Source organism: Mesocricetus auratus, unplaced genomic scaffold (assembly GCF_017639785.1).
Source record: "Mesocricetus auratus isolate SY011 unplaced genomic scaffold, BCM_Maur_2.0 Super-Scaffold_100014, whole genome shotgun sequence".
In the NCBI taxonomy this organism is placed as follows: domain Eukaryota; kingdom Metazoa; phylum Chordata; class Mammalia; order Rodentia; family Cricetidae; genus Mesocricetus; species Mesocricetus auratus.
In genome coordinates, this window is record NW_024429197.1 from 32,973,164 (window position 1) to 33,045,252 (window position 72,089).

The 72,089-nt window shown below is 43.6% G+C and overlaps 1 long non-coding RNA gene across 1 annotated transcript; it reads right to left on the reverse strand.

Moving 5' to 3' along the window:
• Window positions 1–28,462: 28,462 nt before the first annotated feature.
• Window positions 28,463–56,601, reverse strand: LOC121143999. The gene is made up of 3 exons (XR_005881329.1): window positions 56,477–56,601; window positions 32,618–32,670; window positions 28,463–28,782 (listed from the first exon to the last, which is right to left on the reverse strand). It is a non-coding gene; the product is annotated as an uncharacterized LOC121143999 (long non-coding RNA).
• Between the last annotated feature and the right edge of the window lie 15,488 nt (window positions 56,602–72,089).

Below are 72,089 nucleotides of genomic sequence, written 5' to 3' on the forward strand. Positions count from 1 at the left end.
GGGAGAGGAGAACAGGAAAGATCAGGAGGACTGAGACAGGGAAGAAATAGAGGAAGGCAAGAAATGAGATGTCTTTATAGAGGGAGCCAGTATAGGTTTGGAGAGAGGTCTGGCACTGGGGGAATGTTTGGGGATCCATAGGGATGACCCCAGCTAAGAATCTAGACAGTGAAGGAGAAGCTGCCTTTGATGCCCCCTCCCCTATAATGAGATCGATGACTACCTTGGTTGCTATTCCTAGAGTCTTCATCCAGTAGCAGATGGAAGCAGAAGCAGGCACCCACAGCTAAACACTGAGCCATACTCCTGGAATCCAGTTTCAGAGAGGGAGGAGGGATGAGCAAAGGAGCTGTGTTGGAGAAACCAGCCGAAAAGTTGACCTGACCTAGTGAGAGCACAGAGACCCTAGTCATACAGCTAGGGAACCAGCATTGGATCAAACCAAGTCCTCTGAATGTGGGTGCCAGCTAGAAGGCCTGGGCAGTCTATGGAGCCTCTAACAGAGGAGCCAGTGTTTATCCATAGGGCACAAATGGACATTGGGAGACCATTCCCTATGGTGGTCCTTGGGTCTCCCCCCAAATGATGTGAAGGACTTTGATGATCCCCTGTAGAAGGCCTTATTATCCTTGGGGAGTAGGTGGGGGGGGTTGGCTGGGGGGTTGATGGGGGGGCATGGAAGAATGGTAGGATTGGTATGTAAAATAAGAGTGCTTCTAAAATTAAGAAAGAGTGTAATGTCATGCCTTTTATACTCTAGTTTTTTTTTGACCATTTGTCCTTTCTGTTTTACATATGCATTCTTGGACGGAGTGAAGCTGGATCCCCTATGATATGTTCTCAGTGTATCTGGTATTCATATCTGAGTGTGTCATAATGCACTCAGATGATACATGTCCATGCATCACTTTCGTATTTCCTGCTTGACTATAATTGTAAGGTTAGGGCAATGACTGCTTACACCGATACCGCCATCACTTTCCTCTAGTCCTTCAGCACGCATTGAAAGCCCGGAACCTGTGACAAAGGCCCTGCTGGCTAGATATACCTTCAGTCTTCCCCAGGGGACCCAGCTACCAAATAAAACACAAGGAAGAATGCATAGCTAGCCTTTTGGAACTCCATCTGGTGGTCTTGAAGTGAGGACAGGGAATACTATAGTTCATCATATAAGATAGAAGTGAAGGAGACAGTCATAGACCAGGAGATTAATAGAGCTCTTGCTTGATTTCCCTTAAGAGAAGGACAAAAAGGCACCAAATGGCCTTGACATGACCTTAGTCTCATATGTAGGGGCTGTGAATTTCTTTGGCAACTTGGTTCTCACACAGCTTTCTGACCCATGATGGGCCTGACAAGGGAAAAGTGTCTTAGGAAGCCATCTACAGGGAGCCATGTTGCAGGGACATCAGGGCACTGTTGTTTCTGATGGAAACTTGAAGGATATAGTCAGGGAGCTTTTAGAACTCATCTCCCTTTAATACCTTTCCTTTGCCAGAATAAAAGGATTCTTAGTGCCATAATGCTTTTTATGAACCTAATTAGGGGGAGATTCCTGGAATAGCCATTGTTTCAGGTGTGTTCTCTTCAAATTAAACAGATCTATAGCAATGGGACAGATAAAGGTCCCATTATACTTCTTAGTTTTAACAAGCAGGAGAGACAGAGACAGCATTAACATCTACTGTCTTCATTTAGAATCTGTGAATTCTCCAAACTTGTACTATAAGCAATTCTATGAGATGTTGGTGGCCTCGTCTTACTGGGTGGCAGAACTATCCACTAGACTGAGGACATTATATAAGTGAAACCTGGAAATGCCAGATTTCCTAGAAATTTGTTAAGATGTCTATGTGCAAAGGGCCAGTTTTACGCTCTATGGGACTGATCTCTAGTTTTGGTGATTTAGAGCAGGCCTGGTCAACTTTTCCTGTAAAAGGCCACATAGGGGATCATTTTAACATTGAGTACATGGTCTTATTTGCCATTACTCGGCTCTGTAGCTATAGAGAAAATGCAGCCATAGACTAAATGTAAACAGTCAGCGTGGCTGTGTTCCAACAAAATTTTATTATCCAAAAGGACTTTGGGCAATTCTTAGTTTGCAGACCCCTGATCTGGAACATGTCAAACATCTCCTCTAACGATGGCCAAGTCATCTTTTCTGTGTTTCTGCCCACTAACAAAGTGACATAGTGTTAGTGTCTGTCTTAGATTGGGTGTTGTACATAATTACTGTAGATTGTGTATTATTACACAATGAACACGTAGTTTTTGCAAGTTAAGAGGCTGTAGGTCAGTGATCAGGGTGCCAGCATGTTTGGAGCTGGGTGAGGGCCCTCTTCCAGGCTTCTGACTGTGGCCTTTGCACTGCCTGCTCCCACAACAGGATGAAAGCTTGACATCTGCAGAGTCTTTTATAAGGGCACCAATCTCAGTTGTGACAGCTCTACCCCAGTGCCTTTAGTTAGTTCCTAAGACCCCACCTTCTAATGCCATCTCCTTGGGAGGCCTACGACTTCATCATGTGAATTTAGGAGCAATGCGAACAATCTATCACAGTGAGTTTTTCAGAAATTCCAAGTCTGTTAATGCCACATTTAGGTATACTATTGTCACATACGTGTCAGGGACCTGAGAAACAGGCAGCTTTATAAGATGCCCAGATGAAAGACTTTTAGTTCTTCTAAATCATAGTTCAGGTGACTTTTCATTCAATTCCTTTGAACTAGTGCGTTCATAAACTAAGAGGCTGAGTGGTGCACCGTGAAGACACTATATTACCCACCTTCCCACCGCTGTGATGAAACACCCTGACAAAAGCAACCTAAGATGATGTGGGAATACTGAGTGCCATGAGTGTGGTGGGACCTATCGGGATTGCAGATTTGGATTTGGCTAGACATGATTAAGGGTTTTAGAGACTCTGACAAAGAAAAATGCTTGCTCAGTTAGTCAACTCTCAACTCAAATTCTCTAAACATTTTGAGGTCTTCTGTGTGGCTCGGGGCCCCCTGAAGCCGAGACATAAATTGACCTATACAGTAAGTGAAGGGGAGGCAGAAAAACTGTCTGAGCAGAGCGCTGACCATTTCTGCTCTTTCTGTCACCAAGAGCGGCTTCTATCTTCTCATCTGTCCTATGTCTGTAGTGGTCCCAGAATTTCATGTAGAGGAACAGTTTCCTCAACATATTTTTAGAGCTATTCTCTTGGATTCTCTACTGTGGTGGGGCACCAACAAGATTTGGGCATATGAGTCTTGAGAGAAGATTCTAGAAATCTGGGAAGAAGGAAGCAGAGGGAAGGCAAGCCAATGCAACTCATCTGTTTTGAGCTGTGGAAGGGGTTGGGTGCTATGCTGTTGGGAACTGCTGCAGTATCTTCCCTAAGTGTTCTGTGTCAGAACTGTTAAGATTGTGATGATGTTGAGAGGTGGTGAAACCTTAAGGGGGAGGGGTCTAATGGGAGGTGGTTAGGTTGTCTAAGATGTTGCCTACAGAAGGACTACTACTAGCTTCGAGGACTAAGTTCTTGAGAGTAGTTTATTATAAAACCTACCCCTAATGCTTGACACCTTCCTACATGTAGCTAGTTTTATTTTGATTTCTTTGTCATGCTGTAATGAAGTCACAGGGTTGGAACCAGCTGTCAGAATTGTGAACTAAAAGGCATCTTTATAAAGCCTACAATAGCACCAGAAAGTGGACTATGGACAGACAGCCTCAGGTATTCTATTATAGCAACAGAAAGCAGACTAATACAGAGATAGTCTGAAAGCTCCAGAACTGCTCACCCAAGTGATGGAAAGGGAAGCATTTGTCCATTTGTCACCTCATGGAACACTATTCCCTCTTATTTCTAGATTTGTCTAATCTTTACTATATAGCCTCCTAAAGGTCATATCGCAGTATTAGAGAGGTCCCAGTTCAGAAGGTCAAAGATAGGTTGTGCAGCTAAGGTCATATAGAAAGCTAAGCCTCGTAGAATCATTGTCTCAGTAACAAGTAGAATTGAAGATAGAATGGAATGACCCGAGATCAACAAAAGAGGTGACATTGCACTGCATACTGTGGGCCTTTTGAACTTTCCCCTTTAAGGTTAGTCTTTCTGGTAACACTCAGTTATCAGCTTCACTGGCTAGTCCTAAATCTGGCATATAGAATGCAATCCAAAGACTGGCCATCATGACAGTTACTCACTATACCATAATCTCTATTCTGTAGCTGACCTTGAGGACAATGGAATGTCATATTGAAGATTCAGATGGAGAAATAGGGGGAAATAGGTGACCAGTTGCAGGTTTGGGGTGTTTTCCTTTAGTCGTTCATGTGATTTCTGAATTGGTACCAGTGGATAGTGGAACCAAGAGGTAGAAATTGGAGCTTGCCTCTTGTGACTGCACTTTACTGCTTAGGATGCTTCTACCTGATTTGTAGCTCTGTGTATCTGTGTGAACCTTCAAAGTACTCGGGCAGGGATGATCCTCTTGTAGGATGTAGAAACTGCATAACCCTAGGATGATGCTCTTGGGAGAGGCAGAAACTGCATAACCCTAGGAAGTACCCAGGCAGGGATGATCCTACTGGGAGAGGTAGAAATTATGTTGAACCGGAAGTCAGGTGACTCTTGTCCACTTGGACTCCAGAAGCCAAGAAAGAAAGGTTAATGTGGTCGGGAGAATAATGTGGTGTAGAGAACAATTTTGATGGAACATTGGTTATTCCCCTTGTTTAATCACATTACAACTTTATGTTTTAAGGCTTACAGAAAACTGTCATGCCCTTGTAGGAATGGGACCACAGAGGAAGGGAACTGTCCAGCCCTTTCATTAAAGTAGACTTCTGATGGGTTGTGTGTGGACAAAAGAGTAGAACTGATATATCACAGTAACCGGATGCTCACAGTTACACACAGTCACCACTGTGAATCTACATTCCCCAGGAGAAAAGAAAATCATGTTATCATCTTGCTTATTGGAAGGTGGTGTCAGGAACTGAGCAGGGCAGAGCCAAGATCAAGGTCTTTATGCTTTCACATACTCTTCTGATCTCCAGTAAGCTTGACTTTCTAGGGCTAGAGTTTCTATCTTGCTCTGGCTGTGGGGCCACGTGACGAAGGACATATGGCCAGCTGCTGGGCACTGGTTCTACTTGAGAGCTTGTGAAAAATAACATTATTTTTTATGTTAAAGCCAAGATTACTTTATGAAGCAGATGCAACTTGATTGTGATATTTTTCTAAACCAAAAACTTTCCAGTGAATTTTATGAGATGACATCCTCCCAGATTTCCTTGCAGTCCATGTCCGTGCTAGTTCTCACTTGTAATACACACACAGAATACTGCAGAGTGTTGACAGGTGCTCTCATGGATGCTGTGTAGCCCAGGACTTGGCCTTGGGCTCTGTAGACCTCACTTGTTCTCTTTGCAGCATTTCCTAAGCCTAGATGCCACTCAGACACCTAGTTAATTCCTTTCCTCAATACGCCACAGATGGTCACTCTACCACACCTTTGAGCTCCCTGTCAGGAGTTATTTCTTTCCTCCTCCACCATCTCCTCCTTCTCTCTCCATTCCTCTCATTCCCCCTTCTCCTCTTCCCCCAAGGTCTTACTCTATAGCACAGACAAGCTTTGAATTCATAACAACCCTACTGTCTCAGCTTCCTTCTAAAGTACTAAAATTTCAGGTGGGCACCACCATGCCTAAGCTAGAAGCTTTGACCTTTAGGAAGAAGGACAGTCCTTAGGCTTCAGCCTTGTGCCCTCTTCTCCAGGCTTTGCTTCGTATACTTCAAAAGCACTTAGCTGGGCATTCATTAGGCTGAGACATTCCTAGTATCCTGGGTTCCCACATAAGCAAACCAAAGTCTAGCCCTATAGAAACAGTAAAAAGAAACTGCTTCCCTGTGGTGATATATTACTTATGAATTATTAAAGCTCACCTGAGGACAGAAAGCAAAGTCAGCCACAAGCCATTGAAGCCAGGTATACGCCTTTAATCCCAGGAGCCAGAAACTAGGAGGTAGTGGTACACACCTTTAATCCTGGGACTCAGGATTAAGAGGTAGATGGATGTCTCTGAGTTCAAGGCCACCCAGGGATACATGAGATTGAATCAGTCTAAAAGAGTAACAGATCACAATCCGTTAATCTCCGCACTAGAGGGATATAAAAGATAGACACAGGGTCTTCAGTGTTCAGTAGGAGGCATTCAGTCTCCAGCCACACTGAACACACAGGCATTCATTCTCCATTCACGCTGAGGAGAGAAACACATTGAAGTCTCAGGATTCTCCAGTCATGCGGAGGAGAGGCAGCAGTTTGAGGCTTGAGGAGAACTCATGGGTCAGCCCTTTCAGCCTGAGGTAGAGGTAAGAAGCTAGTGGCCAGCTGCTTTGCTTTTCTGAAACCTCAGGAAAGTTTTAATAAATCATAAATAACATATCACTATACTTCCCAACTCATGGATTATTGAATCTCCAATTAATTCTTTAACAGTTTCAAGGTACCTAAGCCTATCTTTAAAATTTTTTCATCAAATACATTTTGATCATGTTTTCTACCTTCCCCAACTCCTCCCAGATCCCCTCTCTCTCTCTTAAACACACACAAACAAAACAAAAAGCAGAAACAAAAATTAAAACAAAAAACCCACAAAGTAAAAAAAAACCCAATCCCCAAAAGGCCTTAAATCTTGCAAAAACGAACAAACAAATAAACAAAACAAACAAACAAACAACAAGTACCAAAACCATGAAGTTTTCTTTATGTGGCCAACAACTTTTGAGCACAGGGCCTGCCCTCGAGTGTGGTTGTTATATCAGGTGACACTGCACAGGAGAAAACTGATTTTCCCTTTGCCAGCTGCTACCAACTGCAAATAACTTCTTGGTTAGGGGTGGGACCATCTGTCCACTTCCTGGGACCCCAGGTGACCTGGCCCTGTGTAGGCCATAGGCATGCTTCTGTAGTCTCTGTGAACTCATATATGACTGTCGTCTGTCCTATCGTGTCTGGAAGACACTTTTTTCTTGGAGTCACCTGTCACCTCTGGCTCTTACAATATTTCTGTATCCTTTTCCACATGGATTTCTGAACACCGAGGGAGGGGTTTGATGAAGACATACATTTAGGACTGAGTGCTCCAAAGTCTCTCACTTTCTGCACACTGTCCTGTCGTGGGTCTCTGCTTCAGGAAGCAGCCTCTCTGACGTGTGCTGAATGAGGCACTGGTCTGTAGGTACAAATTCAACACAGGAACTGGAAATTAGCATCTTTCCTTGAAACAATGACAAACACACTGAGAGGGAAGTCAGGGAAACAGCACCTTTCAAAATATCTTGGGATAACTCTGAGTACTCAGCAAGAGACTTGTAAAATAAACCACGAAGACACTGGAGAATAGAATACAGCGAAGGGAACTGAGAAGGCAGAGACCAGGAGTGGGGTGAGAGCACAGAGGTGGCTGGTCTGACAGGATTCTTGCTGAAGGCAGGCCAGGCTGGTCAGGAGCCAAGGCTGAGGGAAAAAGGATTAGGAATTTGACAAGACATCGAGGGTGCTCAAAGAGCAACAGTAAGGCTTTTAGCAGGACCCTCAGCATGCCCAGGCAATAAGAGTATAAACACTGAAGCCCTAGCTGAGATGATCCTTGAGAGGAAGCTGGTCCAAGTGAGGACAAGGGAAGTCTTTGTTACCACTCCTCGTAAGGTTGACAGAGGTGGCTCGGTGGGTGAAGTATGTGCAGGGCAAGCATAAGGACCTGAGATGTGATTCTTGGACCCATACAGAAGCTGAGCATGTCAGGGAGGTGAGTGCCTGGGACACTATTAATGTGTGGGAAGAGTCGCACAGACCCTGAGGACTCACTGGCCAGCCAGTCTAGGCACCTGTGGAGCTCTGGCTTCCTTGAGAGATCTGGCCTCAAAGATATTAGACAAAGAGCAGTTGAAGAAAATGCTTGATACTCATCTCTAGCCTTCCCAGGTATGTGTTTATGCTCATGTATATACACCCATGCACATAGCTCATGTACATGCACCCATCTCATATACATTCACCCATGCATATACCCATATAAACACACACACACACACACACACACACACACACACACACACACACACACACACACACACACGAGATTTTGGCATCGAGTAATTGAGTACGTGAATAAATCAAGGGTCCTCAGGGACCCTGAACCATAGGGATGCCTCAGATGAGCTGTCTTTGCCAGCTGGTGCTGCAGTTTCCGGTCCTGCCAGCAGCTGTCACAGCCCTGTTAACCGATTTACTCTTTATTTTTCCCAAGTCCCATGGACCTCCAGCACAATTACCTCTCTGCCTGTGTGAAGTTTGCAAGTCATCAGTTTCTGACCATGGGCCATTTCCTTTGTCAGGGGGAGAAAGTGATTCCCTGCAGTCTTCTGAATTTACAAAGCAAAGCTGTCCAGATGTGTCTGGCTCACCTCTTGGCTGCCCCTCCCCTCCAGCCCCCTGATTTTGCCTCCAAATGAAATTCCTTCGTGGCAGAGGGGAGTGCAGAGGCTTAGGGAGTCCACATGCAGCTTCTTTCAAGCTTTGGGGGAGGGCAGATGGTTCCAGTCATGGATTTTTACTTGCAGATTTTTGTTCCTTGAAGCAAATGTGGCCTCTGGATACCCAGGATTGCTCACCATGGACCCTGGGAGCTCAGCTGTTGTCTTCCTACGTTGGGTCATTCTGGGTGAGAAAGGGCCTGGTGGTTGCTGCCTTCAGAGTCTTGATGTGCTCCAGGGTCAGCCTAGGAGAGTTTTAACAGGTCACATGTCTGGGTCACTGAATGTACCTTGCCATGAGCGAACTCTTAAAATGCTGTGGTCTTGCCATGGAAAAATCCGTTATGACATTCTAGAAGAGTAGGGCTTTAATGTGACCTAGGAAAATGGGGCTCAGTTTTAGGAGGTCAGAATATGAAGGCAGAATTTGGTAAATTAATTCAGCCTAGCCAATATTGGTGATTGCTTCATCTGTAACTCGTATTTATGGTTCTGCTCTCCATCACAGAGTAAGTGGCCTGCACATGGGAACTAGGCAGACAGAGGATGCGAAAGGCTGAGTCTTTTAGTGACTGATCATATCCTGCAGGTCAGGTCCTAGGCCTCCGAGAAGAATAAGGTTTCTGGAGTCAAGCTGAGAGCCCAGAAAGTAGAGTGATGGAGAAGGGTGAATGCAGAGTTGCCAGCATCAGAGAAGATAGTGGTCTGTTGTACCCAGAGCTGCCAGCATCAGAGAAGACAGCGATCAGTTCTGTCCAATAGGACTGAGGACACTATAGAGAATGAGTTTGAACTGATTCTTAAAGGAAAAACCTATTTCTTTGGTTGCATGGGGCATAGAAGGATACAGGAAGGGTGTTTTATGCTAAAGAACAACATATGCAAAGACTCAGATATATGAAACCACATGTGTGCATTCAGGAAAAGCTACACGTGATTTGCATTTTAAGGTGATAATTGTTAATCTTAGTATTCATCGTCCAATGACTTTCTGTCCCAAGTAAAGACTACCCCAGGTGCCAGGGTAGAAGAATGGCCAAGGCAGATAAGTGGCCTTCTCATTACATACATTTGCTAGGGCTCCTGCCACAGACTGGGAGGTTTGGTGAGAGAAACTTACTATCTTAGAATTCTAGAAGCTAGAGGCATGGGGTCAACATGTTCACAGAACCAGAGGATTCTGGGATGAGGTTTCTAGGTGTCTCATTGTCTCATTGGTATCTTCCCTTTGTGTCTTCACATTGGTTTTCTTCTTCTTTTTTTTTTTTTTTTTTTTGGTGTTTCGAGACAGGGTTTCTCTGTATTGTTTTGGAGGCTATCGGTCCAGCCCGGCCTCGAACTCACAGAGATCCGCCTGCCTCTGCCTCCCGAGTGCTGGGATTAAAGGCGTGCACCAGCAACGCCCAGCTGGTTTTCTTCTTATAAGGATACCAATCTCATTTATATGACTATCTCTTTCTAGATCCTATCTCTTGAGGCTGGAGGTAGAGCATGGTTAGCATTATAAAGACCTATATTCATCCACTAACACTAACTAGTTAGCCATCCAATAAATATAAGAGAAGAAGCAAAAAGCAAAAACTTATCTCCAAATGTAGTTGCAGTTAGGGGTCCTAGGAGTTAGGACTTGAACATAAGGATTTTAGGTCAGCTAATATTAATAAGCTATTTAAATTGTGTGTGTATATGTGGGTGCATGCATTTAATAAATGCCTATATAAACAAATTTGATAATTTCCAACAACAGCAGAGAAACTGAGAATAGAGCAGATACTGTTGGAATATCTTCTATGAGCCAAGATTTGTATGGATTGCTGGGGATCAACTGTCCAGCAGATCTTCTCCTTGCTATCAAAGAGTGGCAGGGAGGTAGAGTAAATGGTATGCACACAGGAAATATTGGAGGAGACCCCACAGTCAGAGCCCCATGGTGAATCAGGAATGCTGGAGCTGTCCTGCTGAGCACAGAGGTTGGGTGGGTGACTGGAGCAACCAGCACTGTCACCAGGGACAATTGATTTCTACTTTTGGTTCTTGGGACAAACCTCTCTCACCATCAAAGAGATCAGGGCATGGCAACCTGGGCCCAAGGCCTTGTGTCTTGACCTTTCTCTACACCCAAGTTGTCCTTGGGGGCCCAGAGACTAAGACCAGAGAAGACTGGCAAAGTGCCAAGAGGTGCAAGGGAGGGCTTCATCTGATCAAACTGAACTTTAGGTTCATTGAGGAGGAGGGGATGGAGCCCAGTGTAGCCCTTCCATCAATGGCTTAACACATTGGTTCTTGTGTCACTAAGAGAAATCGCTGAACCCAGAGCAATAGCCTCTTTCTGTCAGTGTTTAGTAAGGGGAGTCTGTGGGAGAACCCTGGAGTCAGCATTTTAACAAAGTGTGTGTGTGTGTGTGTGTGTGTGTGTGTGTGTGCGCGTGTGCACGCCTCAAATGTTCCTTAGGAACTTTCTTAGAGTTTACTATTGCTGTGATGAAACACCATAAGCAAAAGTAACTTGGGGAGTACAGGCTTTACTTTTTGTATAGTTCCGTATAATCATCAAAAGCAGTGAGGGCAGGAACTCACACAGGGCAGGAACCTGGAGGCAGGAGCTGATGCAGAGGCCATGGAGGAGTGCTCCTTACTGGCTTGCTCCTCATGACTTTCTCAGCTTGCTTTATTATAGAATCCAGGATGGCCAGTCCAGGGATGGCCCCACCCACACTGGGCTGGCCTCTTTCCTATCAATCACTTTGGTGGAAAATGACCTACAGGCTCAATCTTATGGAGGCATTTTCTTAACTGAAACTCCCTCCGATGAGTTTGTGTCAAGTTAACATAAAACTAGCCAGCACAGGAGTCATTCATCTTGTTTTTTGGGACAGGGTCTCTCATTATCTTGGAGTTCACCAAGCAGGCAAGGCTGGCTGGCTAGTGTCTGCCCGTCTCCACCCCGTACTGGGATTACAAGTGCACTGCTGTGCCTGGCCTTTTTAACACAGGTCCTGGGGATCAAACTCAGGCCCTCATGCTTTCAAGGCAAGCATTTTTTTTCTGACTATCAATTCAGCCATACAAATATCATTTAAATAAACGGGACCCAGATGTGGTAGCTCATCTCTATAATCCCAGCACCTGGGAGGAAGAAACAGGAGGATTGCCATAGGTTGGAAACCAGCCTGAGCTACACTGTGAGTTCCAGGAGGGTCTGAGCTACAGTAGGGATCTGTTTTAAAAACACTCAGACCAGAATGTAAATGAGCTATGATGAATTACATGTAACTTCTTATGCTATGAATAGGTTAGTCATTCTCAGCTAATTAATTTGGATAGGTTCCTAGTTAAAGCAGCTATGAAAACTCTTCTATACACATACTCTGGGACCAGCTAGGCCTGCCTCAGCAGTTTAGCTGCCATTATTTTAGCCTGTTTTCTGTTGCTATAAAAAATGCCCGAGGCTAGGTAATGTATAGAGTTAAGAGGTTTATTTAGCTTAGACTGAAAGTCTAAGTTTGGGGAGGCTGTTTGTTTGGCTTCTAATGAAGGGACTCATTGCAGATGGTCTCAGAGCAGGGTGTGTGTGTGAGGGAGAGTTGCGTAGTGGGGCAGGAGGCTCCATAGTGTAAGAAGGACCAGAGTTGCTCTTTTATAAAAATACTCCTACAAAAATTAACTGGGGCCCCACGAGAACTACCTCACCCTCTCCCAAGGGTAGTGTCCTAGTGACTCCGCTGCTCCTTTCAGGCCTGGCCTCTTAATGGTTCATTGTTCCCTCACATTGTCATACTAAGAACCAAGTTTCTGACATACAGACTCTGGGATGTGCTCAAACCCAATTCGAACCGTGTCAGTATTCTGCAGCTCAGGGGAGGACAGCCAGATTCAGCTTCTTCAAATTGCTCTCTGACAGAGGAGTCATGGACACAGGTGGGGGGTTATAGAACTACTGTGATAGACTTTCTAGAGCAACATGAAGAATGAGGGAGAAGATGTTGATGTAACTAACATTCCCAACAGTTGCCTAAAACAGACTGCACCAGGCACTTAGATTCCTCTTAAGTAAACTCTGGGAGCAAGGTGGAAGTGTAAGTCATTTAATAGGGCCATGTCTCCGGAAATGCCCTCAGGGAATGGCATGGAAAAGAGAAGGAAACCTCCATGGTATGTGTTTTCAAGTGTGCTACGCAGCCAGTTATGTTGGGATCTTGGGGGTAGCCTGACTAACTCTGCCAGTTTTCTTAGGACTGAGGGGTTTGGTGGGATGGGAAACAGGGAAGACCAGGCAAACTGGGAGGCAGGGTAATTAATGTAAAAAAATGCATGGATCTGTCTCAGCTAGGAGGTGGGAAGAGGAAACTGGACTATCCACCAGTTTCCCATATTTGATTAGAGATGACACAGTTTCTGGATCTCCGAAGTGGAGACCCAGTTTTCTCTTGGGCTCTTGGAAAGCCCTGGGCTCTGGGGTGCAAGCCGTTCCTGGTGGGGCTGAGTCTGAGAGCTTGCCCTGTGGCTTTCTCCTCAAGCCTGTGCACGCTGGCTCTCACAGCCTGGGCTCCCACCTCTCGTCTCCACCCCGGCTCTGCTTTTGAGAAGCCTGGTCTAATTCAGCTGGGAGCGTTTGTTGCCCAAGCTCAAGTCTCAGTTCTCCAGCTGGATTCCTGTTTTGCTTTGGATAATTGATTTCTCTCCTCTGGGTCTCAGGCTCTTCCCCTCCAATCTAGGAGTTGGAAGTGCATATATGATTGCTTACTACCTTCTCAGTGCCTATGTTCTCTGAAGCCGAATTTCCTGAAAGACCCCCCACATATTCCCTGTTAAGCCTCAAGCTCCTTTCAACTCAGTGGTATTTTTCCCCCTATCACTGTTAATGAATCTTGGTTTTCTAGGCAATTTTTATTTAAAAGAAAGAGGGAAGAGAGGGTAAAAGCAGGTTTGAAAACTCATAGTCTTTATGCCCTGAGGATATTTTCCTAAAACAGTCCTTTTTTTTAAAAATAGGGGGCGGAGTTTAGTTTGCAAAGAAATTCAGTTGGTCCAACATGGCCTTTGAAACTAAAGACTGTGGAAAAGTTCAAGGAGAGGCATGAAGTGATTGGGGATAAACAGTTCCATATGAGTTACTGGGTATAATATTCCTCCTTGCGCTACTCCGTTCTGGTGCAAGCTGAGACCGCATGCTCAGTGTGTGCTAACAGATGTGTGCTTAGCTTTAATGGGATTTTTAGAAGGGTCAAGAATTTCCCCGAAGAGTGCTTACCCCACTGGGCTCTCTGATGGTCATAAGAAGCCACATAAAATTCCACATCCTGGTCATTCCCAGGCCTTAGAGGTTTTGCTCATTCCTGTGATGTACACACACTTTGGAGAAGCCAGCCACAACAAGGGCGATGATCTGAATAAAATCAATGTAGCCAATTAACATAGAACTCGCTTCCACGAAAGGTACCCACTCAGTAAGTTGTCCCAAGCTGCATCTTGATGGAGGAGACGTGGGACTTAGGTCCCAGAGTCTGTGCTCTGGTCACTGTGTGAAGCAGGAAGGGGGGCTGAGACTCAGGCAGTGACCTGGAGCAGACGTCCCTCAGGCCTCTTCTCATTCCATGACCCAGCAAATATTTACTTCTTTGGATGGTAGAGAATTAACCAGGGATTATGGCCCCGGTCCTGTGGTAGCAAAGATGAGTTGCGTATGGCTCCTGACACATGTGGGAACTGGCACTTCATGAGGAAGATAAGACACACCGTGGACTGTCACTTTACATTCTGGGCACAGATCATTGCACAGCATGGGGCAAGAGGTCAGGAGAGATGACAGGGCTTCGGGGAGGTGGGCTGGTATTGATGAAGGCCTTGGCTCTGGGGTTATGTCATGGTTAGAAATCTGGCTCTACTATTTCCAAAAATGTGACCTTAGGCAAGTAACAAAACTTCTATGATCCTCAGCTTCCAGGAAGACAGGGCACGAGGGCTGAGTGTGTAGGTCCCATAAATGTGAGAGTATCTCAACATAGGAGCAAGGAACATGTTACTAGGAGTGAAGTTACAAGATCACGAATGGTTTATTTAAGTATTTCTTGTATGCAGGAGAACAAAAATACACACAGACATAGCCTCCTCTTCTCACCCAGAAACATTGTGATTCTACAGTTGCCATTAGAATTGATTTTTTTTAAATTTTGAGGGAGACTTCTTTATCATTTAAGAAAAATGTTGAAATGGGGTGTTAGCTTCAGGAATCCATGGCCAGAAGCTGTTTCAGAAGGAGATGTTGAGGCAAAGAGCTGATATTAAACTGTTGTGCACCATCAGCTAAAAGGTGCTATGTCCCTGGGTACCAGTGAATCACAAGCTGCCTGTGGCAGAGAGGGGCTAGTTTCTCACCAGTCTGCTTCCCCTTACTCTGGGGCATGAATTATTGTCTTTTCATGACTTGTGTGAAGCAAGGCTCAGCCATGTGTTCCAGCATGAACTGTAGGCAGGAACTTCTAGTGCCACTTATGGACTTTCAGGGACGGCCCAAAGAAAACCTTCTGTGACACCCTCCCCCCCTGCTTTCCTTGTCTGCTGGATGAACTTGGGTTCATTACTTCTACATCATGACAACTAAGCAACCAGACAGAAGGACCCTTAGAGGGGAGGGTCTTGTTTTGGCTCCTTTAGAAGGTAGTAGTTCTTCACGGCAGGCAAGCCACCGAGGTGGGTCCAACTCTTGTTCATGATGGTGAGAGTATGAGACAGCCGGTTACATACATGTCAGAGGCAGGTGGGTGGCAGAAAGGCCTTGAGCTGGAAGGAGAACTGTACCCCTCAACACAACCCCCCCCCCAGTAACCTACTTCCCCCAGAGCCTCTAAGATTGCAAAAATAGCACAGCTCCTGGGGAACAAGTGTTCAAACATACAAGCTGGAGGGAGAAAGTTTGGACAGAGACCATCACGATACCCAAGGTAAAGGGGTCATGAGGCAAGGGCCGATTCACCATGATCCCTGGATCCATGAGTGTCCATGTGGAGTATTGCTCCGTGGGCCCCCACTCTCCTGCTGACTAGACTTTACGTGAGTAAAATTTTCCAAAAAGCTTCTGAGGGGTCATAGTTTTTCTCTTATAGCAGTCGTTGTTACCTTAATTAATATAGCAGATCCTGGGCTTCCTCGGGGGGAGCTCGGAGAATGAAGATCTTTAAACGTTAAGGGGAGGAGAGGTGAGGGGCAGGTGCCTGAGGTGAAGGCAGCATAGAGCTGAGCAAAGCGATGCCCTGATGGGGCTGAAGATGGAGGCGCAAAGACTGCTGCTCTCTCTCCCGGACCAGCACTGCCTGCCGTCCATTTCTAAGTTGTATTTGGCTTTCTATGTGGTAGCACCCTTGTAGTAGCCTCAGAACTTGGTTTTTTAATGGTGCGGTTTATGCTTTGGGAACTGAAGGCAGGGACGACTGTGCTTGTGTGGGGAGACCAGAGGAGGCCCTTTGAGCCTCAGAAGTTTCTAGTAATGCTGCCGGTGGAGTTTGATTTTCTCTTGTGATTAGGAGAGATTTAAATTGGACTAGGGTCTTTTGGATTCTGAAGGAGCTTCTGAGACTCTGGTGTTGCACTGTGGTTAATTATTGTTGCGGTGACAAAGGTGTGGTAGGAACAATTTATGGGAGGAAAGATTTGGGCTCACAGTTTCAGAGAGTCACCATCATGGTAAGGAGGCTTGGCTGAGTTCATGGTGGTGGGAGCACATGACAGACACACATCATATCATGGTCAACCAGAAGCAGAGAATTACCAGAAGCAGGGCCAGGCTTTAACCTTCAAAGTCTACCCTAACTGGCTTCTGATAGGCAGGCTGTATCTCTTGAAAAGTCTAAAGCCTCCAAAACAGTGCCAGCGTCCAGTAGCTAAGTGCTCAAAGCTTGCCTTGTAGGGAACATTTCAGATCTGAACTATGACAGACTGGGACCTTGGAGATATTTGAATTGCTTATAACTGGGCAAGCGTTCTCTTTGAGATGAGGAAATAAGGATTCATGAAACACAGCTGCTGTCCTCAAATCCCTGGGAGGCAGAGGGACAAACCAAAATAACTAAAGGACAGAAATGGAGCGACCCCAAAGGCATACAGTTAATGAATGTCAGAGCATGAATCCCAACCAGGGGCTGGTTGGGATTTATTTCTGCATCCATAAAAGGGGAAACAATAACGACTTCATGGAGCTGCTTGGAGGATTAATTCAAACAGCATTTGGAAGCCATAAGCCTGACACTTAGTAAGTGCTCAATATATATTTAATTCCACCCCTTCTTTCCCTCTGCCAACAATGGTTGACATGTGGAAGGACTTTCTTATGTGGTCTAACAAGTACAGGTTTCAGGGAAGCCAATTTTGGTTGATGATTTGGGTGACTGTTCCATTCCATTGCACACACATTTCTTAATGTAGACCTAGAATTGGAAACGGAGGATGCAGAAATAAGTAAGAAGTCAGTGGTCCAGGCCCTTCAAGAACTCATGGCTTACAATGGCAACTGATGTGGCAATAAGGCCAGTATGAGCCTTGGAGGCTCTACTAGTAGAGCATGGTGGGCAGACAGCTTGGGGAGTTTCCTCCATACTGGTGGTGGTTATGCTGTGGCGCAACAGTCAATTGGCTGTTTGGAATTCTACCAGGCCAGGATGTAAACTTTTGGAGCATCCCCTACCCATATGCTAGCTTATGTACCCAAGGAAGTACTAGATGCATCAGGGTGTGCTTTTCTGTGCTGCCTAGGCCCAGAAGCCCTTTCACGAATGTGCTTCGAAGGCAGTGAGAGGCAGCGAGAGCCAGCCCAGGAGAAACCTGGAGCAGCAGACTGGTTCCATCACAAATTCCATCACAAACACCCATGATCCCAGTACTCTGGAGGCAGGGGCAGGAAGACTGTGGCAAGGTCAAGGCCAGCCTGTTCTACTGAGCACTTAAATGCTCTGTTTTCAGCCCACCTGGATTCTGCTGGGTCACTGTGGCTTTTCTGACCATGGGACAGTAAGCAGAGCAGAGTCTGGGTCCTGGGTTTTGCCCTGTGTGTCCTGATAAATCAGTGGCTGTTAACAGTCTGCAGCCATGAAAATTGAGGTGTAGCTAGTGGAAACCCCAAGACTCCATACCTCTTGGATCTCACTAATCACTGTTAACCTTGAGATTTGGCTTTGATAAACACTGATTGACCCTCTCTAGGAAGCAAGTTTTTATGCCAGAAGCTGACTGTTCCAGGTTTTTTCCTTGTGCTTTTCCCCCACACCGTCTCCTTGGCCTTGGGTGTGTCCCCCTTTTCTGCCCGTTTTGGGGTCCTTTCATTTTTCTGGATCCAGGTGAGATTTTTGTCACTTCCTCTTGGCAGAGGGACAGTCCCTCCAGAGCACCTTCTAAGATTCTCAAGTCTGGCATCAACCAAACCTTATGTAGGCTTTCAAAGCAAGGATCTAGAACCGTGCCCGGTGTTTAGAGACTCCCCTTGCCTACAATGTTCTTCCATTCAGTTCCCTTGTGCCTGGTTAAAAAACCCTAAACCCTCAGCTCTCAGTTAAATTGCCTCTTCATCCAGGACTTCTTTCTCGACTTGCCGAACTGGATGGAACCTCCTGACCCCACCCCATCCCCCTGCCACTCATCAGCATTTCCCGTCAACTTCCAGAATTGTTTGTTCAGTTGTCTCTCCTTCCCATTACAAAGTCAGCTCTGGGAAGACGAAAGAATCTACTGTGTTTATTACTGTGTACTGAACACTTGCTTTCCTGTCAAACTCACAGTAAGTGTTCAATAAATACTGCATGAAAGATAACCCTCAGTTTTGGGTCCCAGTCTTTCTTAGCTGTGATTTCCAAAGAGTACTATCTGCTCTGAACCAGTTTCTTCCCTGCTAAAGGGAAAGTTAACCCGAGAGTTCACTAACCCTTGCCATCTGGCCACCTATTTTCTCTATCTCCACAATTCATCCCCAGGCCCACCCAGCACAAGTCATGCCTCAAGAATCCAAGGCACTTGCTCACTCTGAGGGCTTGGCATTCTTTGGAGACCCTTTCACTCTTCAAATATTATCTTTCTGATGTGGTCCTTGGCAGCATCACAGATCCCTCTGGCTCATTGGGGTTGGGTAATTTGATGTGAGCAAGCTAGGTCAGCAAACACATCTTACCTACTTTCTCTGTTCCTGGCAGCTTAGCCTTGTGCCTTCCCATAAGGGAATGCAGAACAGCTTGGGTGTGCCACGCCCATGAGAGAGAACAGTGGTGCTGACACAGCCTAAGGGTGTCAGGGAAGCGGAGAGCCAGGGCTCAGACTGTGTGAAAGGTCAGTGTGCAGGGTGAGCACAACCAGGCTGAGGCTGAGTGTCTTGGGAAGTCGTGAGTCCACTCAGTTGAAGCCAGAAGGTTGAGATCAGTTCCCGACACAGCTGTTCCCGCTTCCTAGCTGTGTTCCTGTTAATGTACAGTTGTGCTTCTTTGAGGCCCAACTGCTCTATTGGTAAAATGTCTACATTAACACTTAGCCTACTCACGGCAATGTGATGGAACACACATCTACTAAATACCTTCTATGTGGTACCTACCTACTTAGTTTCATCCTCAAGGCAGGCCTGCATGTCTACAGGGAAGAGGGTCAACCTTTCTCTTGGTCTCTATGTATATAGCATCTTCCCAGTTATGTGTCTGAACACTCCCTTTTCCCTGAGGATTGGAGATAAGGGTTCATGTTTAATTCTATGTCTTCCTCAGTCAAGCAGGACTACAAGGTCCTGGGGTACAGGGCTATCAGAGTTTAAAAGTAAGGCTCTAGCTGCTCCAGGATCATCTACTCTATGCTTAGTGGCTTTTGGGGGTGGTTCTCCTACCCAATGTTCTAACTGTTTGACAGGACAGTTGTCTCCTGGATTATGGTACCACTTGGTTGTGATGATGGAAAAAACCTTCTCCAGTTGGGACCTTCTTCTCAACTTACGTGTCACCAGGGACTTTCACCTCTGGAACTTGCTCTAAAATTTCAAGGTTGACAATCAAATCAAGGAACTATTTCCATTCTAGATAAATTACTGATGAGCAGATCAGTTACTTATGAACAACACCAAGAAAGCCAAATTCCTAAAGGATGGGCACATAGCTCCTGGTCTTCAAGAATGCCAAAGCAGTTTATCGATGATTAATTCACTGTACCAGGTAACCAGCAGGAGTTCTGACAGTCCTGAGGATACAGTCTGTGCTCCGACCCAGAGAACAGTTTCTCTCAATGACAGAACAGTGTGAGAGTCAATGGCAAGGGTGGAACAAATCTCTACAATCTAATCCTCTATTGTAGAAATTACTTTTAAGTTAAAAAAATGGAGTCAAGGTCTTACATGGTAGCCTAGGCTAGCCTTTAGCTTTTGATCCTCCTGCCTCAACTACTGGAGTGCTGGAATTATAGGTGTGAGCTAGTCATGCCTGGCCCTATTTGTGGAAATTCTGGCTCCATCACTATGATCTGGATCCTGATCAGGTGGAGGTTCTACCTGGCCGTGCTATGGTTTTTTATCAGGGCACCTGATAATGGCTTGACTATGTAAGAAGGTTAGCTCCTGCATGGCTCCTACAAGCTCCTTTCATGCCCTTGGTACCCAGGCTCTAAATTTTACCATGCCTTCTTGGATGATTAGTATTGATCACTAAGGTCTAAGCAACTACAACAGACTGGGAAGCAGAAGCCTGCCAGAAGTTCTCTGTGCAGTCAGGGCCTTGTGTTTGTCCAGCAAACACTGCCAACTTCCCAAACTTCATCAGACCCTGGTGGAATACATTGCTTTTTCTCACTGTGGAACCCTTCAGCAACCCCCCTCATGCCTCCTAGTCCATCTTCATTCTTAAGTGTCAACTACCAATACTGAAAAACACATTTTACCCAAACCCTTCACTGGCCACACCTGTCTACCAGGATCCTATAAGAATTTCCCACCAGGCAACACATAGCCACCACACACCCGCTCCTAGGAGCCAGTGAGGGTAACAGAAGCCAAGGAACAAAACACCCAGCCAACAAAGGCAAGGCCAAGTATCAGCTCCTAGATTTATAATCCTCCAAACCCAGATGCCGAGACGCCAGGGTAAAAACATAACCAATAACAGCCAGGAGAGTATGTCCCCACTACAGCCCAGCAACCCGGCCACAAAAGCCCTGAGTATTACAACATAGCTGAAGCATAAGACAAAACCCTAGTAATATGATAGAGGTCCTTAAAGAGGAAATGAGTAGATTCCTTAGGAAATCCTTGGAAACAAAAACAAACAGTAGAAGGAAATGAATAAAACAGTTCAAGACCTGAAATTGGAAATATAATCAATAAAGAAAACCAAAACTGAGGGAAATCTGGAAATGAAACATTTAAGAACTCAAACAGGAATCTCAGAGGCAAGCCTCAGCAATGTAATACCAGAGATGGAAGAGAGACCCTCTGGCATTGAAGGCATGGTAGAAGAAATGGATAACTTGGTCAAAGAAAATGCTGCATTGAAAAAAATCCTGGCACCTTTTATAGTGTCCCCAGGAAATGTGGGACACTATGAAAAGATCAAATCTAAGAATAATAGAAACAGAGGAAGGAGAAAAAACACAGGTTAAGGGCACAGAAAATACTTTCAACAAAATCATAGAAGAAAATTTCCTAACCTAAAGAAGAAGATGCCTATCAAAGTATAAGAAACATACAGAATACCAAATATATAGGGTCAGAAAAGAAAGTCCTCTTGGAACATAATAATCAAAACATAAAGGTATAGAACAAATAAAGAATATTAAAAACTGCAAGAGAAAAAGAGCAGGTAACATATAAAGGCAGACCTAATAAAATTACAGTTGACTTCTCAATGGAGACACCAAAAACCCAGGAGGGCCTGGACAGATATGCTGCAAACTCTAAAAGAACACACTACCAGTCTGGACTTCTATACTCAGCAAAACTTACAATCACCATAGATGGAGAAAACAGAGGACCTAGAAAAAAGTCCTGTAAATCAACAAGAATAACACACACACATGAACTCACAGAGACTGAGGCAGCACATACAGGGCCTGCATGGGTCTGTACTCTAGAGCTGAAAAGAGATGTGAACTCATTCCCCATCCCTAACCCATAAGCAATTGCCAATTGATAACCACTTGTGAATGAAAAACCAAGGGAGTTTCATTGGGGTAATAAACTTCTCTTACAGGCAGGCTGTACTGCCCAGCAGTAGGTGACCCCCAGAAAATAAGCTCAATGACATCTTTGGAAGTTCCTTTGTTGTGCTAGGGCTTTAAAAAATTATCTTACTATTTTCATTTTACTTTGCTTATATATGTATATTTTATTCTTTCTTATTTCCCTACAAGACCTTTTGTACATGTATTATGACTTCCAGTTTAGTGTACTTAGGGGCTTCCTAAGTGTGCAAGCAAGTGGGTTTGTTTCTTGTGCCTTTTCTTGGTTTTTCTCCTCTGTTTGTTTGCTTTGTCATATTCTAATGTGTTATTGTAAATGGAAGTTTCTCTGTCCCTTCCTGGCCCATAGCCATTTCCAAATAATCACTCAGAGACTTAATATTAATTACAGAATGTTTGGTCTATAGTTCAGGCTTAGTAATAACTAGCTCTTACATTTTAATTAAGCCATTTCTATTAATCTATTACCACGTAGCCGTGGTTTTTACTGGTCTGCTGGCATCTTGCTTCTTAGGTGGTTGACTTGTGTCTTTACTGACTCCACCCTTCTTTTTCCCTGTATTCAGTTTGGCTTCCCCACCTAGCTTTATTCTGCCTTGCTATATAAAGGCCAAAGCAGCTCCTTTATTAACCAATGAGAGGAATACATATTCACAGTATATAGGAGGATTATCCCACAGCACATTAGTTTTTGTTTTTTATCTTATTATCTTATATTTTATTATTATCCCTTAGAAGCTTGCTTGGTTTTTACTGAGAGACAGAAAGGGGGTGGGACCAGATGGGAGGGGAGTTGAGATGTAGTTGGAAAGAATAGAAGGAGGGAAAACCATAATCTGTATACAGTATGTAAATAAATCACCAAATGTCAAAAAAAGGGTATACACAGACAATATCTAGAAAACACCCCAAATGACTACCAAGTGTACTCATGATTGAAATAATGGAAATGTTTAAAAGCCTTTTTTACTCTTGAGATGAAAGACTTAAAAATGATAATTCATGTGATGTTAAATGGAGGGCAATTTAGTAAACTCTATTGGAAGTTAATTTGACAAAATATATTGTGGGCTTAACATGGTTTATATCCTTGATCCAAAAACTCCAATAGGAGTATTTTCTCCTTAAGAAGTCCCCATGAGAAACATGGGAAGTATTTCTATACAAACAGACCCATGATAAAAATGAGTCATGCCCCCAAAATTCTACCAGAGAACTCCTACAGCTGATAAACACTTTCAGTAATGTAGCAGGATTCAAGATTAACTGAAAAAAAAAACAGTAGCCCTCCTATATACAGATGACAAATGGGCTGAGAAGGAAATCAGAGAAACATTGCCCTTTACAACAGCCACAAATAACATAAAATATCTTGAGGTAACTCTAACCAAATAAGTTAAAGACCTGTATGACAAGAACTTCAAGTCTTTAAAGAAAGAAATTAAAGAAGCTATCAGAAAATGGAAAGATCTCCCATGATCTTGGATAGGTAGGATCAACATAGTAAAAATGGCAGTCCTACCAAAAGTAATCTACAGATTCAATGCAATCCCTATCAAAATTCCAGCATAATTCTTCACAGACCTCGAAAGAACAATACTCAACTTCATATGGACAAACAAAAAACACAGGATAGCCAAAACAATCCTGTAAAATAAAGGATTATCCGGGGGCATCACCATCCCTGACTTCAAGCTCTATTATAGAGTTATAATAATGAAAACAGTTTGATAGTGTCATAAAAACACACAGGTGGACCAATGGAACTGAATTAAAGACTCCAATATCAACCAACACATCTATGAACACCTAATTTTTGACAAAGAAGCTAAAAATATAAAATGGAAAAAAAACATATCCAACAAATGCTGCTGGTATAACTGGCTGCCAATATGTAGAAGAATACAAATAGATCCATATCTATCACCACGCACAAAACTCAAGTCCAAATGGATCAAAGAACTCAATATAAATCCATCCACACTAAACCTCACACAAGTGAAAGTGGAAAATACATTTGAACGCATAGGCATATGAGACCGTTTCCTAAATAAAATACCAGTAGCACAGACACTGAGAACAACAATTAATAAATTGGACTTCCTGAAACTGAGACATGTCTTTAAAGCAAAAAACACAGTCAATAAGACAAAATAGCTCCCTACAGAATGGGAAAAGATCTTCACCAACTCCACATCTGACAGGGGGCGGATCTCCCAAATATACAAAGAACTCAAGAAACTAGATATCAAACTACCAAATAATCCAATTAAAAATGGGGTACAGATCTAAACAGAGACTTCTCAACAGAACAATCTTAAATGACGGAAAGACATTTAAGGGAATGCTCAACATCCTTAGTCATCAGGAAAATGCAAATCAAAACCCCTGTGAGATTCCATCTTAACACTGAGCAGAATGACTAAGATGTCTGTTCCACTATGTTCATAACAGCATTATTTGTAATAGTTAGATCCTGAAAGCAACCTAGATGCCCCACAACTGAAGAGTGGATAGAGAAAATGTGGTACATTTACACAATGGAGTACTACTCAGCTGAAAAAAAAAACCGGAATCTTGAAATTTGCAGGCAAATGGATGGCAGTAGAAGAAACCATCCTGAGTGAGGTAACCCAGTCACAAAAAGACAAACATGGTATGTACTTACTCATATATGGATTTTAGACATGGATCAGGGGAGTGTCAGCCTACAATCCCAGGGCCAGTGAGTCTGGGAAACAGGGAGGTTCCCAAGAGATATGCATTATACCCCAGAGAAGTGGAAAGAGACAAGATCTCCTGAACAGATTGGGAACATGGGGGGGGGAAGAGAGGGAACCAGGAAAAAGAGAGGGGGATAAGAGGAGGGTAGAAGAAGACATGGGGGAGCCAGATGGTTGAGTCAGGGTAAGAATAGAGGAGACCAGATGAGAGATACCATAATAGTTGGAGTCATTATAGTTGGAGAGAGCTGACATTAGTGAGATTCCCAGAGATGTACAAGGATAACACCAACTGGAAAACTAAGTAATAGCAGAGAGACTACATTAATAGCCCTTACCTGATGATAAGGTTGGTGACTACCTTATGTGACATCCTAGAACCTTCATCCTGTGACTGATGGAAGCAGAGACAGATACTCACAACTAAACACTGAACTGACCATGCTGGTAAAACCCACAAAGACAGCTGACTGGACAAGGGGGAGCTCTTGAACCCTAGACTGATGACTAAGAGGCCAACAGGGGACTGATCCAGACTCCATGAATGTAGTGTCAGTGAGGAGGCCTCAGAAATCTCTGGGGCTTTGGGTAGTAGACTAGTGTTAACCATGGCATACAAATGAACTTTGGGAGCCCATTCCACATGGAGGGATGCTCTCTCAGCCTGGACACATGGGGAAGGGCCTAGGTCTTGCCCTGGATGAAATGACAGACTCTGGATATCCCCCCAAGGAGGGCCTTACCCTCCCTGGGGATGATGTGGGGATTGAGGTGGGGGTGGGGGTGGGGTGGGTCTGATGGAGGGAGAAGGGGGAGCCGGGATTGACATTTGAAGCATGCATGTTTCTAATTTAAATAAAAAAACATAAAATAAAAACACCAATGACAGCTTATGTTGGAGAGGATATGGAGAAAGTGGAACACTCCTCAACTGCTGGTGGGAATACAAACTTGTACAGCCACTGTGGAATTCAATCTGGTGATTTCTCAGAAAATTAGGAATCAACCTACCTCCAGACCCTGCAATACCACTTTTGGGCATATACCCAAAGAAGGCACATTCACACCACAAGGACATTTGTTCAACTATGTTCATAGCAATAGTATTTGTGATAGCCAGATCTTGGAAACAACCTAGGTGCCCCTCAACTGAAGATAAAAAAAAATGTGGTACATTTACACAATGGAGTACTCAGCAATAAGAAACAATGTCATCTTAAAATTTGCAGGTAAATGGACAGAACTAGAAAAAAATCATCCTGAGTAAGGGAACCCAAAACCAGAAAGACAAATATAGTATGTACTCACTCATAAGTGAATACCAGAAATAAAGCAGAAGATACTCAGCCTCTTCCAGAACCCTCTTCCAGAAACAGATGGAAGCAGATGCAGAAATCTACAACTAACCAATGGGCCAAGACCATGGAGTACAATCGAAGTGAGGGAGGAGTGACAATATGAACAAAGGAGTCAAGACCATGATGGGGAAACCCATAGAATCAGCTGACCCAAGTTAATGAGAGATCACTGACTCAGGTCAGACAAACAGGGAACCTGCATAAGACTTAATTAGACTCCCTTAATATAGGTGACAATGGTGTGACTGGGACAATATATGAAGTCACTGGCAATGAGTCCAAGATCTAACACTTATGAACAAACTGACTCAGTGGAGCCCATTCTATATGGAGAGATACTTTGCTCAGCCTAGATACAGGGGTGTGGTGGGTGGAGAGGTGCCTTGGTCCTGCCTCAACAAGATAATAGGACGGACTTGGTAGACTTCCTAGGGGAGTCCTTACCCTCTTGGATGAGCAGATGGGAAGTGGGGGTGGGTGAGTGGGGGAAGTAGGAGAGGAGGGAGGGGGGACTGGGATTGGAATGTAAAAAATAAATTAATTTTAAAAATTATAAAAGAATGAGTTATGATGGAAAAAATATTGGGTGGGGGATCCCTCTAAAACCTTACAGTGAAGGAATGGTTATTGCAATTTATGGTACATAAAATAGCATAAAACCATTTTCTTTGACAAATGGTCATACATGTAAGATATGATCTCATTATGTAAAACTTACCTGTTTACAAATACACACATGGATATGCTGGAGAGAACCACATTATGTTAACAGTGGTAATTTCTAGATTGTGAGGTTATGAGTGTTTTTAATTATACTCTTCTGCCTTTACTTTCTCCCATGCCGAGGAATGAAGAATGCACATTTCTTTATAAGATTAAGAAGAAAATTAAAGCTGATTTAAAATAATGCTACCCAGCAAAAAGTCATAATTTTATTATTGTAAAGTACTTGACAGTTCATCATTAATGTGGATAACCATCACTTAGTACCGAGTACATGTGATATCACTGTCACAGCAATTCTCGAGTTCTGACTATGTGCAAGGCATTCAACTAAACATTTTAAATTGTAATGCAAATCACTCTTGCCTCACAGAATTACAGCAAGAATTGCGATCTTTTTTTGTATAAGTGAGGAAACTAAGACTCCAAGTGAGTAGCGACTTGCTAACCAAAGACTTGTAGAGCCTCAACTGGTGGAACCTCTGTGTGAACATGGATTGTTAGCATGGAGGCCCTGTTCTTCACTGTGAAAGTCACTGGCAGACGCTTCTCACATGGATGACATGAGGCTTTTGGTTCCACAGTGGGCCTGCGTTGGAAGGCAATATGGGTTACAGGCTAGGCCTAGGCTGAGCTCAACCCTTCTGATGGTTAGAGTCCTCTTAGTGTCAGAGAATCAGTTTATAAAAGAAAATCCAATTTCCCCAAAGATGAAGCAAAGCAGGGTCTTCAAGAAAAGTGGGGAACCCATCACAGGAGAGTTGGGGTTCCCTATGCAGAGCTCTAATAAAGTCTTTATTATCCTCTGTCTTCCTCTAAGCCCAGCCTAACTTTCTTTAGAGGGATGCCATTTTCTCTTTAGAAATGTCAGTATCTTTGTGCTGACTGTAACCAAGGCCTTGTACTCACAGCCCAGGTCCTGTACTCACAGAGGACCGTCTTCCTATGTACTTTAAGCATCATTGCTGTGTAGACTGGATTACTTGGTCTTCAAGAGTCTAGCGTGTCTTACAAGGTTGTGGTGAGGGTTAGTGATGGGCTCTGTGAAGACAGGGTAACACCAGTCTTGGCTCCCATGGCATGGACACCTGCTTCTCAGCCTGGTGCCCTGCACATGGCAGGTGCTCAGCAGATCTTCACTGACAGGGAGGATGAATTAGTGAAGGCCACAGGGGGATGCAAGGAAGTGAGTGGATACTCTAAACTCCAGCTGTACTATGTTAGGACTCATTGCCTTGGTCCCTTAGCCCATGGGTCTGTATCCCCGAGGGCTAGGACCAGCTGGTCTCTGGGGCTTCTTTTAGCTCTGACATCTGTGTCTGTGCTTGTCTCCTGCTGTGAGCTGGAGCTCAGGGAGAATGATGATCTTCTCAGTGTGTACACAGAATGACCCGATGTGTTTAGAGCCTGCATCCCTTCCAGAGCTAGCTCTGCCCCTTCAAAATCCCATCAGGGCCTCTCTCGTGCACATGGAAGTTGGCAACATCTGTCAGAGACACTGGGTGCCAGGATGACTCTTGCTTGCAAGAATGTCTCCAAAGGCCTAGAGATAGGAAGCCATGGGAGTTAGTTTACACTCTGCAGGGCTAGAGCATTGTGTACATAGGGATCTGACTCTGTAGTGGATCAGCGGCTGTGACTGCCCAGGGTGACTCAACAGATGCCACAGGCAGTTTAGAACCTTGGAGGACTGAGAGCACTATGTTGAAAGGGGCAGAAAATTCTCCCGTCTTGATGATCTGTTCTGGTGAGCATTGCCCTTTGTGTTCTCAAATGGAAGGGTTTGAGAGAACTGACCTAAATACAAAGGGGTTGAAAAGCAAAAGCATGAACGATAACCAGGGAAATAGGTTGGAGGGCACGGGGGAGAAAGGGACCCTCTCTCAGTCCTTGCAAAGCCATCACTCACACTTCATCATAAAGGCAGATTTGCAGGGTAGAGCCATAGCTAGTTTATTTAATCAAAAGTTTCTCATGACCTTGGAGTCTTCAGGTATGAAGACCCAAAGCCACAGGGTAAACTATGAACAGTTGGGCAGAAGGGCAATTGGACGACATAAAGGTGAGTGGAGAAAAACGAACCTGGGGGCGTTTAGGGAGGCCCATTTTTCGGGTTCTTTTTGATATCCAGAAGTTCTTACGACCTGTGTTCAGGGAGGTAGGTCAGAGCGTTCATAAAGCAGGAAGGCCATTCCACCTTGGAGCAGCATTCAGGATGTCAGGGTGCCATTTGGGGGAGCCATCAAGTCTTTGAGTCCTGAGGAGAGGAAGTAAAACTTTTACCATCTTATGTTGCCTTCCGGACCCCTCTCCACTTTCTGACTACTGGACCTCCGTGGAAAGCCACCGTGTTTTGCTGCAGAACACCAGCAGATCAGAGTGGGGATGTGGTAAGGCTGTGAGGTCCCTTTGGGTAAGCGTGTCCTTCAATTGGATGTGACTACTCAACTACTCCCAAGGTTCCCTTCTCAAAGAAGTTTTTCTATCCATATACTTGTCCCATTCCTTGGGACTGAGGGCCAAACTCCCGTTACAGGCTCCTGGGTCCCGTATCAGCTGCTTCCCTTCTCGACCCCCAACCTCTGCAAACAGTCCCACTATAAAGGAGTTCTTGAATTGTCCTCTTTGAGAACACCACCTGTCTCCTGTTAGGATTCTGACTGACACATGTAGATCAAGAAAGTGCCAAGTGGTCACAGAGAATGCTTATCAAATTTAGACTGTGGTACCCTGTAGGCACTCAGAATAAATAAAAAAGATATGTGGGTGTGCTGCATGTTTGACTGTGAGCTGTGTAGAGAGCAAATGACAGAAACACAGGACAAGATCTCCAGTCATCCCTCTAACCTGCAGAGCATGCAGGACCTCCACAAACCAACCCTTTACTATAGCTCCCCATTATCCGTGTCTCCCCCGGGTAGTTAAGGTCTAAGGTCTAGTAACCGTCATTGTGGACCTTATTTGAAATAAATGTTTTTGTACCTTGAAATAAGGTAATAATGGATTGGGGCTTTATTCTAAAGACTGCTGTTCTTGCAGAAGGGGGAACTTGGACATGGGTCATTGGCCAAGGACCTTTGTAGGGAGAAAGCTATGTGACGATGGAGGGAGGGATTGGGATGATGACAGTCAGAAGTCTGACACAACTGTCTCCTCACAGTTTCCTGAAGAATTAAGCCTGCAAATACCCTAGTTTTGGATTGTCTTAATTACTGTGGTTAGAACAATTTCTATTGTTTTAAGCCACCCTGTTTGTGGTCGTTTGTTACAGCAACTGTACAAAATGAATACAGCTTTAAATGGTACCAAAGCACTTGATCTGCCTGTGCCTACCTTTCTGGGTCCATCTCCCATCTGTCTTTAGCTCACCCCTGCCTCCCCACACTCTCCAACCCCTCTGGTTCTTCCCTAGCCTGTGCTGTTTTAGGTTTCAAGCCTTTTGATTGGCTTGCTGTCCAAAGTGCCTCTGTTATTTGTGTGGGCGTGGTTGCTTTTTCCACCTATATAGAGTCAGCCGAGGCACCCTTTCCCCAAGTGCCATCCCCTAGCTCTCCAGCCATGTTGTATCCATTTCCTTGAATGACTATGTGTTTATATATCTTCCTTAACAATGACATCCCCAATCCAAGGCATTGTGGACGCTTTCATCTGCAGGGTCTCTGAAAGCGCCTGGCATAGGGTAGATCACCAATAGTGCTAATGGAGGTTTATGGGTGGCCTCTGTTTGGTGCCTACTGGGAACAGGGTGCTTTTCTTAGTGCTTTGTATGGATTCCATGTGGATGAGGGTATCAGGTTTATTGATTATAAGTGACAGCACTGGAGCTGACATTAGGGCTGCCTGACCCTGCAGAAAAGGCCCTTCTGTCCAATGGGCCCTGTTTCTGCACTGAAGATAAAAAGAAGGATCAGGAGAGGGAGGTCTGGGTGCTGTATTTTTAATTCTTTTGTTGATAATGTCTTTCCAGAGCAGTCGGCTGGGAACCTTCCATGGAGAGGACTCAAATGAATGTGTGTTTACTAACCCTCTTTTTGCTTTTGCTCAACAAACAGAGATGTTTATTCTTTTTAAGAACACATTTTGTAAGTGGAGCAATGTGGACGGGACACCAAGTCCTTAAAAGTGAGACATGATGGTTTAAAGTCAGCACAGCAATGCTGTTTTCCATCTCAGTGCCACTGCCTGCTTGCAAATGACAGTACCCAGTCAAACGCCCCTTCCTGTCTACACTGCAGCTTGCCTGTGCAGGTCAATGTGCTCTGGGAAGGGTTCGGTGCCATTGCGCAGCAGGAGACGGACATGGTACCACTCTACTGAGAAGTTAATGTTTCTGCTTTCGTTCCAGCTCCCCATCTTTCACACTGCTTCTCGTTTGGTACACTCTGCAAGCTGTTGGAGCCATGGCTCATGGGAGAAGCTCAGTGGCTTTGGTTGAGACACGTATCCATCAGACCTGGGGCTGGATGCTAGGAACCCAGGGGTGAGCACCAAGGACAGGACTCCTGTCCTCATTAGCATCTGACAGGGCAGAAAGAAATTAAAACAGACACAAACCCCTCACTCCCAAGCCTTGGGATTCAAACCTGACTGTGGAAGACTAGGCCTTCCAGAATTTTCTTGTGTCTCTCTTTCCTTTGGTAATGCCCCTTTATATCACACTTGCTTTTCTAGGGTTTTCTTAGAATATTGTTATTGAGAATTTCTGTGCAGTTGGTCTTACATAAGTCAACCTACTTCCTTTTTAACCACAAGAAGGAAGGTTAAATGCTGGAACCATGTGGCCTTGTGTGAACCCCAGGATTGCTAGGGCTCATATTCCTCTTGTGTGGTGTATTGTTGATAGGAGGCTAAACGGAGAGGACTGTGGGAAGGGTCCTATAAACATCGCAAAGCTGCCCAACTGCCGGGCACCATTACAGCAAACAACTGCTCTCCTCAGTGGGAGTTATTCTAAATAGCCCAAGAAAGTGATATTGTTAAAACAATAACTGAAATAATGACTATCATTGTTATAGCGCCGGTTACCATTTAATTATCATATGAATATTTTGGGATAAATATGTAGAACTTGGAGAATAAGCCAAAAACAATCTGTAAATAGAAAGCAAATTCAAACAAATCATGTCCTTTTTTAGGCCATTGTTTACAGCCTTTTAAAAAAATCACTTACACAACCTTAATATGCTTTGTCCTGGGGCCCTCAATGCAGGGCAGAAGCAGAATCTCCTTCTAAGGGGAAAAGAGGGCTTGTTTCCAGTCCCCCTGCACTGAATGGCCGATAGTGATCTTTTGTCGCTAAGGTAGAATCTAAACTGGACTCAGGTGTGAATGGCAGGCTGCTGCTTCCTAGGAGAATGCCGTTTGCGATGGCGTGTCTCTTATGTCTCTTTGCCTCTTTGTAAAGCTGGTGGTAACGGTGCCCTTCTTGGAGGGTTACTGGTAAGGAAGCATCCGGTGTGGTCATGGTTCTGTATCGCACTACACTGTGCCTTTGTGTGCTGATTGCTTAGTTCCCTACCAGTCCTAAGTCATCTATTGGTGTCTGTGTCCACATGGGGCCAGTGAGGAAGGGCAGACTGGGAGGTGAGATTCTGTCTCTCTGGCTGCACCACCAGCTAATGACAAAGGGGTAAAAGCCCAGCTTTCCTTCCTTAAAAATACTGTTCCAAAGGGTAATCATTACCAACCATTTAACATAGGAGAATGTGGCCTTGAAGGGGGATCCATAATCCTGGTATCTAGCAGGCTAAGGCGGATGGATTCAAGACTAGTCTGGGCTTCACAGCTAGACACTGAATTAAAAAACAAATGAGCAAACAAATGTATGAATGACCAGAAGAAGGGATTTCTATTTTCCGTTTCCAAAGACACTTCCATTTATGTAGTGTGTTTTCATTGACAAGCGTCCCTTCAGTTCTGTGGTGAGATAGGGTGATGAGTATGGATGAGGCTCAGTATTCTAACAAGCTAGTCTACAGGGTGACTGAATACACTGCCGCTTGTGGAATTCATAGGAGAAAGAGAAATTTAAAAATCAAATGACATTCATCACAATGTGGAATTCTAACAAAATAAACATAGTAAAGACTCACCTATGTTCCAGTGTTTGGTTCTGTGATTCTATTTCATCATTTTGTTTTTGGAACTAAAAAAGAAACAAAGATATATCACTGAGCAGGGTAGAACATTCTTTTGAGGAAAAGTCATTCTGGGAGCTGAGATATGACTTCGGTTTTGTTTGTTTTTCAAGACAAAGTTTCTCCATGTAACAACCTTAGCTATCCTAGAACTTGCTCTGTAGATCCACCTGCCTCTGCTTCCTGAGTGCTGGGATTAAAGGTGCATGCCACCACTGCCTGGCCAAGATATGACATTTTGAACATCAGTGACATTCTTACCTTCTTCAAGAAAAATCTCACCTCTAGACTTTGAGTTGGGAGAAAAACTATGGAGACAATTTTGATTGTAGTATGAGCAAAGTCCTCATTCCTGAGTCCTATAGCTATGATCTATATGGGGAAAGCGACATCGTAGCTGTGGTTCAGTCAATGGTCGTGTGATAGATTTTCCTGGGTTACATAGGTGGATTTAAATGTAATAATATGGATTTAGAAGAGGAAGGCACAGGAAATACGATGCCATGCAACGGAATGAGGACGCAATGAGGAAGCGAGACAGATATTGGAATAATGCAGGCTCAAACCAAGAAACAATGGTAGCCATGAGGAGCTGGAAGGATCAGGGGCCGGTTGTCACTTCCTATAACCGTCAGAGGGAATGTAGCTGCCAACAGTCTGATTTCAGCCTCAGGGAACCAATGTCCTACTTCTGGCCCCCTGATTTGTAAGAGGGCTCATCTCAGTGATTGTTTGTCACCACGTTCATGGTACTTATACTGGGGCAGCTGCTGGGAACTAGTTATAGGAGCTTGGAGGACGATGGGAAGCTCTTGGCTTTGCAGAGGTGGGACACACATCTGTGCATCCCGAGCCTCTAATTTTGCTGGTGGCATTAAAGGTGGGTGCAACATTGGCCAATGAAGCTCAAGAAAGTGTGTTGTATCTGGACTAGCCAATATCCACACAGTCTCAACGAAGGGAGTCTGAGTCCAGAGTAGCTAGCCAGGGATGAAAGACAGCAGGACTCCCCTTGGAGTACCAGGTGAGCCATGATCTACACACAGTGGTGTACTTCAGGGCTAACGAGTGGTAGAGACTGTGGCTGTCCCCAGTTTTTCAGTGTGGAGGCAGAGGAATAGGAAGCACTGCCACTGAGCATTTGTCCAATGGCAAGAGTTCTACTCCCAGCAGGGGCCAGGGCAGGCTTTCAAATGGAATCAGCCTGACAGAAGTCTAAATATCCTAAAAGTTACCAACAAAGCTAATAAATTGCTATACAGCATATTTTGATGAAATTTTAAAAAATACTACAATGTAATTCTTAGATGCATAAGAGTTATAAAAATATAAAGATGACTGTACTTATGATTCTATTATGATTCATATTCTGTGGGTGAGATAATAATATCTGAATGAATGAAGTTAAAATATGCATAATTCATTCATTTTTGAAAATTTTCTGTTATTATTAATATTTCCAGACAGTTTATGGTCTCTTGGTAGAAATATAAACTATGCAACATTATATTGTTATCATTATATTGAATAAATGTCTTTAAAAATTAATTATAACTTGAAGAAACTCTGCTGTCCTAGAGCAAGACTTTCATTATCCTTACGAATTTTATTATATTTTTAAAAATTGAAATTATAGGAAAATTACATCATTTAAACTCTTCCCTTTCCTCCCTCCAATGCCTCCCATGAACACCTTACCTTGCTTTCTCTCAAATTTAAGGCTTCTTTTTTTTCTTTAATTGTTGTTACATGTGTGTGTGTGTGTGCTAGTGTATATCTGTATATATATGTATGCATATATTATACATGCACACACACACACACACACACCCTGCTCAGTCTGTATAATGTTACTTGTGCGTATATTTTCAAGGCTGAATATTAGGTACTGTGTAACCAATTGGTGTGCTCTTCTGTGGAGAAGACTATCTCTCCCTCGCTCAGCCTTCCTCAGCTGTCTGTAGTTTTTTGTCTAGGCTTCAAGCATCAGGAGCTTCCCTGCTATCCTTGTTCCGTTCATGTTCAGGCAGTCATGTTGGTGAAGCTTCAAGGATGGAAGTGTCTTTGACATTTCTTAGAGACAGAAACTCACAGCAAACTCCCCATTCGCCTGGCTTCCTGTAAGAGCATCCTGCTTCGTGCATCTCCTCCCCACTTCCTCAATGACCTTTGAACCTTAGATTCAGGAGTTGGGTTGTAGATGTTTGAGTTAGGACTGGGATCTACAACTCTGCACTCAGCTCCATTGTGGTTTTTATTTTTTTTATTATTTTTTTGGGTGGTCTCTGTCTGTTACAAAGAGAAGTTTCCTTGATGAAGGGTGAGGACTGTGCTTATCTGTGAGCATAAGGATAAATATTTAGAATCTAGTTAGGGACTATGTTGGCTTTGTAAGGTTATCTGTACTTTACATTTTAAATCAATTTTTGGACTTTGAAATAAATATAAATGTGAATTTTAAGTTTCTATAGCATGTTACAATCTGGTTGAATATGATGAATTATCTTTACAAAATATTATGAGATACACCCTTTTATTAGATGAACCACAATTACAATGTGATTTTCTCTGACTCTTAAATTGTGTCTTTCTTCTTCTTGGATATTTTGGATGCTGAGTCTGGAGGCTATGCCTGGGATACAGTAGGAACTGAAGGCCAATCTAGGGAATTATCTCAAAGCTAAAAGTAAGAAAAGGGCTGGGTTATAGCTAGTGGTAGAATGCTTGTCTAACGTGCATTACACTCTGGATTTTATTCTCATTATCACACACACACACACACACACACACACACAGAGAGTTTCTGTTATTTCACTTGCAATTTCTGAATCTTGTGTCTTGTTTATATTAAATTAATATAAATCATGACTTCTGCTTTTAGGCAATGAACTAACTTGGATTCAAATTTGCTCCTTCTCTGAAATAATTAGTAAAATAGACAAAATAGAAGTTACAGAAAGAAAGCTAGTGAGTCAAGCTCAGTAATCATTTGCCTTTCTGCCTGAAACCATTAGGTGCTGCGCTGTAGAGAACAGGATGCTGGTCTGAGTGTGGCCATCTGGCTGAATTGAAGAGTTACAGGTTACCAGGTGGACTTCGCCAGAGCATTTAGACCAAAATACCAGGGAGGAGATTACTACACAGAGACAAAGCTTCTGGCCTCTGCAGGGCTCCCCTCTGTCTCCCCTAGAGTGTTAGGTAATGTATGCAGGAGGTGAGACATCATAGTGCTATGAAAAGAATGACAGGGTCTATAAGCAGATTAAAAAGCTCTGTGATGGGAGATGACTGCATTTGGTCAGGGTGGAGAAACTTCTCTTTATACCTTAGGGCATTTAGCAAGTCCTCCAGGTCCTGCCTTATGACAAGTGCTGAACTAGTCCGCAGGGAAAGGTTAGTCTGTGAAACTTGAAACAATCCTGGAGAATTACTCCCTAAGTCATTTAGCTGAGGCCAGAAAAGAGTCTCATAGGAAGAGAACAAAATCAACCCCTGTCTAGGACTCAGTCAGAAAATACCAGATAAAAAGAACCTGGTAGGATTGCTCAGCAGGTAAATGTGCTTATCTTCAAGGCTGACAACCAAAGTTTGGTCGCTGGGAAGCAGGGGACACAATCCCCCAAACTGTCCTCTGTCTTCTACTGATATGCTTTGACACAAATAATACTACCCATGCTCCTTTTCCACAATAAATGAATTAGTGTAATTTTAGAAATAAAGTACTAGTCACATAAGAAGAAAATGTGAGCAAAAATAAAGAGAAAGCCAGTAAGAAAACTAGACCCAGGAATGAGAGTGAATGATATCAGAAAAAGATTTAAAAGCAGTTATAAGTATACTCAAGTATTTTATGGAAAACGTAACAGATGCTGAAGTGGGTATAGAGAAAAGATAAAATGTAATGTATATATGCAAATATACAAACAAAGATAACATGGTCTAGAAATAAGCTAGAAATATCAGTGTATCCATGTTAGCATAGCTAGGTATCACAGACAAGATGGCTTAAACAACAAAAATTTATATCCTCACAGTTGGAGGTTCTGTCAATGTTGGTTCCTGATTTGTATATGTCCACCTTCCCACTGTGTCCTGCTGTGGCATCTGACCTATACACACATCTGTAGGTCTTTGGGGTTTTCTTCTTTTCCTATAAGGTCACATGACTTGTCAGATCAGAGTTCTACTTTTATGACTTTATTAACATAATAGTCAGATCAGATCTCCACATAGAGTCATATCAGAGTTTAGGCCTTCAGCACAATCCAGAGTTGGGAAGACACTGTTTAGTCTTCATCCCCAAAAGCACAGTGAGAAAAAACAAAAACGAACAAACAACAAACCTAAAACCACTGCCTAGAGCTTCAGTGATCCCTGGAAACAAACAAGCATCCCATAGCCATGATTAATGTCCCAGAAAAGGGATGGGAAAGAATAAGAAGATAGTTAAAGCATTAATGTATTTAGATACTGAAAAGCTTTCTAAATGTGATAGAAAATTCAGCTTGCAAATTCAGGGAAGTCACTGAATTCCAAATAGGACACACAGGGACACACTCACACTCACAGCTACCCACACATGCCTCTAAGACATATAGTGTAGTCAAATTAGTGGAAAACACAGATAGAAATTCTAAAAGCAACAAAAGGAATCAAAGGAGATCCATTATATAAAGACCATAGTAAATTCTACAGACAAATCTAACAAATGGTAAAATTTAAAGTTTAAGGAGATACAAAATAGTCTTATCACCTTGAAGTATTTTCCAAAAAATATGTATTTACTTGCAGTAAAAATAAATAGAAATTTCATGACAGAAACTCATGGATACCTTCACAAAATAATCAAGGTCAACATCATCAAGAAAGAAGGCTAGAGTGGTGTCCCCAGGTAAGGTGTCTCAAAAGACACCACCTATGAGGGTTTCTTCCCAGGAAGGCACAACTGCATTCTAGTCAGGAGTTATTGCACAAGACTCAAATGAAGGCTAATCAATAAAAGAACCGGTTAGTACATTCGAAGTCACAAGGTCATTGTCAATGTGGCACATTAGGTGAGCCTTGGGAGACATGAAGATGAAGATGAGATTCTAGGGCCTAGCTAGAACGTTCCTGAAAAATACCAGTGAATCCTAATGAAGTCTGCTGGCTACTGAGTAGTGTCAGTCCAACATCATTAGAGAAATTCAGTCATTGTGGTAAGGTCAAGTGGGATGTTAACCTTAGGAGATACCAATAAAGATGCCTGAACATGCTTTGTTCCATGTTAGTAATTGTTCTGTAAGCTTAAGATTATTTCAAAATTAAAAAGCTAAAAATAATTTCCTGTTGCTGGCTTTTATCAAAGATTTAAGAAGTAATACCAATATCACACAAAATCTTTCTGAATAAAAGAATACTCTCCAGTTTTATGAGCCTAACATTACCCCCCCATCCTAGATATTAAGAGAAAAGAGCCAAGATTAAAATCCCTCATGAATATAGACAAATACTGGCAAAACATTAGCGAGTCTTATCCAGCAATATCCTGTGCTTGTCTCAGGAATGTAAGTTTGGTTAACATCTGAAACTCAGTTATGTAATAAAATATTAATAGAATAAAGGAGAAAACAATATGATCATGTCAACAGAGATAAAGCAGCTGATATCATGGTGCAGCCACTCATAAAATTTCTCTCAAGCTAGGAATAATGACAACCTATAGAAATGATTCCTGAAAATAGAATCTGCAGACTTGAAAGAACTAGGGACTTCCCTCAGAGGGTGGAGGTCGTTTACAGTAACATGTTTAACTGGTCTCACACGTAATGCTGACAGCAATCTTTCCCCTGTGCTCACGGAAGCCCACCTGACCAGTTCTGTTCCTTAATACAGAAGAGCTCCTGGACAGTCAGCAGTTCATGGAACAAAGGCACTCTGATAGACAAGAAGTGAAAATTGCCTTGACTTGTACATGGCATGATTGTAGTGTAGAAAATCCCAAGGAAGCTACAAGGAGCTGCCGGGACTAAGTAAATGGAACAAGGCCATTGGCTACAAGTTAAACATCACAAAGTCAGTTTAATTTTCTATATAATAAAGTTGGTTAGGAAAATAAAGTTAATACAGTGTGAGGTAAAATAAAAAACATGAATGAGGGTAAGTTTATTAAGACATGAAATTTACAAAACATTAGTGAAAGATATTGACTTTACTACTATGGTAGAGTATACTTTAGAATCAGAAGACAATATATTAAAGATGTTATCTTAGGTTGGTAGGATGACTCAGTGGGCAAAGGCACTTGCTGCCAAGACTGACACTTGGATTATATCCCTGAAATCTACATGGTGGAATGAGAGAACTGACTTTTGCAAGCTGTATCCTACTGACCTCCACTAGGGTATATGCACCCCCCCACACACAGATCCACACACATACACCCACATTCACACACACACACACACACACACCTCCTCACACATCCACATACATACATATACACATCAACACAGACACACACATCCATGCAATAAATAAGTATAGTAACTTATAACAATAAATAAATGAAATAAATGATGTTATTTCTCTCCTAAATTGTTCTGTAGAAATTGATAGACAGCTCCCAAATTTACATGGAAGCATAAAACCTGAGATAGTCAAAGTACTTTGAAAAAAGACACAATTACACTACTTATACAACCTGACATCAAGCTTTCCTTTTGTTTTTTGTCTCTTCCTTTTTTACAAAAAAATTTTGATCATATTCTTTCTCCTCCTCCAGATCCTTCCCATACAATTTCATGTTCTTTCTTGTTTGAGACAGGGTGCCACTGGGTAGCTCAGGCTGGACTCCTGCTTTTGGTCCTCTTGATTCAGATTCCCAGAGTGCTGGTGCTGTGAGTCTCTGCCACCACACTTGGCCTCTGATATCAAAGTTTATGAAATACAGTAGAAAAGATAGTGGCTTGGTGTAAAGACAGATATCTAGAGTAATGAAAGATAGTAGAGCCCACAAAGAGAGAATAAAGTGAGTTCCCTTTTCCTAAGGAACCACCTGGTCCAGGGGTTAAAGATGGTGTTTACAGTGAACAGAGAGCTGGGGGCGGGGTACACTTTGAAAGTATATGAGCTTCCACTCACCTCTTACCTCTGTGTGGATGTCAGGGTTATGTGTAAAAACTAAAAGTACTAAAAATCAGGACAAAACCATGAACCACAAAAGAAAATAGTCAACACATTTGCACATTAAATGTAAAATCTTTTGTTCTTTAAAATAAAATATTAAGACAAAGAATGACATATTTACCCAATCAAGGCTGGCTATGAGAGATGTAGAACAATCTTCAGCAATTAATAGCAAGACAAACTTCCAGATAAAAAACAGGAGACAGCTGTCTGGCAGGACCAGGTACAACAGGCCCTGCATCGGGGCCTGTGTTCCAGTGCCGGGGGATCGCCTGGGAACTACACAGAGCTTCCAATCCTGGCGTGGGCCAAACACCCCAGACTCCAGGACTTCTCTCCCACCAACAAGACCAGGAAACTAGTGGATCCAGGGAGACCAAGGGACCAGCTGTTCCGGCGGGTCCAGGTAAAACAGACCCTGCATCTGGGCCTGTGTTCCAGTGCCTGGGGATTGCCTGGGAACTGCACAGAGCTTCCAATCCCGGCCGGAGCCAAACACCACAGACTCCAGGTCTTCTCTCCCACCAATGAGACCAGGAAACCAGTGGATCCAGCAAAGGGTCCAGGGGACCAGGTGGGAGGCTAAGCACCCCAGATCCCTGGTCTTCTTCTCCACCCATGGGACCAGAACAAGGACAAGGAATAGAAGAACTACCAGATTATTGGACTTGCTAGCACCCACCAAAAGGGAACTCTGGTCCACTAACCACCAGACCAGTAAGGGGCTCTGTCTGCACCCACTAGAAGAAGAGATGGGAAAGAGACAATACAAAAACACACTCAGCAACAGAAAAACAAATATGACACCACCAGTTTCTAGAGACTCCACACCAGCAAGACTCCAACATTCCAATACAAATGAAGCAGGAGAGAATGACCTTAAAACCACTTTCATGAAAATGATAGAGGCCCTAAAAGAGGACATAGGAAAATCCCTTAAAGAAATGGATGAAAAAACAAACCAGAAAATGCAAGAAATGGAAGAAGAAACAAAGCAAAAAATGTAAGAAATGGAAGAAAAAGCAAACCAAAAAAATGCAAGAAATGGAAGAAAGAACAAACCAAAAAAATCATAAAAGGGAACAAATAGACAAAAAGATAAACCGAAAATTGCAAGAAACAATACAAACAGTGCAAGGGTTGAAAACTGAAATAGAGACAATAAAAAAACACAATCTGAAGAAAGGCAGGAAATAGAAAAGCTGGGCAAATGGTCAGGTACTACCGATACAAGCATTTCCAACAGAATACAAGAGATGGAAGAGAGAATCTCAGGTGTTGAAGATACACTAGGAGAAATGGATTCATCAACCAAAGGAAATCTTAAGTCCAACAAATCCTTAACACAAAACATCCAGAAAATATGGGACACCATGCAAAGACCAAACCTAAGAATAATAGGTATAGAAGAAAGAGAAGAAAACCACCTCAAAGGGGCAGAAAACATATTCAACAAAATTATAGAAGAAAGCTTTCCAAACCTTAAGAAAGACATGCCAATGAAGATACAAGAAGCTTACAGAATGCCAAATAGAGTGGATCACAAAAAAGTCCCCTCGCCACATAATAATCAAGACTCCAAATATACAGAATAAAGAAAGAATATTAAGAGCAGCTAAGGAAAAAGGCCAAGTAACATATAAAGGCAGACCTATCAGAATTACACCTGACTTCTCCATGGAAACTCTGAAAGCCAGAAGGTCCTGGATATTCTACCAACACTAAGAGACCATGGATGCCAGCCCAGACTACTATACCCAGCAAAGCTCTCAATTACTATAGATGGAGAAAACAAGATATTCCATGACAAAACTAGATTCAACCAATGCGTATCCACTAAACCAGCCCTACAGAAAGTTCTGGAAGGAAAAATCCAACCCAAGGAAGTTAACTAGAACCAGAGAAACATAGGCATTAGAGAACCCCTCTTTACCAACAGCCAAAAGAACAAAGGGGTGAAATTCCACACATATTTCCACCACCAACAACCATTGCAAATCACAGAAGAATGAGCAATCAATGGTCATTAATATCCCTCAACATTAATGGCCTTAACTCACCCATAAAAAGACACAGACTAGCAGAATGGATTTGAAGACAGACCCCCTCCTTCTGCTGCATACAAGAAACACACCTCACCCTCAAAGACAGACATTATCTCAGAGTTAAAGGTTGGGAAAAAATTTCCAATCAAATGGACCCAAGAAACAAGCAGGGGTAGCAATCCTAATATCTAACAAATTAGACTTTAAAATAAAATCAATCAAAAAAGATGAAGGAGGTCTTTACATACTCACCATAGGCGAAATCCACCAAGATGAAGTGTCTATCCTGAACATCTATGCCCCAAATACAAAGGCATCCACATTTGTAAAAGAAACATTACTAAAACTTAAATCACATATAAAGCCCCACACACTTATAGTGGGAGATTTCAACACACCACTCTCACCACTAGACAGGAATACCAGACAGAAACTCAACAAAGAAGCAAAGGGTCTAATAGAAGTAATGACCCAACTGGGATAAACAGACATCTATAGAACATTTCATCCACATAAAAAAGAATATACCTTCTTCTCACCACAACATGAACCTTCTCAAAAATCGACCACATACTTGGCAACATATCAAACTTCAGCAGCTTCAAAAAAATGGAATAACTCCATGCATCTTATCAGACCACCATGCTTTAAAATTAGAATTCAACAACAACACAAATCGCAGAAAACCTACAAACTCATGGAAATTGAATAATGTACAACTGCACCATTCCTGGGTCAAAGAAGAAATAAAAAAGGAAATTAAAGACTTCCTAGAATTCAATGAGAATGAAGACACAACATACCCAAACCTGTGGGACACTTTGAAAGCAGTGCTATGGGGGAAGTTCATAGCACTAAGTGCCCACATGAGGAAACTATAGAATAGTTATATTAGAGAATTAACAGCACAGCTGAAAGCTCTAGAACACAAAGAAGCAAACTCCCCCATGAGGAGTAGACACCAGGAAATAATCAAATTGAGGGCTGATATCAATGAAGTGGAAACTAGGAAAACAATACAAAGAATCAATGAAACAAAGAGTTGGTTCTTTGAGAAAATCAACAAGATAGACAAACCTTTGTCCAATCTTACCAAACAGCAGAGAGTGAACAATAGAGGAGTCTAAAATGTCTGAGAGGCACTTGAGAAAGTGCTCAACATCCTTAGCCATCCAGGAAATGCAAATCAAAACAACTCTGAGATACCATCTCACTCCTGTCAGAATGGCTAAAATCAAAAACACCAACGACAATTTATGCTGGAGAGGATGTGGTGAAAGGGGAACACTCCTCCATTGCTGGTGGGAGTGCCAACTGGTTCAGCCACTTTGGAAATCGGTATGGAGATTCCTCAGAAAAATGGGAATAAACCTACCACAAGACCCAGCAACTCCACTCTTAGGCATATATCCAAAAGATGCCCATTCATACAAGGATGTCTGTTCCACTATGTTCATAGCAGCATTATTTGTAATAGCCAGAACTTGGAAGCAACCTAGATGCCCCTCAACCGAAGAGTGGATAGAGAAAATGTGGTACATTTACACAATGGAGTATTATTCAGCAGAAAAAAAACAATGGAATCCTGAGTTTTGCAGGCAAATGGATGACACTAGAAGAAACCATCCTGAGTGAGGTAACGCAGTCACAAAAAGAGAAACATGACATGTACTCTCTCATATATCAATTTTAGGCATAGATCTGGGGAGTGCCAGCCTACAATTCCACGGCCAGAGGTCTGGGAAACAGAACCTTCATTCAGTGGCTGATGGAAGAAGAGGCAGACTCCCACAGCTAAGCACTGAGCTGAACTCCAGAAATCCAGTGACAGAGAGGGAGGACTGATGACCAAAGGGATTAAGACTGGGCTGGTTTAACCCCAGAAACAGCTAACCTGACAAGGGTTAACTCTTGAATCCCAGGCTGATGCCTGGGAATCCAGCATGGGACTGATCAAGACCCCCTGAATGGGGGTATCAGTGAGGAGGCCTAGGTAATCTATTGAATTGAGCCTTGGGCAGTAGATCAGTATTTATTCCGAGTATACACATGGACTTTGGACTCCCATCCAACAATGTGAGATGCACTTTCACCCTGAACTCTTGGGGGAGGGTCTAGGCCCTGCCCTGGATGAAATGACAGACTATGGACACCCCCATGGAGGGCCTCACCCTCCCTGGGGAAATGAGGGGATAATGGGGGAGTTGGGGGAGGAGGGGAGGGAAAGGGAGAGGGACCTGGAACTGACTTGTGAAGCAACCTTGTTTCTAATCTAAATTTAAACTAAAAAAAAAAACCAGGAGACACTTTTGCATAGTCATCACAGAAAAAGATATATCACTGACCACAGGCGCATGGCATCACTAGTTAGTAGGACTCAGGAATTAAAGTCACCGTGTGGCTTCATGCTTTAAAAGCATCATTTACTAAGATTTGGCTTCTATTGAGCATTAAAAACTTCAAAAGGTTTAAATAAAGTCAGAACGTTACTTGATTTAAAATGAATTTTAATTAAATATATAAAGTACTTCTGGGAAAACAGGACTACCTAAAGTCCCAGCTGTTGGTGGCCATCTAGCTATTCTCCCACAGACGTGTGGTCTCCCTTCACTCATACCTCATCTAGACCTATGCATATGCATCTGGGCAGCTGGATTACTTCATATCCTAGAGTGTTTCTTGATGCTGCACATGTTGAGCTCATTGTAATACCTTTGGAATCATGAATTGGAATGACAACAAAGAAGCCAATGTCAGCCTCCAGCACTACTGGAAAGCAGTTTCTTGCTAAGCATGACTGATACTATCTGTGACATTTCCTTACCTTGTTACTTCTGCCCTTCTAGTCTTGGTGTGGTCTCTGATGTTGGGTACTTAGTTCCAGTCCTGGGCTAAATAGTTTGCTTCAGAGCAAGGCTGTGGTTACAGGTTGTACTATGTAAGTATGTATGTATGTATGTATGTATGTATATATATGTGTGTGTGTGTGTGTGTGTGTGTGTGTGTGTATGTGCACAACTCAACAGAGATTCCTGCATGTTTTACTTCACATGTGCTCATGACACATGGACTCTTTAACCTACAAGCAGGGATCTTTCTTCCCCAGGTCTAGGAATGGCTCTGGGCAGGAAAACGATGGTGACCTCTTTTGTAGATGTCTAGACTCAGTAGAGCCAACACATGGAGGAACACAGTGAAAATCAGAGCTCTTTTCACAGGCTAGGTTTAGATTCATCATTCCATTGCACCTATGGGCAGAGAAGGTGGCATGGCTATAACTTTGAGCTCATATCTAGCTTGACTCAGAAAACCTATATTTAAAATTGTAAATCCATTTGTATATGTTGCACTTCTGCCCATAATTTTGCTGGGGGGGATTACTTTGCTTATAGAGCGGAAAAAGAGACTTGGTGTAGTTGTCACTGACTTCTTGGGGCCTTGTTATCACTGGGAAGGAAAGTGAACCATCCTGAACTGCTGCCTGGACAAGTGATCATGGAGGCCCTGTCAGAAACCTCACACTCAGACTCTCAGTGCACTGTCCTTTGCTTGCCTGTGGAGGCAGTGGGCAACACCAGAAACAGGCTCTTAATGTTGATCAAAGAGGAGAGTCTAGCTTCCTCCCTGAATTGGCCTGACTTTTGGCTGACTAGACAGTTTCTCTTGCTTATTGCTCACTTGGTTAAGGAAATACCAGCACTAAGTGAGCACCTTCCTGTCCATCATGTTTTCTCTTCCCGGCCATCTCCATTCTATAGTCTCTCAAAGACATGCTGTCTTGGTTTGCTTTCTATTGCTGTGATAAATACCACAATCAAAGGCAGCCTGGGGAGAAAAGGATCTGTTTTCCCTTCAGCTTTCATCATGAAGAAAAGTTAGGGCACTGACTCAAGGTAGGAACCTGGAGGCAGGAACCAAAGCAGAAGCCATGGACTAACACTACTACCAGACTAACTTCTCATGACTCCTTCAGCCTGCTTTATTACACCACCCAGGACCACCTACCCGGGTGGCACCACCCACATCAATCATTACTAAAGAAAATGCATGCACTACAGACTTGCCTACAGGCAATCTGATGGAGGCATTTTCTCAATTGAGGTTTCCTCTTCCCAGATGACTCTGACTTGTATCAAGTTGACAGAAACCTAATCAGGACACACGTATTACTTCCTACCATGGACCACTCATCTCAGTATGGTATCTTAGCAACAAGGCCTACCCTATGTCAGTCTCTACTGTCTTCCTTCTCATTTCTCATGGTCTCTTATAGAACTATGTGAGCATTTGTATGCATCTCTCATTCTTTATCTGTCCTGTCTCATTTCCTCCTCCTCCCCTCCCCTGCCTCTTCCTTCTTTGGTATCAAGCTCTCTCTCTATTTCTACATTCCACTATCCCTTATTGAATTTACTCCCTCTTTCTCTGTTCTCTCACATTTTTGTCTTTTGCTTTTGTTTCTTCTCTGTTTCTTTTGCTGGACTCTATATTGCTGTCTTCCCAGTTTTCCTACTCACTTCTAGGGTGTGCATTTGTGTGCAAACTTTGCAGGGTGTGTGTGCAAAGACCCTCTGAGTTTCTTTTTGCACATGCTTGGGATTATCAAGGACATGGAGCACGATGGAAATGTGGCCCAGGAGTTATGCTGGGGTGGGAACCTGGGCACTTGAGTACTTCATGGAGAACTTGACTTTTTTCTATTGGCCACATGAGTCTTGGAAGACTTTTAAGGGACAGTATAAGTGTGACAGTATGGCAGTCAGTAGAAGGAGGTGCTCAGACTTTGGAGACAGGGGAGGAGCTGTGGTGGTGCTCTAGGCAAGGGAGGAAGTTGAGTGATGAAAGTGCTCCTCCAGTTATAGTCTGCCTTCCTTTAAGGCGATGGTTCTACACTTCACTAATGTTGCAACCTTTAATACAGTTCCTTATGTTGTGGTGTTCCTCCCCCAACCATAAAATTACTTTTGTTGCTACTTAATAATTAATTTTGCTACAGTATAACTCATAATATAAAATGTTTTGGAGATGGCCATTTGCTAAATGGGTCTCGACCCACAACTTGATAACTATTGCATTAATGTTTGACTACATATGCCCTGTTCTTATGAGAGGCTTCATGCCCACAGAGTGACATGGAGCAAGCTGTCTTCGGTAGAAGACCTTCAGGAGGTTCTGGGATGACAAATGATGTGGTATGGCTGAGTGGGAGCCCTGAAGGAATTTAGAATTGGGAGGAGACATAGATACATTGACAGAATCTCTACATACTCCCCCAGTTGTATGTGTATGCAGAGGAAGTCACAAAAGGAGAGGGCACCCAGAGGAGTCACATGAGTGGATTCCTGGAGGAATTTACATCTGAGTTGAATTTGACATGCCAAGTCATGCAGAGGTATAGTTTTCAGAACATGACCTCCAGACCAACAACACCAGCAAAACGAAGAAATTCCAAGAAGCACAATTTCTTGGGGTCCCACCCAGATCTGCTCAAGCTGTAGGTATGGGAGCTAGCTTTCATATTTCCTTAAGTTTGAGTACTATTGACTTAGAGGGAAAGAGACACAGGGACAATGCTGTGTGCTGAAGGACACAGGTACAATGGTAAGGACAAAGAGGAAGATGGTCAGCGGGAGCTACGCTGCTTGGTATGCAGGCTCACAGTATAGGTGGGCCCTAAGAGTAGCCTAGAAGTCTGGGTGGGGCAGAGACTGGAGAGCCTGCCCTGGAGATTGTGAAAACATGTGACATTATTCAGTAGGAATTTGAAGCCGCTGAAAGGTTTTATAGAAGCGGCACAATCTAACTTCTCATTACAGTGTACACTGGGCAATCACTGGCTCTATTCACTGCACCCATCCTGGAAATACCTGTGAGTGCCCCCTCATCCATGGCTGGCTCAGGAACTACAATCAGTGTTCTCAGTGTTCTCTCATGCCCTCTTGGACTTATGGGTAGCTGCTGCCTAAGGGCCATTGAGCTGGGATCTGAAATTTGTGACTAATTAATCAAATTTGCCCTGGACATGGGAGGCAGAGAGTGGGGGTCGTGGCTCATGTGCTACATATTACATTTGAATGATTCCCGCCAGATAATTAAAACAAAACCAAATACAAACACAAATACAAACAAAACCACATGTTCTCTAGAGCCAGTCTTAGCCTAGTCAATACTAGCTAGAATCAGTTCCCATTATGTGACTGAGAGTCATTTGAGGGAACCGGAGTCTTTCTGCTCTGAGTTCCCTACAATACAAAACTCTCTTCACACTTGACACAGTGGCTCACATTCCACCTGGAAGTTTTCCTTAGGGTAGGAGGGCAGCGCAGCCGAGGTCCCTATGGAACCAAGGATGCTACCAGGGAAAAGGGTTCGGCTCATCCTTGGCACATCATTCAGCCAACAGGATCAATCAGTCACCTGCCAGTCCAGGGCCCAGCCCTTTGGGGGATGCACAGACAGTTCAGGAGAGGTTGGAATATTAAGAAGCACTTTCCATCTGAGCAGGCTATATGGCACAGGAGACTGAATGGGTACCAGCTGGAAAGTTTGGCATGCTGCCCAAAGCAGCCCTCCTCTGGCGCACAATGGGCTGGATGACCTGCATTCATCTTTAAAATGTATGCAATTTTGAAATTCGACATCATAATGTGCAACATCTGGGTTGTTTGAATGTAGATACTCTTGACATCAACTACTATTTAACTGACTTACCAGTGAGAGAGAAAGACAACCCAGGTAGATGCTCTAGTGTTTACCTTACAACTTCATGCCAGCACCGTCCAGCTATGACTGTGGACTTGAGGGCTCATGTGTCAGGTGGGGAATGAGTACAACCAGCTGTTTGGTCTGCTTTCCATTGAGAGACCCTTACCTCCTAGCTGTGTTACTTTGGGTAAATTACTTCCCCTTTCTGAGTTTGCTTTCCTTATCTGTGAATGTGAGAGATGGAGAAGGGGTTGCATGTAAGCACAGAACACAGCACAGAAGACATTTAAGGTCCTCGATAGATTGAGTTACGTCCCATGAATGACCTGACTCATCATTGCCACCGGCGTTGGGTCATCACTGTCACCGAGTGCATCATGATACAGTGCTGGGGGTAGAAGGAGTGATGACAGATGGATTAGGATTTTTGGTAACTTCTGCCATTTCCCTTCACCACTCTGTGAGAACGTAAGGGAGGGAGGAGGTCTGGACAGCTCCAAGGAGATGGGAGGGAGCTGAACCTTGCAGGAAAAGTTGTTTTTTAGTGGCCTATGACTGGACCATAAGGAGTAAAGAATAAGACTGAAGGCTGGATAGGCAGATGTGACTCTGAGCCTAGAGAGCCTAACCTGCTCTATTCAGTTGACTGTAGGGAGCCCCTGAGGACTTCTGTGTCACAGCAGTGGAGGGACAGAAGGAGATTATTAAGTTGGAAACCTCTGGAGGACAGGTGTTCTGTATCCTGGTGCATCCTGCTCTACTCCCAGACCCAAAAGAGGATCTGGCACAGGACATGATACTAATGACTGGCACATAGGGTGGATTGGAGAGGTCTCCCCTGGAGGCAAGAGGCTGCAGCAATCCTCTAGGATAATGGTCCTTGGGAATTGCCACTGGGGACAAAGTGCAGAACAGCTGCTTAGGGCCTGGGGAACATCGATCACTGGCCAGCCTCTGCCTCCAGGGAAGGCTTCAGGACAGTATAATTCATCCTGACACCCGAGCCCAGTGTTTCTGTAGAGCCCCGATCCCTTACTCCCCCCATTCAGCTCAGAACACAGTGCAGGCTGAACTCCGGAGAGGAAATAGTCATTTGCATCTGAACCAATGCAGTGTTTTCTGAAGTTGAGAACAGAGCCCAGCTGGGGTGAGCTGGGCTCACTCACAATTGCAACCAGCTTGTTTCAATTTGGGGCTGACCAGTGAGTGGGGAGAATTCACGTGCTGACTTCCCCAGGGAAAGCCACACAAACACGCTCAAACACATGCTGAAGACACAAGATCTCTGATGCCTTGGGGACCATGGTTTCAACAGTCTGATAGCCAAAGGAAGTGTCCCTTTGGAACATTTTCCCTGTGCCAGGATTGTTAGTTCCTGGGTGGGCATGGGTTTCCTAGTCACCAAGGAGATCAAGGAAGGGAAGGGGTTGTATAAGTGTGTATTTCTTAAACCTTGGGCTGGCAGCTATTTCTGGAAGTTTAATACACCCTCCAGGAGCCTTACAGTTCTGAACACCTACTATGCATGAAACGTTTTGCTTGATGTTCCCCCCCCCCCATGGCTTTCTTAAGAGGCAGGTGGTGGAGGAAGAGCTAGGCTGGTTGCCAAGGACTTACAGTGTTGCAAAATAAAAGACAAATTGAAGTTGAAAAAGTCACAGGGGTGAGGTTTAAGAAGACTCCTTGGAAACTTGCGGCTTCAAACAGGATGCATGCTTATCTTACTGAGTCCTTCGGGAGGGTGGGACAAAGTCTAAACAAACAGACAAACCGCAAGCAAGGGCTTCCTTTCTCTCAAACCCTTTTCTGTGTGTATCTCTCTCCACTTCCTATCTCTTGATTGATACAGTGACCTCAAGGACAATGCAAAGGTTTGCTCATCCTGGGACACTGACCCATCATTCCCACTCACTGGCATGTATCTGTTGGCTAGCACAGAGGTGGGAGACCATGGACCCTTGGGGAAACCATGGAAGATGATGGGAAATCTGAGGCTATTAGCAACAGAGCATGAAGAACTAATGGGCTCAGCTCATCTACCTGTCCTCAATAGGCCACTTAAACAAATAAGCAATAGTGAAAAGCAGAGGAAGGAAGAGGAACAAAGAGATCCAGTGACACCTGCCCCCCCCCACGTCCACATCTGGGAGCCTGACATGAAGTTGGATTTAAATAGAGGGCAGAAGGTATGTAAATCTAGATAGCTGCTGTTAGGGTATGGTCCTGCTCACCATCGTTGTCTTGGTTTCGGCCTCTCCTACAAGGTGATTGTCAAGAGGTCAGTACTAATCTCTTTCTGAGCAACAAAAGCTCTGGCTAGAAACAGGCTCCTAGCCTTTGCCTTCTCCCATCACGAGAATCCTGGATAAATTCCAGCTTCTTGGGAACCATGGTTTCAATAGCCTGATAGCCAAAGGAAGTGGCACATGCCCCTCTTTAGAACATCTTCCTTTGTGCCTGGACCATTAGCAGTTGCAAGTAGACAAAATGATGACAGCGCCCTTCTGTCTCAGGTTTAAAATATCAGAACGATGCATCTTAATTAGTCCTTGTCCACTGTGCTCGACTATGTAAGCGTGGGCTGGTGGCTGGTGTCCTCATTGTCTTTGTCTGCAAATGGGGTGTGGTGACCCCCAACCTAGAGTTGATGGTGGGAAGAAGTGGGTCCAGTGCACTGGCTGATGTATGCCAATAGCTGAGGCTTACATGACTCCATGTGTGCTTTGCCAGGCAGCTGGGCTAGCTACTTCATACAGCCTTCACCACCACTTTCCCAAGTGTGACAGCTGCAGGTGCTCCAAGCTCCTGGAGTCTCCTTCCCCGGCTCCCTGGGTCGTGCAGAAAGCTCTCTGGCCACCAGGCAGAACAACCTTCTTCATTAATGAGGTGTTTCATTTTACTGCCAGCCCCTTGTCCCCTCCCCTTTCCCCAGAGATCTGGCAGAGGGTCCAATAAATTGTGTTTCAAGGAAAGAAATAGAAAAAGACAGCGAGTGGCTTCCAGGTTGGGGACTGCAAGGTTTCTTTGTGCAGGGAAAACAATCCAGCCGTTGTCTTCATTAAGGGTACTTCCCTGGGAGGCAGCTGTGGGCTTTGCTCTCCAGATTCTTTTCTTCCCTTTCCCTGTGGTCAGTAGCAGTTTTATTCTTACACGGACCATTCCTTATTCCCACAAAGGAAATTAAAGTTTGGTTTGGGGCTTAGATCAGGGATGTGGCAGGGGTTCATCTAAAAAGTGGGGTTGAAGAACCAACAAGGCCTGGTTAAGAATCTCCCACCCCCACCCCCGGTGGACAAGACGGGGCTCAGTGCGCGCTGCTCTGGCATCTTAGAAGTCAAGCCATTGCGTCTGGACCGATGAGCATACCTCACTGTGGTTTACAGTCATGTGGACCTAGTAAGTTCAGCTCTTACTCTTCTGGTTGAGAGCTTCATTGTCCTTTGGCAAGGAGGAAGGAGATGCGTTTGGTGGCAACTTTGAGCACGGCTGTAGGAGGCACAGATAAGCACAGATCTTGTGTTCGTAGGGAAACCGTGACTGTTAAACACAGAGGGTTGTCTCTTCAAAGGGAGATGTATAGCCTGTTTTCTGCCCAGAAGACTGGGAGCAGAGATGGTTAATAGCCTAGTGACTTTTGTGTTTTCTGCATGATGGAGACCACATCAGGTCCTTTTCCAGACCCTTAAGATGTCACATGTAGTCAATCTATAGAATCCATCTATCTGGAAGATGTTAACATGTACTTTATGAAGAGTTTTGATGTAGTCATGTCTTAAACTTTATTGTACACATGGAATTGTGTGTACAATATTAATTATCATGAGAATTTTTTTCACCAAGTTGTGCTGTGCTTAAATATTCCCACAATAAACTACTTGGTGTTAGACTCTTGAAGTTTGGACCAGCACTAGCTATTGAGTCCTGATGAATAGAACTACCTTCTTATCTCATTACTCGATAGTTGCAGAGAAATCTACACATGACCCCAGAGGAACACATATTGTAATAGCACTTCCAGATAACTTGATGTTGGTCAAGTTATTTAACTTTTCCATAGTAGACAAATATTTGTTCTGAACACCAATTTCAATTTCAGAGAAGGACTGGCATTCTCAAGATAGCTGTGAACCGTGGCACAGGAACTCTGTGCAATATGACATTTTCCTCTGGCCAATTACAGCTCTCCTCATCTAAACTTCAGATCTCACATCAGATGTCATCTGTTTCATGGGTGGTGTCCAACATATATTATTTCTTTGTTTGATTTCCTATGATTGACTGCTCCTCATTGGGCAGGCAGAAGATTGGTGGGTGGTGTATGAATTCATCATTCAGACCAGTGAACAAAGAAAATAGGCTCATTTAGGATAATGCAAAGGACTGTGGGCTGGGCAGTAGCAAGAGTACCTGTAGCTCACACACATACTTACTTGCAGGGCATAGTTGCCATTTTTCTTAGATGTTCAGAGCTTTAACTCCCTTGCAGCATAGCTCATCAGTCTCAATAGAAAGCAGAGTTGTCTGCTAGAAAAGCTAGAAAGACAATCTCTAGGAGAGAGCATGCACGTTTTATTCAGAAGCTAGCAGGAGTTGGGGCAGCTGAAGATGGCGGCATACATAGCTACAGCCTTGCTCACATCAGCAACTGACTGCACAGGTATAGTGGATTAAGGCCTTCATTAATCCTGGTGACATTTGTTTGTTCTCCTATCTCACTCAGGTTCTTCCACTCATTTAGTTCTTTGCCTGGTTGTGTGATCCTGATCTTTATTCACGTAGCACCTGACTTATAGTAGGTTTGAATGTGTTGGGTTTCTATGGCCTTCCATAAAGTGTTACATGTGGCTATGTTGGTTCAAAGGAGCACCAGACAGTCAAATGATAGCCTTGACTTCATTTAGATGTTCTATTGTGTGTGTGTGTGTGTGTGTGTGTGTGTGTGTCCTTGGAAGCAATATCGGTCAATCATTACAGCTACATTTTTCAGGATAGGAGTAAATTTTTTTGAGACAGGGTTTCTCTGTATTGTTTTGGAGGCTGTCCTGGAACTTGCTCTGTAGACCAGGCTGGCCTCAAACTCACAGAGATCCGCCTGCCTCTGTCTCCCGAGTGCTGGGATTAAAGGTGTGCGCCACCAACACCCAGCTAAGGAGTAAAATTTTTGTGACTGGGTTGCTACAGGATATGATGAATGAAGTTCTTCTCACATGTTGGTCTCACTCTGAAGAATTCTGGCAACAGGAAAATACCATCAAATACGAACTGGAAATTCAGAACACCAGCCTAGCAAGTACTGTCATCTAACAAGCACATGTAACTGAGTCTTCATTAGCTCGTCCCACCGTTCTAGTAGACTGCTCCTGAATGATGATACATTATGCTAAGACTCTTTGTGGTTGGTTATGAGCACATTGTCTTGCTTCTTTGTTGTTAAGTGGGTTCCTTGGTCAAAGGTAGAGTATGAGGGAGCCATGGGGAATACAGTATTGTTTTATCTATAGCTAGTGTGTGTGCTGACTAGTTTTATGTCAACTTGACACAAGCCAGAGTCATCGAGGTAGAGGGAACATCAACTGAGAAAATGTCTCCATCAGATTAGCTGGTGGGCAAACTGGTGTGACATTTTCTTGATTAATGACTATATGTGGTGCCACCCCCAAGCCCTCAGGAATCCTGGGCAAGATAAGTGAGCCATGGTGAGCAAGTCAGCAAGCAGTACTCCTCCATGGTCTCTGCTTCAGTTCCTGCTTCCAGGTTCTTGTTCTCCTTCAGTTTCTGCCTTGGTTTCCCTCAATGATGATCTGTGATAGGGGTGTATAAGGCAACTAAATCCTTTCTTCCCCAAGTATCTTTTGGTGGTAGCCTTTATTTCAGCAATAGGAAGCAAACAAAGACAGTAGAATTGTCAGAAACATTATAGGCAAAGAAGTCAGCCCAAAACACACGATGAAGTCTGATCTAGAGGGTAATGATATAGTATAGCTTGCCCGAGGTTTCAGAAAGTACAGTCAGCCACAAGCCATAGAAACTGGACACACACCTTTAATCCCAGCAGCCAGAAACTAGGAGGTGGTGGTGCACACCTTCAGTCCTAGGACTCAGGCTTAAGAAGTAGATGAATCTCTGTGAGTCCAAGCCACCCAGATCTACACAAGATTGAATCAGTCTAAAAGAGAATTATAGCTCATACAAAGATGATCTCAGTACCTGGGATCATGTACCTTTAATACCAGCATTATGGAGGTATGTAAGACAGGAGCAAGGTGACTGACTATCAGGCATTCATTCTCCAGAACAGGACCATTCCAGCCCTTTTAGAGGTAAGAGCTCTCTGGTAACCTGGCTGCTTTGCTTCCCTGATCTTCAGGTTGAACCCCAATAACTGTCTCTGGGTCTTTTATTTATCGTGTAATACCAGAGGGGTAGTGATTATTTGCTCCTATAGGATTCAGGGTTCTGACTAGACCAGTGGCTGGTTGTACTTCTTGTTAAGTGGTGTGTACCATGGGGTCAGTACTGATCTTTGTAGGTGTGGGTTGGAAAACACTCAGATATGTGTTCAATCTCACCAAAGCTTATCCACCACAACACTGGTAGCCTCTCTGTATAGCTATGACCCCGTTGGGCAAGCATGATGCTAACTGGGTAACATGAAGTAGGACACACTGTTCATCTGGGTGTCATGTGGCAATGGCTGATTTGCTTGTGAACTTCTGCACAAACATAAATAGCTTTGTGCTCCATGTCCAACTTTCTGAAAGGCGCTCTACCACATCTCCTCCAAAGGGTTTGTCCTGCGGACTTGTCTTTCCAAAGCCCTATCCATATGGCCATTGAGATCACTCGGCCTCCCCAGTCAGCTCCAATTTTTTTTCTGAAACCCTGTGGGTAGGGCTCTAGTCTGGCTCTTCAAATGCACCAAGTTTAAGGCCCAATTAGTAGAGAATCAGAAATCCAAGTAGGGATTGATTTGTTTACTTCTCCCCACAGCTGAGTTTCCCATCCCAGCTCTTGGGTTTTCATGAAAGGCAGCCAAACCCACGGAAAGCTCCAGGCAGCCCAGCAGGAGAAGAGGTGAGTCATTTACTTCTAGAAGAATTAGGTTCGGTAATGTCCCATTAATCTGGCTTCATCAGGAAATGAGCTGTGTCACCTAAGTACATTTTCCAATAACTGAAGCTTACCCTTTCATGTGCCAAAACTTGATTTAATCGTTTTGGATGGAAGGCCTTCTAAAACTAATTACAAGCTCCTTGCCTATTGCAGTGGGGGGAGGGGGCTGCTCATTCTCTAACCTTTTCTTGAGGACACAGGAACCATTAATTCACCAGGCTATAAATTAAAAAAAGTAAGGTGCTATTTGCACCAATAATGAATTTCCTCATCTGTGCTTTGGATTTTGGGTTCTTCTGTCTTCTTTAATAATTGTATTCATCCCCTCCCTGTCCATTTCTTCATGTTTTTTTAGGTATTATATGACAGCCAGCCAGGTATGAACTCTGATGTTGGAGCTATGTGCAGATTCTAGCTCCGCTGTTATGTCTACTGGGCTCCAGTGTCTATGTGTAGCATGTGGCCAAGTGAGATCACCAATAATGTCTGGAAAGTCCTGTCCCCTCCTACCATCATTGGACAGACCAGATCTACAATGGAAGGGAAGCTCCATTATTGTGAAGCTCACCTCTTGGGTTATGTAACTGCTTAATAATAAGCACTGCTTCCCAGCAAGTGGGTTTGCTTCTTGCTCTGAGACTTTTCTACATTTGGACCCACATACCTAGTCTGCAGAGGGTCCTCTCTGAGCTACATGGTCAATCTTGCCACTGCCTTATTTGTTCTGTACTTGTTCTCAAGGCTGGTAACATAAACCTGGGTTCAGGATAGGTATTGGACATACCTTTCTCATCAACAGGAGGAAGCATCCTAGGCTTTCAGAGGAAGGCAAAGATTTTAGAGTAAATCTTCCAATCTGCTCTGCTTGTGGAGGTTCCAGGAGATGCAGGCAGTTCTGTAGACATTGGATCTTTAAAATGCTGGCATGCCACCACAGTCATGACCCGCTTTGGACGCCTGCCCCACACTTTTCTGTGTTGAAGGAGAACTGCAAAGGCCCCATTGCTCAACTCTTGGGAATGGGGAGAAGGTATGTTCTTATTAAACAAGTCACAAGCTCTCAGAACTGCAAATAAAAACCATGACTCCCTCCCATGCTCCCCTTTCCCTCGTCTCCTCCACTTCCGTTTGCTTAGATGCACTCCACCCTTCATACAATGGGTAAAGCATGAACAACAAATGGAAAATTAGGAGCAAGGGGCATGCCAGTTATTTTGCCTTAAAAAAAGGGGGGGGTGGATTTAAGTCCCTAGAGCCAAAGCTAAAGCCACAGATTGACAGGGCAGGGTACGCCCCCTGACAGCAACCTCTTGCCAAGGATACTAGAATGCTGATTCATCTTCTTACGAAATGAAGGTCTCTCTAGAGAGGGGGGAAAGAAGGGAAGGAAAACAAGGGATTGCAAGGAAAAGGAAAGGGAGGAGAAATAAGACGAGAAACTTGCTATTTCCTAGAACGGTGTATGTGTATATGTACATGCATGTGTGTGTTACATGCACGTATATGTGTACATGCATGTTTATGTGTATATGCATGTGTATGTTATGTGCATGTGTTTGTGCACATATAAATGCAGTGTTATTTCATTTAATGCAGTTTTGCTGTTCTTGTTTCCATATTGCAGCTAGAATAGTTAGGTTAATGTTTTCAAGTTGCTGCTTGGTGTGTGAAGAATTTTCTCGACAAGCAAAAGGACATAGACGTCTGCTTCTCACTCTTTACCCTGTCCCATCTTATAGAAGGCAAGAGAAAGGAAAACAAGAAGGAAATGCTAATGTAGCAGTCTTCCAATCCTCAAAGGGAGATCAAGCTTGGTGCCCCAGGGTACAGGAATGAAAATTGCCCTAACTTTTTCAGATATAGCACTTTACAATTTGCACACATTTTGCCCCCTTCCTCCTCTTTCTTTTCCTTCCTTTTACACTGGCTGTGTTTTTGCCTTTGTTGTTTAGTGTCCTTCTCCGCCTTCAAAATGGGTGCAATCACTCCTGAGCAGAGTTGGAGGAAACCAACCAAGATGTGAATTACTTGGCTGTAGGTTCTTTTTAAAATCCAGCACTCAGTGAAATTTCAACAGTCACTCTGTGTCATCTTGCATTCAGTTTCTGTCTCCCCTGTGGGTACTGCTCAGCTCTTGGTCAGGAGTGTGTCTCTGTGTCATAGGCATGGTAGTGGAATAGTTCCCACTCAATCCAAGCGGCAGACAGGAGATGAGTGGAAAGTGGAAACAATGTATCAAAAGCAATGAAAAGGGAGATCAGCTGAATGGAATGGAATAGTACTAAGTAAAGTTGCAAGCCTGGTGCTGTTCTAGGCTTTGACAGGCTGTGCATGGCTGCCCTAATGGCGGACTGAGACATCTTCATGCTGGCTCAAGTCTTTTGTTTTCAGTACAAGGATGTGTGAAGAATATCATGCTTGGGGGTCATAAGCCATGTACAGGCATGATTCTCACAAGTTTTATTTACATTTCCTTGGAAGAATTTCTATTTCTTTGATGTGACTAGCAGCAGGGGAAAATTCTCATGGCTTTTTGAAGGAAATCACTTGTTACAATTCAGTCACTGGCTCTTCTTGTTCAAGATATAGTCTGGTTAATGCCAATCAAGCAGGGGTGACTTCTGCTCTTTCTAGACAAAGACAGAATATATACACAGGGAACTTTTGAGGAGGCTAAATTGATACTCTAACTAGATTTTGCTAAGAAATTTGCTAAACCTACATGACTTTGCAAACAGCTACGGGATGCTCTCTTTCCTTTCTTTCTTCCTTCTTGTATGTAGGTATTTTGCTTGCATGGGTGTCTGTGTGCCATGTCTCTGTAGTGACATGGAGGTCAGAAGAGGGCGTCAGATCCCCTGGGGCTAGAGTTGTAGACAGCTGTGAGCTACAATGTGGGTGATGAGAACTGAATATTGGTCCTTTGCAAGAGTAGCCAGTGCTTTTAACTTCAGAGCCATCTCTTCGGCCCCTTGATCGGGTACTTTGCTATCTCCCATAACTCTTCTGTAATCACACTGAGGACAATTTCCAGAGAATTCAGCCACTAACATTTATGAATTCGCTGGTTGCTCTGGTTGTTTAACTGTCCAAGAATCGTCGATGGTGGCCTCTGTCTCTCATATTAAAACTATGCAAAGCTGCATTTAAAAAACATTTTGAGATGCACCAGGTTCCGGGTACCTTAGAATGGGATATCCACGTGGGAGATAAGCACATGAAGGCTGTCTTTGCAGTGATGGAAGACTGAGGAGAAGAAACCATTATTTAGAAACAAGCATATGCCAGGATCCCTGCTGAGCCCTGGACAAAACTCATCCCCTTTAATGCCCATTGCATGCCTGGGGCATGGGTGCTGGCAGACACAACTGGCACGAGGGAACTAAATCAGTACCTTACCCAATGCCATGGGTACAGAAAGTGGGACACATTGTCATCTCTGGTGTCACCCCACCCCCACCCCGCCCCAGTCATGAAACTTGCCCTTCTGGTCACTACCTCTTGCGGTGTAGCTGCCTCCTAGGAAGTGTGAAGAGGAGTTGGGACATCCTATTGAGGACCTGGGAGCTGAGAGCAAGAGTGTGGTACCCTGCCAGTCCAGCTGTTTCTGAGCAGTTGGTGTCTGCAAGTTTCCTCCCATTGTTTCCTGCTGCTCAAGAGCCTTCAACCCTGTGCTCCACCCCAGATAAATATAAGATTTTGTTTGCCCACAGGGCAAAGGCTCTGCGACCCTCCTGAGGAAATGTGCAGAGGAAACAGGAAGGGGGATGGTGCTGGTGGGCAGCAGAGACAGCAGGGACAACTCCGGGACTCCCTGAGGCTGAAGGCAGGGAACAGGGAAATGGCACTTCCCCCGTGATTTCATGTTTAGCTGAGTCCAATTAATAGCCAACAAACAAGTCTATAATTAACTCACTCCCCGCTTGGCCAGCTGAGGGAGTAATAGTAACAAACATTCCTTTTCAAGGCTGCGGGGTTGCTGAGAAGGTGGGAGGGAAATGGGCTTTCAAACTCAGCATGCATAGTCACAAGAGCTGGGCATAGCGTTCCCCGCTCCCTCTCCCCTGCAAACACCATTATCTATACCAGATGTTGCATTAAAAGAAGAATTACTATACTTCAGGGCTCAAATTATATGTGCCTGATTTATTGCCCGAGTTCAGTTTTAAGTGCTACCTTGCAGAACGCTGATAAATGACGGCTTATTATTTTGCAGAGTGCCTGGGTTGATGAAGATATCAAGGATAGGAAGGGGTTAACTGCTTCTAGACCTAGACTGTTTGGCTGCTGTTGTTCTCCTTCTGAACATTTCACCCTGTCTCTCTAACCTCCCACCATCCAACACACACAAGTCTGGCTGCTTTGATTGCGCATCTCTGAAGCAATCCGCGCAAGGTCCTGTCTGGGCTCTGCTAAACTGCAAAGAGAAAACAAAGAAGTTGAAGTGCTTCGTTAAAGACCTGCACTGAGTCTGTCTCCCCTTCCTGTCATTTTCCTCCCTGCAGGCTTTGCTTCAAGGTCTAGGTGATCTGTCTCATGACTTCTCTTGCCAGCATGACTTTGTATTCTTCCTTCAGACTGGCCCAACTCCATCCCATCGCAGGGCTGGTTTATACCCCAGTGCCTCATCTTGGACTCTTTCTTTACGCCCTTCTTTTAGCTAACTCATCCTTCTGTTCCAGCACAAAGAACACCTCTGAACCTGATTTTAGCTACATTTAGCTCCTATTCAGGTTTATGGTGCCATAGACTTGCCCCTTCTGATATTTTCCATGGTGTGTGTGTGTGTGTGTGTGTGTGTGTGTGTGTGTGTGTGTGTTTGCCTGACTCCTCTACTGTACTTTGAGCACTGTCTATGGATTAAACTCTGGACTCACCACTCTCATTGAAGAGCCAGACAGAGATGCTTGAGATGGGTGTTGAATGGCTTAGTGAACAGTCAGGCTGCGTGGCCTTTCCCACTCTTCTTTGACCCCACCCTTCTTGCTCTTGATTAGTTTTGCCTTTTCAAGGATGCCTCTTTGGGTTTTTGAACCTTCACAAAATCTGTGTCACTTCTAGCCTTGTGTCTTTGGGAGAGCTACTTGAACTCCTTGTGCCTCAACTTTTCCCACATGTAGGATGAAGATAACAACAGAACTGCCTCTCGTAGTGACTCTATGGGTTGAATTACTGTATTAGAGACCTAAAAGCATATCTATGATGTGGGATAATGTTCTTGGTCACTGTAAAGATTTGTGACTCATATTGGTTTAATAAAATGCTGATTGCCTGGTAGCCAGGCAGGAAGTAGATGCAGGGCTACCAGACTAGGAGAATTCTGGGACGAGGAAAGGCAAAGATACGGTCACCATCCAGACACAGAGGAAGCAAGATGAGAATGTTTCACTGAGAAAAGGTACCAAGCCATGTGGCCAAACATAGATAAGAATTATGGGTTAGTTTAAGTTGTAAGAATGTGTTAGTAATAAGTCTGAACAATAGGTTAAATAGTTTATAATTAATATAAGCCTTTGTGTGTTTATTTGGGACTGGATGGCTGCAGGATTTGGGTGGGACAGAAACTTTCATCTACACACCTAGCTCATGGTAGCTCCTGTAAGAAAGACTTAAAAGCACATAGTTGGTGGTACTAGGGAGATAGTTCAGTTGATGTGATGCCTGCCACACAAGAATGAAGACCCGAGTTTGAGTCCCTAGTGCTCACACAAAAAAGCCAGGTAAGGGGACGTGCATGCGGGTTAACTTAGTGCTCTGAGGACGGAGACAGGTGGATGCCTGGAGTTCACTGGCCTAACTGAATTGACGAGCTCCAGGTTCAGTGATAAAGCTTGTCTCTGAAAATAAACCAGAGAATAATCAAGCAAGACATCTAGTGCCAAATTCTGGCCTCCACATGCACACACACCCACATACATATGCACACACAGCAACATGTACACATTTCATACACACACACAATGAGGGAGAGAGAGAGAGAGAGAGAGAGAGAGAGAGAGAGAGAGAGAGAGAGAGAGAGAGAGAGAGAGAGAGAGAGATTTGGCATATAGTGTTATGTGTTTCCTTGATTTTGACTGGTGTACTGGCCCCATTTCCTCTGGCCACACTGCTTTGGCTATGTTACTTTCTTAGACCCACCTAATAGTTGAAACAGGTTAACAAAAAGGTGCCCCAGCTAAACAGCTATACCCCAGTCATCACAATGGCAACAACTTCAGACAGAATCTGGGCAAACGTGACTGTATCAGTAGGCAGGAGAGCATGTTAAAGTGACTTTTCAGAGCCCAGGTTCTATTCAGTCCTGTATCCCTTATGGAACATCTGCTGAGGTTGGGGCTCTGTGGAAATACTAGATGATTCAGTGTCAGATAAAAGATTCTGCCCTTGGTAAGATCAGAGTGAAACAGGGCACAAAATGGTAACTAGGAAATGGTAACAGAGAGGGCTGAATGTCGTGTTTGGGGCACGAGTGAGGGACAAGCAATCTAGACACTCAAGGAGGAGTCACTCAAGACAGCTGGTGGTTGAGTTGGCCATTGAAATATGAGGATGAACTTATTAGGCACTGAACTAGGTACAGTTTTCCAGGCAGAGGGAATATCATGAAGAGGGATGTGAAATATTAAAGGTGTTCTTAGAAACATGGTTCAAGAAGGAGCTAAGTATAGTTTGAAATTGCAGATGGACAACAGAGGAGATAGGTTCATAGGACTTTAAATGCCATGCTAAGGAGTTGACATTGTGTCATGCAACTTATGGGTAGCAATTGAAGTCTTGGGAAGAGGATGACACTCACAGTCATCTCCAGATGCTGTAAAAACAACTACAACTGGTTAGGTGGTGGTGGTGCATACCTTTAATCCTAGCACTTGGGAGGCAGAGGCAGGTGGATCTCTGTGAGTTCCAGTACATCCAGGACTGTTACACAGAGAAACCCTGTCTTGAAAAATCAATCAATCAATCAATCAATCAATCAAACAAACAAACAAACAAACCCAAAACACCTATGGCTACAACAACAAAGACTTAATTCCTAGACTGAGAAGGGGAGCAATACTTTGGCCACTTATATAATCAACTCCTCATATATAGAGCAAATGGGGTTCAGTTTCCAGAATTGCTTTTCTGTGTACCCTGTATACTCCCTGCTTGTCAACCAAGAATAGGCATTTCTATTTTCCTGTTGATATGTGCCAGCAGAGGTATGGATGGAACTGCCTTCACCCCTTTCCATTCAGTTTTAGTAGATTACTACTAAATCCAGTGTAGGAGGTGTCATAGAGTCGTGAGGAAACAATGAGGGTGGGAACGGAAAAAGGGAATGGTTGAGCCCTTGCTCCATAAAGAACATTTACATACACTTGGGGAACAAATACTTAAACAACAACTACTGCTTCTCCTCCTCCTCTTCTTCCTCTTCCTCCTCCTCCTCCTCCTCCTCCTCCTCCTCCTCCTCCTCCTCTTCTTGTTCTTTTAAATTCCCAACAACTCTAGGAGATAGGCACCAACCAGCCAAATGAGAAAAGGGACACCTTGAGAAGCTATCAAATATCTGTGGATGGTGGCTGGCAGAACGGCTATAGATGAGGCCACTCCATTCAGAACTGTCTTTTGCAAGTTGCCTTTGTTTCTTTTCCCTCTGACCAGCACTTTAAATTCCTTTTAGCTTTAAAAATTGTTATTTTACGTGTATGAGTGTTTTGTTGTCATGCGTGTCTGTGCACTATATGTGTGTTGTACCTACTGAGGCCAGAAGGAGGCAGTGAATCCCCTGGAATTGGAGTTCCAGTCAGTTGTGAGTTGTCAGGTGAGTGCTGGGATTTGAACCAGGGTCTCTTCTCTAAGAGCAAACAGTGTTCTTAACCACCAAGCTTAACCACTAAACACTAATGCATTCTAAATTCAGCCCCTTAGCATTCTAAATTCTAAATTGATTCATCTAAATGAGCAAAACATTAACTGTTAAATAATCTTCCTTTAGAGCTGGAGAGATGGCTCAGGGGTTAAGAGCACTGACTGCTCTTCCGGAGGACCCAGGTTCAATGTCCAGTACCCACATTGCAGCTCACAACTGTCTACAACTCCAGCTCAGGGCATCTGAGACCCTCACACAGACATACATTCAGGCAAAATACCAATTCACATAAAAACATTTTTAAAAATCTTCCTTTAGAATTGTAGAACTTTCATCACATCTAAGAACCTCCAGGGATGTCAAAATGTAACCCCTTTTCTTTAATTCTATGTATCAACTAACACAAAAATGTGCAAACTCTGTGATGCTTAATTTGTAGAAGGAAAAATAAAAATTTTTAAAAGGTGTGAGGAAACATGTTTCCTGAATAATGAAAACTCTACTGAGCACATGGCTTTCCTGCCGGATGTCCTGAGGCATATCCACAAAGCCCTTTCAGGTATCTGAGTCCACCGAGATGTTTTTCGGGGATCACAGCCTCCCCCTGACTTTCAGGACTTGAGTAAATGTGATTTCCTTCCTGCCAGTTCTGTTTCCCAAGTGTTCGCTTTTGAGTGGGAGCAGAGGAACATGGGTGACCAAGTGTTCTTTAGCCAGTTCCCTCCCACACTCCTGAAGTTGCTACTTTTGGGGTTGTCTTCTTTACCGCACATGGGGTTTACAGTGCTTCTTTGACACAAATGTTGTGCTCCATGACACACATGTGAGCTTCATGGGAGTTTGTTTGGTACAAACACTGAATGTTCCACATTAGGGAATCATATGTGTTTACTTGACTTGGGAGCTTCTGAAACTTAGAATCAGCCCACCAGTCACTAGAGGGCATTATGAGCATATAATGGGGGAGTAAAATCAAGTTCTATCTGATTTAATCCATTGGTCCTTCCTTCCTTCCTTCCTTCCTTCCTTCCTTCCTTCCTTCCTTCCATCTTGCATTGTTTTTTCTTTTCTGGTCATTCATAAACAAAAATCACTGTTTCACAGGCAGTAATTATATTAGAGACACCCTACTTAAAAAATCTTCTAGTTCTTTGCTTTTCACACAATACAGGGGAAAGTCCTCCATGGGGTTCTATAACAGCACAGAGCCCTTTACTCTGAGAGTCAGGGAAGATGTCTGAGATCTAGGAATGGGAAGTGAATTGAAAGTTGCTGGATGCAGAAGGTGGGGGTGAGGGGGAGGTGGGGGGACGAAGGTCTGGCATAATCCAAAGGCCCAGGAAACAGAAGTGATGAGGTTGAGGGACTGGAAACAGAATGCTGACAGGCTGAAGGTGGGGTTGGGTGTGGAGCAGGCTGGCCTTGAAAGGCAGACTAAGGGCTTCAAACTTTCTCTGAAGTCTCCTGAGGCATCCGCAAAAAATATTCAAGAAAGTTGGAAATGGGTATCTTAGTTTAGGGTTTCTATTGCCTCAGTGAAACACCGTGACCAAAATGCAAGTTGGGGAGGAAAGGGTTTATTTTATGTTGGTGGCTGTGTCAGAGGAGCAGCGGGTGGCTTATGCTTCCATATTGCTGTTCATCATCAAAAGTGGTCAGGACAGGAATCTGGAGACAGGAGCTGATGCGGAAACCATGAAGGGGAGGTGCTTACTGGCTTGCTTCCCCCAGCTCTCTCAGCCTGCTTTCTTATAGAACCCAGGACCACCTGCCCAGGGATGAAACTACCCACAATGGATTGTGCAATCCCCCATCAATCACTAATTAAGAAAATGCCTTACAGCCAGATCTTATGGAGGCATCTTCTCAATTGAGATTCCCTTATTTCAAATAACTCTAGTTCATGTGTCAAGTTGACATAATACTAGCCAGCACAATGGGAAAGAGAAAGGATTCTTGTTATGATTTATTTAGTGGTGTGTGTGTGTGTGTGTGTGTGTGTGTGTGTGCTGTGTTGTGTTTTGTATATATTCATGTATCTGGGGTGCATGCTTGTGCGTATCCATGTACGTGCTATTTTGCCTCTTAAATCGCATTTGGTTATGTTGAAGACTAGACCACAGCACTTCAAAATGTGACTGAGACCAGAATCTGCACTCCTAAAAACATCCCTCCAATATAAGGATGATTCGGAACTGGAAAACGGGAGAATCTGAAGATACAAAAGAAGTTCTGAAGTCAGAATGTGAGTTACGTGTTGTATGGAAAACTTACATTTCTAAAAGAAATCCCTTTAGTGAGGGTGTTTCCCTTTCTGCACATGAGAGAGGAATGATTCCAAATCACGACTCTTCCCAGTGGGGAAGGTATGGATTTAAACTTGTACCGTGAAACTTGACAGACTACCCTTTTCTCCCTCTTTCCCCTATAACCAGCCTTGCCCACACTCTCCTTTCTTTGCTTCAGGGGACAGTGACAATGATATTCCAATATGAAATCAAATGTTCTACCTTCAGATTTATTCATTTTTCTAAATCTAAGTATACTGAAGATGGAGACAGTATTTTGCTTCTGTTCGTTCTTCCCTCGTTAGTCTATCTTTTAGTTACAAACCTAGCTATACCTATTACATATCTATCCTACCCATGAGGATGGGAGATAGAAATTGATCAGGCAGTTTTAGGGATGGGGGCTTGAGGATGAGCAGTTCTGACTCTTGCCTTGTCTATAAGCTAGAAATGACCCTGATTCTGTCCAGTCTGGAATCTGGAAATGCCAGAAACGTTTGGGAGCTCTGGTCCCTGGTCTAGTTTTGTGTTAACTTCCTTCTCCTTTTATACAACTGAAATGAGCAGTGCCTGATATAAGGATGCAACCAAACTGAGGTGTGTGAATGCCCTGGGGTGACACAGCTGGACTGGCCAGCTCATCCCCAAGACTTCAACCCAGGAAAGCCTGCTAACCCAGGGATGGAGGCCCGCAGAGGCTCACCATCTCTGGGATGCACTCCACTGCTCGGGGACTCTGCACTCCACTGCTCTGCACTCCACTGCTCTCCACTCCACTGCTCCAGAGCTCTGCTTACTTCCTCTAAGTTCCTACTTAAGATAAACTCCTTCTTTGTTATTTTGGCCTTTTCCCCCCCAGAGCTGAGGACCGAACCCAGAGCCTTGAGTTTGCTAGGCAAGCTCTCTACCACTGAGCTAAATCCCCAACCCCAGATAAACTCCTTTTTAAAAGCTCACTTACCCTGGACCCCATGAAATCCATTCATCAAATCCTCAAGCAAGAACTTAGAGCCATCACCCTGTAGGAGTTTTATGTGACTGTGAGCACTTGGTATTCTAACTCCAGAGTTTAGCCCACTCAGGCTAGAAATCCTGTCACGTCCTGTGATACCTCCCCCTCTTTCACTAATAGAGACTTTAAAGGCTGGTCAGAAAAAATACTTTGTTTTGTATTTTGCCCTTCCCCTACACTTCCAAGAAAGGCAGGGAAAAGATGGAGGCCAAATAGCTCCAAGGTTGTGTTAATCCAGTCTAGGGGTGATGGTGGCTTGCTCTGTGCAGCAGATGTGCAGGGGGAGACTCAATGGAGAGCTGAACAATCTTACTAGAAATTACAGGGAGAAAATAGAAATGAATGTATAAAGATGGAGCTTTGCCTTGCATGCATTGATACACAACATAAACTAATTAAGAATGCTGTGCACTGGGCAGTGGTGGCGCTCGCCTTTAATCCCAGCACTCGGGAGGCAGAGGCAGGCGGATCTCTGTGAGTTCGATGCCAGCGTGGTCTACAGAGTGAGGAGTTCCAAAGCTATACAGAGAAATCCTGTCTGCAAAAACAAAACAAAAACCAAACCAAAACAACAACAACAAAAAAGAATGCTGTGCAACTCACCGCCTCCCTTTCCCTATCACTATTCACTTCAAAGGAATTCAAGTTACTGAGAGAGAGGCTCAATGGTACTTCCTCTTCCAGTCTCCATTATTCTCTTGCAAGATTAACCCCCTTTATCCCAAAGGGCTTTAAAGTGCAAGGAGAGATACCCAGTAATGTGTCTACCTCCTTTTCACAGTCAGGTTTTTAATTTGCAAAATTAGATGTTAATAGTGACATTGGAAGTCTGACCTGAAAAAGAAGGTTGAAATAAAGAGAGCATTTCTGCTGCTAATCCCACAGATACGAAGAGAAAGGCCACTGATCCAAATCATGACCAAATTAAAGCCTTTTGATTCATGTACACGGGCTGTCTCTCCCTAAGATGGGATTTAAGAGATCAGCATTAAATGTGGAGAAGACAAGGATTTTTATAGTTCAGGAGTAAGAGGTTTCCAAATGGGGGATTTGGAAGGCAAATAGATAGGGTTACAGAAGGAGAATATAAGCATAACAAGTTGGTCATAACAACCTCTTGAAACACAGACATGATTGCAAGGTGGTCATAACAACTTTTGAAGAAAAAGGGCATGCTTGTCATTTTCCTGGGACAGGCAGTACAGAACCATTTGTGCTTAAGGTTACAGGTGGGGAATAGCCCATGCCTTGAGAAGCAGATTTAATCACAAACAGGAATGAATCTATTTTGTTTTTACTTTGAGATGGTTTTCAAGCCTAAGATGGATGCAGGCTAATTTGTCATCCACTCCTCTTGTCTTAGGGGTCCCTGTCAAATCTGTGATAAGGTCTTAGCATTCTTAGACTGGAGAGAAACAAAATTTGTAATGAATCAATAAATGCATGACTTGCTCATCAATCATACCTGCTTTGTCTGTATAGAAGGAACAAATCTCTGTTTTGTCCTCTTTATTAGGGTGTTTTCTTTTTATCCAATATACCAGTCTTCTGATGATAAGGGGCTATATGTTCTCTTCTGTAACTACTTCTAAGATGAAATTAGGATGCCATTGTCAGGGCCAGGAGGGATGGAATTTTAGTTGAAGTTTGGGAGGGCATTGGAGCAATGGGTATTCATCAGAAGCAGCTGGTTTGCTGACCCAGCTGAAGAGACAAGGAGAAATCACATTGATTGGCTTGGTTTACATCAGTTTTCAGCAAGTCCAGGGTTATCTAGTATTGTAGGACTACCTGGGGTTGCTGTGGTGTGCTTTGGAGCAGTTTATAGTCTGCAGCTGATTTCTGGATGATGTCTACCAGTGGAACTATGTGAAGACATATATAGACCAGGGTCGACAGTTAAAGAACTTAAAGGAAACTTTTATATTTGGATCTTTCTCCTCAGGAACAGGCAATAGGTAGGGAAGCCTAGACTGTTGATTGACAGAGTACTTATCTGGAGTCTGTTTGACCTGTGAATGGTGGATCTAAGTAGATTCACGCCTTTGAGTCATACCAAAAACTGTGGCTTTGGGTTAAAAAGCATGAGTATATTTTCTTCTGTTCAGAGTGTTGGATATATAGATTAGGCAGAAATGTTTCTAGCATGACGAAAATAATTTTTAAGTCTATGTTTAGAAGACAACCAAAGCTAATTTATGACTGGTAATAGCAGTCAATGCTTTACCAGTTTATCAGAACTTCATTGATTGATGTTAAAACTTTGAACCTTTGAAATATTAGTGTAACAGTAGCATAGAGGGGGAAAGAAATAACTTATTTAGGCTTTTATATTCTCCAATGTTCATAATTTAAATTATTTTAGACCTTTATACTGTATATAAATCTTAAACTTTTATCCAATTACTTATTATTAGACACATATGAGTGGTTAATTATTGAGAGTAGACAATTGAAAAGCAAGTTCCTTTGAATGAAAGAATAGTAAAAGATATGTTGAAACCTGTTTTGTGAGTTGATCATTTAGTGTGAAGAAAAGAGTGTCTGCCTTTCTCAGCAGGAGATCTAGTAGCTCTAGAAAAGTGACAAAGCTACAGTTAACTGTCAGTACCATCAGAGATCTGAGAAGGATAATTTATAGCAGGACGTGTAGTGTAAATAGCCTCTGTATTAACTGAAATGACAGAGACTTACTTACTGCTGCCTGGATGGTTATTCTAGGCTCCCATGTTTGGTCTTCAGATGTCATCTAGGGCAGTACTGCATCTTCGGCTGCTACACAGAAAAGCATAGGCCTTTAGCTGTCAGGCCCAGAAGATCTGAGAAATATTTTCCGGGGAGGAGGGACCTGAGGAAATTGGTGGTGCTATCCATGTGCTGAGTTTAACAGTCTGAATGGTAAGATTATGTATATATATATTTCTAATTATAAGCCCTTTGTTATAAGTTTCAAGTCAACGTTTGTTACAGACTTTACAGATTTCAAACAATATCTAATACATTTATAAATACCGAGGTATAGAAAATTCATGTAATAGTCATATAAGTCTTGAGATAAGGTTTATTATACCTTAGCAAAAGTTTTAGAAAGTTAAATGAGACCAGTAGTCTAATATTTTTATCCATTTTGCCTTGCTCTTTCTCTCTGTTTTCTTGACACAAAGTCAGGTGGATAATTTGACATAGAACAGAAATTTTCCAGTTCCAGAGCCAGCCTTCCAGTAAAGCAGAGTATCACGAAACAGTATTCCAACATTGTCCACACCCAAAAGACATTTGAATCCCTGCTAAGCTGAATCCAGTGACCAGAAAGCCCAGAGATAAGAAAATTTGAACCCTGGCTATCAAAGTAGCCATGGCAAGCATGCACAAAGCCACCCAGGGTGATGTGCTTGGGGTAGGGGTGTCCATGTTGCCCCAGCCTGGAGGCATGGGAGTGGTGGCAGCTAGAGCTTGGTCCAGCTCCCATGTCTGCCTGTAACTGGAAAAACAATTAGCAGGGGCACAGAAACACAAGGTACAGAAAGCAGAAATGAAAAATAAACACAGTACAAAGGCTAGAGGACTGTTCATCTCACCAGTTTTATTACCCATGTCATTCATCTGTTACAGTTGCCCCAAGTCAGAACACACAAAGACAGGCAAAACACAAGACAGAACGAAAAATAACAACAGGGACAATGACCACAATTAGGGTCATTCAGAGAGTCACCAGTTCAACCAAAGATGATTTTTTTAAATAGGAAGTTTTTTTCTCAGCTGCCTCCCTACACAAACCAGATACTGGGAACCCACCAGAGTCCTCATAAGTGTCGGGTTTCCTTGATTCAGTTAGGCTGGGCCTACTGGATTTTCATCTTGGCTCCTGGTGATGCCAAATGTCCTTGTTGGGCTTGTCTAATCTCTTGGATCCCTGTATTTCAGAACACCCATGGTTCAGAACTCAGGGTTCCGTGGCTTTGTTGTACAGACCAGGTATTGAAACCCTGCCAGTGGATGATCAGCTGCTGGACCTCTTTCTTCTGTCTTGGCCCCTAGTCTCACCAGGGCAACCTCAGGGTCCCAAAGTGGGTCAGAAAAAGAACTAGTGACTCTGGCCATAGGTGGGCAATGCAAATTTTGCTTGATGCCCTGGATGGGGGAATATTAGGTCTCATCAGACCCCATTACATACCCAATTTGGGATCCCACAGAAACAGATGTCACAAAGAGTATTTATGACTTACCAGAGGAGGCCTCCATAAATGGTTGCTTGCTATTTTTTTGTTGTTTGTTTGTTTGTTTTTTTTTTGATGCAGCCACTTGCTCAGGCAGTCCACCAAACTGAAGGCATAGCCAGGGCCTTGAAATGTCTCCAAAGCGTATACCTCCTAGAGATCAGCTCTTCAGTCCCAGTGGGATGGAGGGAAGGGTCCAGCTTCTGAAATCTTGATCTTGCTGGGGCCTCCAAATACTAACAACATGGCCATACTAACTTTTAAACTTTTAAAGCAAAGACATGGTTATCATTTCCTGGAACAGGGAGTTTAGAACAATTTGTAGTTAAGGTTATAGGTGGGGCACATCTCAGTACTTGAGAAACAGATTCAACCATAAGCAGGAATGAATCTAATTTGCTTTTACTATAAAATGGCTTTCAAGCCTAAGATGGAGGCAGGATGGTTTATCATTCCACCCTTCACAGACCTGAAGGGAGACCAAAGAATCAACTTCTCCAAACATAGAACCTCTTCCACTTACTGTTTCATGAAGAGTTTCCCCCTTTAAAAGTGGAGAATGTTTCATGTAAGGTGAAAAGTCTATTCCCCTTTTTCAAGGCTGATCTTGAATAAAGCAATCTCCTCTATCACTCTCTCTTCCAAGACTTGTTTCCACAGAAGAGGCTGGGAATAGGACCCCTTAGAACCCAGCATCAAAAGACTTAAGGAAGTAGAAAAGATAGGTCCTGGTGACAAGCAGAGACAAAGTAATCAGCACTGATTAACAGGCTTCTGGTTTTAGCCCGAGTAGACGTGATGCTGTCTAATGTCTTGATAAGGTTTGTTTTCTCTGATAATTAAAGAATTAAAGGGCAGGGGAAAACTCTCAAATGAAACAGGTAGCAGTTGAGGAATCTCAAACACTGCAAAAATGGTAGCAGACAGAATCATCAGTTGAAGAAAGGTGTTTGTCAGGGGTGAAAAGAAGCATACATATAGCAGATACACAGAGAAACAGACTCTGTAAAGCAGAGAGGGGATTC